Source organism: Protobothrops mucrosquamatus, unplaced genomic scaffold (assembly GCF_001527695.2).
Source record: "Protobothrops mucrosquamatus isolate PMUCROS unplaced genomic scaffold, P.Mucros_1.0 scaffold3195, whole genome shotgun sequence".
NCBI lineage: Eukaryota > Metazoa > Chordata > Lepidosauria > Squamata > Viperidae > Protobothrops > Protobothrops mucrosquamatus.
Window position 1 is genome coordinate 151,962 of NW_015389193.1, and position 59,772 is coordinate 211,733.

Genomic DNA, 59,772 nt, shown 5'->3' on the forward strand with positions numbered 1-59,772 from the left:
ACACTGGAAGTTTTTAAGAAGAGACTGGACAGCCATTTGTCCGAAATGGTATAGGGTTTCCTGCCTGAGCAGGGGGTTGGACTAGATGACCTTCAAGGTCCCTTCCAACTTTACTATTATTATTATTATTATTATTATTATTATTATTATTATTATTATTATTATTATTATTATTATTATTATTATTATTATTATTACCACTACTACTACTACTACTTACTACTACTACTTACTACTACTACTAAATCCAGCTTTCCCCATTGACTTTGCTTGGCGCAGTGGTCAGAATGCAGCATGGCAGGCTGACTCTGCCCACTGCCAGGAGTTTGATCCTGACCGGCTCAAGGTTGACTCAGCCTTCCCATCCTTCCGAGGTTGGTAAAATGAGGACCCAGATTGTGGGGGGCAATAGGGTAATGTTGTAACCTTCTCAGAGGGGGCTGTAAACGTTTTCGGCTTTGCGGACCAGCGGCCAGGGAGAGAGTGGATGGTTCCGTGCCGCATAAGTGGCAGGCACACACGCTTGCAGCTCCATTTATGTGAGTGGGAGGACGCTTGTGCTCACGTGTGCAGCTCCATTTGCACACCCACTTGCACAACTGGAGCTGCACGCGCGAGCGCCTGGCACTCGTCCAAGTGAAACTGCATGCACGAGCACGCTTGCCCACCACTTGCATGGCCCAGACCGCGGCCTGGGGGTTGGGGACCCCTGCTGTAAAGCACTGTAGAGCAGTATATAAGTGCTATTGCTATTGTTGGAAGCTGGCTGGGAAGATCATACGACCCCAGGATGCGGCAACCATTATAAATACACGCAGGTTGCCAAGAGCTGAATTTTGATCATATGACCATAGGGATGTTGCAATGGTCGTAAGTGGGAGGATCAGTTGTAAGTCACTTTTTTCGGTGCTGTTAGAACTTCAAACAGTGGCTAAAAGGATGATTGTAAGTCAAGGACTACCTCTAAAGGCATTGAGGCAATGATCAGCAGCAGATGCTCACATACTTTGGGCATGTGCTACAAGTGGATTCTGAACTTGTAAAAACAACTGGGATTGACGATGTTGAAGGATTTGGAAGGGAAGACAAACGGGATTGGGTAGGCGGATGGGAATGAGAAGATCCCTGGAAGATCCTGCAAGAGCTGCTTCGTATTACTAGTCCTGGGTGGGGATCCAGTTTGAAGGAGAAACGTCGACCTGGAGCATGTATGGACAGGCATATCACACCTGTCGACCTTCTCCAAACATGTTTTCCTGCAGGAGCTCACAAACAGATGAGCATTAACAACACGGACATCCACAAACACTGAATCACCTTTGAATCTGGATCTCAGCACAGGGCTACAAAAGGTTGTTATTGACTTCATCAGATGTGGCAGTGACACTTCGTTACCAAGAAACAAAGCCCAACTTGCCAGCACTTAATTGACAAATCAGAGATCTCAACCCCATTAGCTTTCCAGAAAGCCTTGAAGACTTGGCTCCTTTTTTCTGGCACACGGGCTGAGATATTGGCAGAATCTCACCTGTATGGTTTGATGGGATTCTGCTTTTCAGAGCCCTCAGCTTTTGTTGCACAGGTAGTTTTCAGCTTATAACCATTTACGACAGCATTAAAAAAAAGTTATTTATGATCGGTCCTCCTCACACTTACAATCACTGCAGCATTCCTGTGGTCACGTGATCAAAATTAGGGCGCTCATATGTATTTACCATAGTTATGGTGTTCTGGTGTCACGTGATCACCACATGACCTTCCCAGCTGGCTTCTGACAAGTCAAGTCAATGGGGGAGGGCGGATTTGCTTAATGACCGTGCCAGTCACTTCGCAAGGGTGGCAAAAAAGATCATAAAATCGGGTGCGACTTACTTAACAGCCAGCTCACTTAGCAACAGAAATTCCGATCTCACTTGTCATAAGTTGAGGACTACCTGTAATGTTCTATTAATTCATGTTTAGGTTTTGTCCTGTGAGCAGTCACAAGATCAGAATGGACAGTTATTTAAATTCTATAAATAAAAAACAAACATTGCCACCTGATTAGCAAGTACTTGAACTGTTATTTACTGCCCTCAATTGAGCCTTCGGTGATCTAGGAACAATCCCACAGGCCTACTTTGCAGGGGTGTTGTATTGGACTAGATAACACTTCAACCCTGTTGAAAAGAAGATGATGTGGCACGGAGCAAGAGAAGGACTTACAGTTGCTGCTGAATTTCTTCCACATCCTCCTGAACTACAGATAGTCCTCAACTTACAGCAGTTCATTTAGTGACCGTTCGAAGTTACAATGGCACTGAAAAAAAGTGCCTTATGACAGGATTTCACACTTACGGCCATCGCAGCCTCCCCACGGCCACCTGATCAAAATTCAGACACTTGGCAATTGAATCATATTTACCACATGTGAATCCCTTTTGCGACCTTCTGACAAGCAAAGCCGAGGGGGAAAGCCAGATCCACTTCACAACCAGGTTTGTAAGTGCAGCGATTCAACTTAAGAACAGTGGCAAGAAAGGTTGGGAAAAAATGGCCTGAAATTCAGTTAACAACCGTCTGGCGGAAATTTGGGGCTGAATTGCCGTCGTAAGTCAAGGACTACCTGTAACGAAGGGAAGCCCTGTCCCCTCCCCACGGCCGCTTTCCAGAGGCAGGAGCCGGAACCGGAGCAGCCACCCCCCCACCGTCCACGCGAAACGCCCGGAACGCCAGCCTGTCTTCCCGGTTGCCCGTTCCGAGCCTCCACCCACTCACCCTTCCGCCCACTCGCTCAGCCACGCCGCGCTTGCCGGCCTCGCTTGCTTCCCGGCTCTGCTTGAGCGGGAGGGCGGGGTCGGACTAGAAGACCTCCAAGGTCCCTCTCAATTCTGCTACTCCTGTTATTCTTCTGCTCCCAGCAAAGCCCCCACGCGCGTCAGGTGGGCTCGCCCACCCCGGCTTCCTCCCGTAGCTTCGCCTTCCCGCGGACGCCGCTAGTGGCGGCGCTCCCTCGGTCCGGGGGAAGCGGTCCCAGCCCCCCCGCCGCCCGGCCCTTCCAAAGCGCGAGGTGCGGAGAGGCCAGCGGCTGCTCCGGCCGAGCCCGGCCAAGGGATGGCTGGCTCCGAAAGGCCGCTCCGGAGCCTCCGCGTGGGCTCGGCGGTGCGCAGCAGGCGACCCAGGGGGCGGGCGCGCGGGCGGGCGCGCCGCGATGGCTCCGACACGCTGGGAGCGCACAAAGGCAAAAGCGGCCGGGGGCTGAGCCCGCTCCACTCCGTCCTCGCAGCCCGGGCCCGGGGAGGCCCTCTCGGCCGGGCGGCCGGCCGGAAGAGGCAGCCAGCGGGAAGGGGGGAGGACGGCGCTCGGGGTGCCAGGCTGGAGGAACCGTCCGCCTCCGCCTCCGCCCCCGCCAAGATAGCCACCTACGTTAGTTTGCTCAAGTTGGCCCCCTCCTCCGGCTCCGTCCTCCGTCCGAAAGGCTTCCCGCCAGTGCCGGAGTGGCGATCCGCTCCTTAAGGACGGGTTGAAGGCGGCGGGGGCTGCGCGCTCGGCTGCTCAAGCCCCGTTGCAACCACACCGGAGCGGAACGTAAGGCCGGGCTGGCTGGGTCTCCCCCTCGCCTTTCCCCTCCCTTCTTTTCTCCCAGCCTAGCGGCCGACGGCTTGAAATGCAGCTCCAGCACACCCCACCCCACCCCACCCCACGGGAAGGCTGCCTTGGCCGCAAGTGACACGGATTTAGGGAGGAAGGGACGGGGGGGGGAATTAGAGGCGGCCGAGACGATCGGGCGGGGGAAGGGGCGGGGGGGGGCTCGGGGAGAGGGCACCAGGCTTTGGGCTGGACTCGCTCAGCTCATCCTAGGGGACGTAGAGGTCTTCTAGTCCCACCTCTTTCCCAGTGCAGGATCCATCCGAGCGTGTCCAACTTTGGACTTTTTAAGACTTGTGGACTTCAGCTCCCAGAATTCCCCAGCCAAACTGGCTGGCTGGGGAATTCTGGGAGTAGTAGTAGTAGTAGTAGTAGTAGTAGTAGTAGTAGTAATAATAATAATAATAATTAATAATAATAATAATAATAAAGTTGGAAGGGACCTTGGAGGTCATCTAGTCCAACCCCGTGCTCAGGCAGGATACCCTATACCAGTGTTTCTCAACCTTGTCAATTTTAAGGCATGTGGACTTCAATTTTAAGGCATGTGGAATTCTGGGAGTTGAAGTCCACATGCCTTAAAATTGACAAGGTTGAGAAACACTGCCCTATACCATTTCGGACAAATGGCTGTCCAGTCTCTTCTTAAAAACTTCCAGTGTTGGAGCATTCACAACTTCTGGAGGCAGGTTGTTCCACTGGTTAATTGTTCAAGTCCACAAACGTGAAGTCCACAAACCTTAAAAGCCGCCAAGATCTGACACCTCTGCACTAGACTAGAGCATCTCTGACAGATGACCCTCCAGCTTCTCTGCAAAGACCTCTAGCATCCTGGGTCAGGTCACAACCTGAAAGCCGAATCCGAAGCCACATCTCGTCACAACTTCCAGGTCATATGAAGTTTCTTGGATGAGCTGCATTTATTTGAAAAGATGATTTGGCTCACTGAGGGCAAAGTCATTCTGCAGAGCTAGGGGAGCAGCATATAAATTTCATAAATGAAAATCTGAATAAACAGATTAATGATGCTATAGTACTAACATTTTCTCCAGGGCACAAAGTGGTAGTGGAATGACTACCCTCAATTTACCCTCAGATTTCTTTCAGGTAAATTGGGCTGAGTGATTGGGTTTGTGTATTAGATTTTACCTTTATTACTTTATAAGTAACTCATAGTGGCAAAGATACTTAATGCTCCTTCCTCCTCCTATTTTCCCCACAACAACCCTGTGAGGTGGGTTAGGCGGAGAGCAACTGGCCCAAGATCACCCAACCATTTTTCATGCCTAAGGTGGGACTAGAACTCACCATCTCCTGGGGAATGGCCCAAAGTCACCTAGCTGGCTTTCATGCCTAAAGTGGGGCTAGATCTCATTGTCTCCTTGTTTCTAGGCCAGCACTTTAACCATGAAATCCCCCTTTTAAACACTTTTCAAGGTTTTTCTTTTTTCATTTTATCAGGATGAGTGGGAAGAGGTGTCACTTTTTAAAGGTGTGAAATCTTTTGGATACAGCCCACATTATGGGGCTTCTGTTTCCTACCCCCACCTCCACCCCCATCCTCATTCCCAGAATTTGGCTGGGAACCACTGTCATGTATTTATTTCTTACTTCAGTGTTTAAGCTGTTATTCTGGGCAGTTCATAGAAGATTAAAACAAATACCACCATAATATATGAGTCAAGGCAAACTGTAAAATGTACATTTAATGAATCTTTGCAGCAACTTGACCAAAACCTGTAGAAAAAGCCAGATCTTTCTAGCCCTGTCCCAAATACAAGCAGAGTGGGGCCATATGGAGGCAGGATCTTCATAGGGAAGACGCTGCAACAACCAAGATGTATTTTCTGGATCCTATGGGATGTTATTGTTTTATTGTTGGGGCCAGGAGGACATCAAATTTGGTAGCAGGTACATTACCGCCTTCAAGGCAGGAAGCATTACCTGCTCCCTTCCTTACCATACCACCTCCTGAAGCCCACCACCCAGCCGTATTTGACACCCCCCCCCCAAAGTAGCCAGCCATGAAATGAATCTAGCCCACAGGTGGTAGGTCTCATACTGCCCAAGACATGATTCAGTTCCACCAACTCAAAAGAATCCCAAAATGAAATACAAGAGGTCACCTCCGTTGGCTCTGCCCGTTGGCTCTGCCCAAATACAAGAGGTCACCTCTGTTGGCTCTGCCCAAGCAGACACAAGCAACTATTTGCAAAGAAACCCGTAAATTTATCTAGTTCAGGGGTCTTCAATCTTGGCCCTTTTATGACTTGTGGACTTCAACTCCAAGAATTCCTCAGCCAGTGTGCCTGACTGAGGAATTCTGGGAGTTGAAGTCCACAAGTCATAAAAGGGCCAAGTTTGAAGACCCCGGGTCTAGATGGTCTACAGATATCTTGCCCCTAACAATATTAACCCTCAATTTCTGTAGCATAATTGGGAAAGCAGAATAAGCCAGATTCTGTTCTGAAGCAAATCCTAGGTAGGCTAGAAAACCTTGCTTACAGATAGTCCTGGACTTAAAACCATTCACTTAGCAACCATTCAAAATTACAACAGCACTGAAAAAGCTTGACTTATCACCAATCCCCACACAACCATCACAGCATCCCCACAATCGTGTGATCAATATGGGGCACTTGTCAACTGGCATGTAATTATGACTTTTTTTATTATTCGTATCCCACCGTTATTATTTTTTTTACAAATAACTCAAGGCGCAAACATATCTAACACACTTTCCTCCTACTTTCCCCACAACTACAACCCTGTGACGTGGGTTGGCTGAGAGTGTCTGGCCCTAAGTCAACCAGTTGGCTGTGCAGCGTTCCAAAGCCATGTGACCACCGTTCACAATCTTCCCAGCTGACATTCGACAAGCAAACTCAGTGGAAGACTGATTCGTTTAACATGATTCACTCCAGAAGCGGTGAATGCACCAACACTGGAAGTTTTTAAGAAGAAACTGGGCAGCCATTTGTCCAAAATGGTATAGGGTTTCCTGCCTGAGCAGGGGGTTGGACTAGATGACCTCCAAGGTCCCTTCCAACTTTTATCATTATTATTAATATTATTACTTCACTGCAGTGATTCGCTTAACAACTGTGACCAAAAAGTTGTAAAATTGGGCGTGACTCATTTAACAACCGCCTTGCTTAGTAATGGAAGTTCTGGTCCCATTTGAGGTCATACGTCAGTGGTGGCGAACCTATGGCACGCGTGCCAGAGGCGGCACTCAAGAGTCCTCCCTGTGGGCACACGTGCCGTTGCCCCAGCCTTGCCTCCTCCCGTGACCCCGTCCTCACCAGCAGCCCCCCTGGAAGAGAGTCGTCCCTGAGCGTGGCCCGCGCGGGGCAGCGCAGCCAAGGACATGGAAGCCAGGCAGCGTAGACAAGACTGCCCTCACATCCCATCGTGCACAGTTGATGCTGCGGGGCGCAGGCAGGGAGCATGGCCGCAATGGTGCTGCTGGGCTGTCTGTGGGCCCTGGATGTGGTGAGTGGCCCTGCGGGTAGGCGGGGTGGGGGCGGGGCAGGGCCAGTTTTTGGGCACTGAGTCTCTAAAAGGTTCGCCATCACTGTCATAAGTAGAAGACTACCTATATTTCTCAAGGAAAACCATCTTGAGTGTTGTCCCTAGAATTACCCTCGGAATCACTGTAAAATCTGTATGCACCCTTCCTGTCCTCAAAGTAGCTTACACAAATTAAAAATACAAATGGAAGAGACCACTATAGTTAAAATGAAGGGCAACCTTAAGATTGAAGCAATTCAATTCAAAAATCAGTTCTAACTAAAGATGGGAGAAAGAGATGGGATTTGCCATTTTCTGACAAACTGGACGGAAAGGGTCAAATATTGCTTTTATTGCCAGGGAAGTCTTGCTTCCACAGGTCAGATAAGAGAGATTGCGGTAATATAATAATCAAAAAGGCCTTGATGATCTGTATAATTTGCATTTTTTTAGTGGGAAGAGATGGTTTCAGACACTATTTTTTAAATTTATTTATTGAATTTACATGCTGCCCATCTTGCTATCCAATAATTGCTATAGTTTACTTACACACCAAGCCATAAATGAGATTTTTTTTAAAAAAAAAATCTTCATTATTGAACTTTTTGAATATTTTTAAGTGCTTCCTTGATTTAAAAAGAAAACAAATTTATGCTCACTGATTATAGAGAAGATCAAAAATTTCGGGGAAGGTGCAGCCAAAGGATCCACGTCCCAGTTTTTCTTCTCATGGGTGAGCAAGTGTGACTTCATGACTACTGAGGAAGAATTGTTGGGGGAGTGGATTCCTTGAATGATATTGATAGCAAAGCTCAAAAGACACCCAGGTTTCTTACCACACAATGGCTTGCATAAATTAAAGCACCAAGCCATGATTCCTTTACCAATTAGCTGAAATTACACAATAGGTCAGTCCAGAACAGGTTGTGCAAACACATCCTACAAGCATTAAATAGCCACTCAGGGCAAGAATGTTTTCATCATATGCTTCATTAATGGTGCCTAACTGTGTTCATACAAAGATTTATTGCCTTACAGGCCAAGGCCCAAACAGTAGTATAGCTTTCTGTGTGAACTCAGTTTGTGAGGTTAATTTATGCTTTATTGTGTTGCAAGAACCCAGGGAATAGGGTTGAATAAAGCCACGATATTGTTCGATGGCCTCTGCAGGATTAAAAAAATGGAATCTAAGGAAATCGGTTAAGATATAAATATGTCATTACATTATACCAAAGGTTCATTTATCCCAATATTCTCAGGCCAATTCTGCATTAATTTACCACCTGTGTTCAATGAAAAATAAGATTTAAGGAAAAAAAAGACTGGATTCATTTTGCATTTTGTAGCCATGCAGGTAGCCCTTGCTTAGCGACCATTCAAAGTTATGACCGACCTCAACAGAGCTACTTATGACCCATTTCCAGGGTCTCAATGATACCCCCCCCCCTTGCAGTCACATGGATGCATTACGGGTGCTTGGCAACAAGCTCGCATTTACAACCCTTTGCAGTGAATGAGGTGGCTGGACGGAGTCACTGAAACAGTAAGCGTGAGCTTAAATGGATTCCAGAAGATGGTAGAGGACAGGAAGGCCTGGAGGAACGTTGTCCATGGGGTTGCGATGGGTCGGACACGACTTCACAACGAAGCAGTGTCCCATGGTCATGTGCCCACAATTTTTGGTGTTTTTTTTTTTACCAGTTTTTGGCATTTATTTCTAGTGTCCAACAAAAAACTCCCACTGAGTAAAAAAGGTTCGCTTAATAAGCAATAATGCAAAAAAGGTCATAAAATCCAGTAGTCACATGGTGAACCATTTAACCATCGTGACTTATGACTCTTAATTCCTAGCTCAATTTCAGTCATTAAGATGAGGAGTACCTGTACAGATAATTCTCCCACTGGACAAGCCTCTCTTGGCATGCAGAAAGTACAGGATTCTAATCCTGAAGTTAGGGCCTGGCACTCCATGATTGATCTGCTCATCTTTATCAAGCAAATTCACTACACTTGGCATTTCGGGTTTGCCATTTGATTCCTCAAGATCATCATGACAGGTAGGCAGATTCCCTTTTTTGGAGTTTCTGCAGCATCCTTAGTGTAACTGGAAAAGCAACCACTCTTTTCAACAACACACCCGTCATTGTTTGAAGAAGAGAGTATTTAATTCTCTCTAGTTTCTTAACATGCATGCATTATAAAGTCTGTTGTAAAGATGCCTGACTTGTTCATATGATTTACTCCCAAGTATAACTGGAAGCCGTACAACCAGGGCAGCGGATGCTATTCAGTGAACATCTAAATTTGACCAGCGTTGAACCAGTCTGTGAGGAAGGGGGGCTGTTTACCTTATTGTTCAAGCCATTTGTAGGCGTAAGCTCCCAAAATGGGAGTTAATTCAGTAACTAGGTTTTTCACTCTGGTCAGATAATGACAGAATAACAGAGTTGGAAGGGACATTGGAGGTCTTCTAGTCCAACCCCCTGCTCAAGCAGAGACTCTATACCAGGGGTAGGCAACCTTGGCTCTTTTATGACTCGTGGACTTCAACTCCCAGAATTCCTGAGCCAGCATGGCTCAGCATGGAAGCCTTTCCCTTTCTCCTCAGCATGGCTGGCTCAGGAATTCTGGGACTTGAAGTCCACGAGTCATAAAAGAGCCAAGGTTGCCTACCCCTGCTCTATACCATTTCAGATAAATGATTGTTCAGTCTCTTCTTGAAAACCTCCAGTGATGGAGCACCCACAATTTCTGGAGGCCATTGTTCTCGCCATTAGGAAATTTCTCCTTCGTTCTAGGTCGCTTTTCTCGTTTAGTTTCCATCCATTGTTTACTAATTAGATTTACAATTAATTTACGATTAGATCGATCTGTAAATAAGGCCAGGCTAACAATCTTAATGCTTGTCCGTCAATCGAGAAAGGTTGGAGACCTCTGCCTTGCAAGATAATGCATCCTTTTTCATTCGTTACAATTTTTATTTTAGCATGCTTAGTCCTTACTGATCACTTTTGGGAGGTTTGCAACCTTGCCGAATGAAGTAGTGAACAATGAAGTCATGAGAGGAATTGCATGTATTGCTTCCTGGCTGCAATTCTGAAAAAAAAATCATAGAAAGCTATAACAAATCTTTAAATAATAGACACCTAAATGCCATGGATATCTAAATAAGAATTAAGTCATTAGGTAATCTTCTAGGAATAAAACTCCCAATGGTTGGAGGAAGCATCAAAGAAAAATCATCTTCTGGCGAACATTGAAGCCCCCAAATCAGCGTTTCCCAATCTCAGCAACTTTAAAACATGTGAACTACAACTCCCAGAAATCCCCAGCCAGCATAAGGTTCAGAAACACTGTCCTAATTAATTGCAGAATGTATACGTATGGCAAGCAGTCAAAAGAAACGTCCCTCTTCAATAAGAATGTATTGCTCAGATAACTTTTTGAAGCAATATAAAGGCTATTGGATAATCAATTTTAATTCAGCACCAGCAAGCACAGGCTTGCTCTGTTCATTGTGGACTGAAAGAAATTACAATTTGAGAAATTAAATATTTGTTAAGGATTAAAAAACACAGATCCCTGTTATTCTGAGGTTTTGAACAAAAATAATGGGATATTTCCCAACAGTAGAATATGACTCTTTGCTGACAAATGCCTGTAGTACTTCCTTCAGATTTTAAGGGCCACTCACACCAATTATTTTAGCCTATGATCCATTCCTGGGGAGGAAAGCTATGGGAAATCTAGACAGCATACTAAAAAGCAGAGACATCACCCTGCCAACAAAAGTGCGTATAGTCAAGGCCATGGTTTTCCCAGTTGCAATGTATGGCTGTGAAAGTTGGACCACAAGAAAGGCTGAGCGCCAAAGAATTGAGGCCTTTGAACTCTGGTGCTGGAGAAGACTTCTGCGAGTCCCTTGGACTGCAAGGTGATCAAACCAGTCAGTCCTAGAGGAGATCAACCCCGACTGCTCTTTAGAAGGCCAGATCCTGAAGTTGAAACTCAAGTACTTTGGCCACCTAATGAGAAGGAAGGACTCACTGGAGAAGAGCCTGATGCTGGGAAAGATTTGAGGGCAATAGAAGAAGGGGACGACAGAGAATGAGATGGCTGGATGGAGTCACTGAAGCAGTAGGCCTGAGCTTCAATGGACTCCAGAAGATGGCAGAGGACAGGAAGGCCTGGAGGAACATTGTCCATAGGGTCGCGATGGGTCGGTCGCAACTAACAACAACAACATGATCCATTTCCATTACTCTGAATTCTTTTTGCTAATTTGCTAATCAGTCATTTCTCTTTTGCATCTGTATCCTCATAATATCCAATTCCTTGAGTTTCAAACCTGCCCTTTTTGAGTTTTCATTCACTGTTTTTATTTAAAAGATGCAATTAAGAAAAACTCAGGCGTTTCACTATTTGCTTAGCGCAGGCATGTCAAACTTGCGATGTCATGTGACGTTGCGTGATGTATCGTGACTTTTTCCCCATTGCTGGCAATGGGGTGGGCGCGGTTTCGGTGTGACGCATCCAGCCCACAGGCCAGCAGTTTGACATGCCTGGCTTAGCAGGCATGATTTTTATCCTTTTTTCAAACTGGCTTTGAAGCAGAGATAGTCAAGATTTACTCAGCTATTTATCGATCTTCCTTGGAAACAAGCTGTGGTCAAAAATAGATACAATCAATGTACAGTAATAAATGTTGAAAAAAGCATCCCAAAATATAAAATGCTAAAAAGCAAGGCTTGGTTATCACATAAAACTGTTTTAAAACTTGACCTGAAATGAAGTACTTCAATGTATTCTCACCAGCAGTACTTCTAAGTGCCTTAAGCTGTAGGTTTCTCAAACAGATCCGTTATAGCAGAGTCAACGTACATACTTACAAATTGTAGTTCCAAGTCATTTGCATTCCAAGTCATTTTCTCTATGGATTGGGATAGAAAGTATACATATTTAACACAATAATTATGCCCTCCACCGACAAAATATATCCTTAAGATATACTTCAGGAACAGATTTAAAATGTAGGAAGCTTTAAGAGTCAACCAAGAAGCAGGGTAGCCATTTAAAGACTGCAGGGTAATGCACTCAACTCAACTACAAAGTCTCTACATTTCTGTTTATTGAGACAAACTAATTAAAAGGCACAAACATGGGGCGTATGTTTACATGACATTATAACAAACATATACATTAAAAGTGTAGGAATGTGTTCTTTTTGCTACACAGGAAGTTCCTAAGCTTTTATATATACAAAAGTTGTACAATTTGATGTCCTAAGGTACAAAAGTTCATTTATAAAATTATTTTACACTAAATTCTATTATTTTTCCCCATTTTTACTATGTAGTCCAAGCCCCTAGAACCATTTTCACATAATCTGGACATCAGTCTAACCCCAGACGTTTGCCTCAGAAATACGAAATATGTTGCTTTTACACTGACACGATGGGTATAAAACACAAAACAGTAGACTTCCACCCTCTCAGGCTTGCCAGCATCCCATTTAAAACAAAAAAAAATAAATGAAAATATTGATTGGATTGGCATCCTTGCTTTGAGCAAAAGCCTCTCAGTTTTTCCCCTTCCAATTATTTCTTATACTGTCTTGGCTATAGGGTACGTCTTTAAAAACAAAGATTAAAAAAGTGACTGTGACATGATAGCCTAAAAGATTGCTTCCCTAGATTTTCCATCCTACTTTATGTACAGATAAAATAAAGGATGTATTCTTGGGTATTTTAATGGGACTGTTTGGCGGGGGAGGGAGAGGACTTCCCTTCACTGGACAGGTCAGTTAATGGAAAACCTCCACAAATCAATAACTATTTGTTAACACAATTAACTAAAAGTACAAATGATGGTTGTTGCTTCTTCTGCAAATATTTACAAAGTTGAAGAAATCCGCACAACACTTGATTAAAGGGGAAGGGGGGGGGGACAAAAAAGGTAAAAAAATAAAAAAAATGAAACACAAAATAATAAGATGCACTCTCTTGGCTTGTCCTGAAGGGGCATCCTAACTAGTTAGTGGTTAGAATAAAAACTGTATACCATTTTATAATATAAGACAAAAAAAACTTTCAGCGAACACCACCTGCTCCCTTGTCACATCGGCAGGTTCTGCTTGAGAGAGTGAGAGCAGACACGTGTTCTGCCCAGCACTTCCACAGTCTTCAAGCTTAAAGCCATTTTTTCCATGTTTTTCAAAGCTCGCTGTTATGCTCTCCATAATAAAGAGTCCCAGCTGGATTTCGACTAGAGACCGCATTCACGTAGATTTCAAATCCTATTCTACCAGCCATAGCTGTTCTTCGCCAAACATGAAACAGTTCTTTTTCTTTTTCTTTTTAATATGCTGACTATTAAGGTTATATTCCCTTAGGGTAATATGTCACTTACTATTTACATTTCCAAAATACCAGGTCATAATCCCTATTGTTATTTAGAAGTTAGAATGATAAAAGTTACCATATGCTTTGCATATCAGAGTTGGTATCACTTTTCCCATAGGGAATTCTGCCTGAAATCATCATATTCCCAAAAGGTAAAATGCATAAGTATTTAAATGCATTTTTTTAAAAAATAGGACCATGAAATGTATTTACTTTAAAAAACAAAACAAAACGCTACAATACTTTCTCAATCAGAGAGCCACAGAGCTGGCCAGTTAGTGATTCATCTCCACACTGTAGTTGTGGAAATCTCCATATTTGGAGCCTTCTAGTGTTTAGATAAAGAGGGTTTGTTTTTTTTTCCATTTACAATTTCCCCCAGTTACCAATAATGATAACTTTTCAAAATGTTTAGGAACTGGGCTCAGTTCTCATCCGATCTTCAAACATCATTGCCAGTTTAAAGGAAAGAAAAAGAGCCAGAAATAAGTCAACAGCCAGCCAACTGAACAGGGATTTGATTAGGTTGTTTTTCCCTTTAAACTGGAGCATGATTTTTTTTTTTGCGTCAAATGAATTAGCCTGGTTTCATTACTATGAACTTAAAAAAGGAAGGTTAATTGCTCTTAAGGACTTGTTTTCTATTCTTTTTAATACTGCATGAAGTTTTTGCTCTAGATTTTTTTTTTATTTTTTATTTTTTACCAGGGGGGAGAGGTTGGCAATGCCTGGGGAAGGAAAGGCATGCTTTCCACAGGTCTCATGGCTATATTTAAAGGGCCAGCTAATGTCATTGGTGTTGGGAGATTCATTGGCGAGGTTATAGTAACTGGATGTGCGATGTTCACTGGAGCAGTGACTGAAGTTGGTAAATTGACAGGTGTAGTGAGTGTTAACGGAGAAGTCATGGACAAAGGGCTTGTTATGGTAACAGGGTGGCCTAAGCTCATTGGGCTGGAGATGTTAACTGCGCTCGAAACATTGGCTGGGCTTCTCATATTCATTGCAGCAGCCACAGTGACTGGGTTGGTGATCGTCCCGGATGCCACCGAGGAGGTTATGTTGAAGGGAGTAGAGAGAGTCACAGGCGTAGGGGCAGCAGTGGACGTTTGGCACAAGTTGGCAGCTTCTAGAAAACAAGAGAAGAGATGACACCAAAGCTGTTGCTTTACAAACGGACAGAGCAGAGCAGATTCTGAAACACCAACAGAACAGTCCTTAGAATAAAGTTTGATGCAAGCTATTGCAATGCCAGTCAGCCTTCTCTTAGCTACAAACCCCTTTCCCACTGGACATTTTAGACCTTTCCAACTCTAGCCCATTTTGCTGACAGTTTATGCCACAATAGCAAAAACATACAAATCACAATGCAAGGTGCCTCTCAGCAATTAAGGGCTTGCAGACAAGTTAATAAGCCTGGGTCTCACATATTCTGGTAAACTGGCAAACTTTACATTTTTCTTTAATAGCAATGAATACATTATGTGCTTTAAATAGTTTATTTCACTATGCAGTAACAAATATTCTCAGGCAGAATACTCTGAAATGCAATTATTAAAACACTAATTCTACAACCTATAATATCTTCAGTCATGCAATTCATCTGTGTTCAAGACATCTGGCAATTTTTAGTAATAAAAAAGGGGGGGGGATTTGTTCATTAAAGCAGCACAGTATTAGCAGAAAGTCCTCTCAAGAGGAATATTGTAAGTAGAGAGAGTGTACATACCGAATGGTACGTACTCTATAGCCTTCTCAAAGTTGTACTGACATTCTGTGAAGGTTTTAAAAAGTCATTATTAGGGTACACAAAGCTAGTTTTCACTATTACCTGTTTATTTCATTTTTAAAATAAATTTAACCACAACTTGTGGAATCATTCAATCAGTGTAGTATTTTAGTTATTGTAAAAACCCCAGTCAATAAGATGAGTGCATCAAACCCCACCAGTCAGGTAAGCTTTTGCCTCGATTAAGAATGGATCCCCTCTGGAAACAGAAAGAATTTGGCTCATACTGTCACACCAAGGGCACCTCTGCGACTATTCAAACTAGAGACAACTGGAAAGCTATGAAAGTTAGCTATTTTTATATATCAGCACCACCTGCTGGTTATCAATAGAATACTCAGGTTCCCATGGAGTTGGAAAATAACTTCTGGTATTAGGAAAAACCAGCGGCAATTGGGAATCTCAGCTTAAACCAATAGACAGACATAAAGCCATTCATGTCAATTTGGGGCACATCAGATTATATTTACCAGGTGGCAACAACATGGTTTTCATGAGAGGCCTAGGCTGTTGACTCCAGTGCATGTAAGAAAGCAGGACATATTTACAAAGACCAAGAGAATACTGCACAATGCAGGTGGTGCAATGCAAGGGAAGGGAAGGGCCTTTTTGGGTGCTTCTCTTTGTGCCGAGCAATTATTATGTTCAGTATGGAAACTGCAACCTTGTACCCAAAATACTTCAAAGGGGGAGGGCTGAAAGTCCAGCCTTACAATACAAGCTACATGAAATGTATCTGACCCTACCTTGCTTGACTGAAGTTGGCCTCAGAGTCTGTTGACTTTCTGTAATCAAAATTGGGAGGTGGAGGAAAGGTGTTGCAAATTAAGCCATTCAACGATACATAATTCTAGTTTTCCCTTTCCCATAACATCATACAGATAGTATTTGAGCATGTGCACAATTAAAAGGGCCAGGCTCTAAAATTCTGGCAAGGTGTCAGGTGTTTATGTCTAGCATGATTTAAAGGCTATATTCACATGGCCAACTAAATCAAATTAACCCATTTTCTAAATTTGCTTAATAATGAACGAGCAGCTAGCCCAGGGGTAGTCAACCTTGGCTCTTTTATGACTCGTGGACTTCAACTCCCAGAAGTCCTGAACCAACATGGCTGGCTCAGGAATTCTGGGAGTTGAAGTCCACGAGTCATAAAAGAGTCAAGGTTGACTACCCCTGAGCTAGCCAAACAGCCTGGGTTCACAGCACACACATACACGCACAGAACTTTTCAGAATAAACATTAACCAAGCTTAGCAAGTGTACATGCAACCAAGTTCTGAATTGGTTATGCATGCTATGAGCCTGATTATATGAGAAGACCAAGACCATAGTTCTTTCAAGCCTGACCTGCAGTGCCTCTCCAATGGTTGTTCCAAAATCGAAATTATTTTTTGATCTCACGATGCTAAAGCAGGCTTTATTTTTCACTATCTACTACCTACTGCATGGGGAAAATTTAAATGTCCTGATCATCATGTTCCTTAGAATACTGAGCATATACAATGATACTCTATATGGTAACTCAAAAGTATGACCCAAAAATTCATTTCACATTACTGTACATGAGGAGAAAAAGTCGTGCTGAAGGAACTTCTGGATTTTTATCTGAAAGCAAGAGGGAAAGCAACAACAGTAACATATACGAGCTTCAAGAGGCCAGATGTCTGCTTTCTAGGCTAGGAAGCCAGAGCAAGGACAGCAATTCGTTTTACTGCTTGGGTTTCAAGCAGTTCGTGCTGCAACTGGGGTCTCTGCCTTAGCCATTCAGTTCTACTTTTAGAGGTAACACAATTGTTGCATCTTGCTGTACAGCTATGTGGTGTAGCTATCAGGTTGCTGGACTAGGGCGGGGGTAGGCAACCTTGGCTCTTTTTATGACTCGTGGACTTCAACTCCCAGAATTCCCGAGCCAGCCATGCTGAGGAGAAAGGGAGAGGTTTCCATGCTGGCTCAGGAATTCTGGGAGTTGAAGTCCACGAGTCATAAAAGAGCCAAGGTTGCCTAGCCCTGGACTAGGGCCTTGTCCAAGGCACTCACAACTATGTTAGCTCACTAGGTGACTTTCTACCAGCTCTTTATCTCTCAGTCTGATATACCCCACAGGTTGGTGGTTGGAGGATGGAGTGCTGTATTTGCTGTCCTGATCTCCTGGAGAAAAGGTGCAATGTCAATTCAACAGGTAGGACTGCTGAGTTTTCCACGCAAGAGACTCAGAATCCACCAAAATTAGTGACGCCCCCTTCTGCTTTGCAACTGCCCTCCTGCTCTATTCATGCACCCTCCCTTAGGATTCCTTCAGTGATTACCTGTCTCTCCTTTTCAGAAATTACACAAATGCTTATTCTGCAATTACATAAAAAGATCATTTCTCATGCAGAGCTGGGTTTAGATCTATCTTGAGGAATGATCGCTGCCAATCATCTGCAGGATCCCAGGCTCTCTTCTACCACCACCACTTTTCTCCTAAAAAAGGAATGTTTGTAGCTCAGGGTTGAACTGTGGGGTCCTTGGTGCTTTCTGAGCTCAGTTAAGAGTCCAACACTGATGACGTTACCTAGTTTAGTAATTAAACATCTGCAAGAAAGATGTCTATGGAGATTCTCAGTCATTCAGGTCATGGTTATCCCAAAGGTACCTTTTCAAGAGGCAACTGGACTTACTTTTTCTTTGAGGACCTTTTGCTTCTCATCCAAAAAGCTTCTTCAGCCCTGACTCTGTTCCATTCCCCACCATTCAATCAGAGCTGAAGAAGCTTCTTGGATGAGAAGAGAAGCGTCTTCAAAGAAAACAAGAAAGTCCAGTTGCCTCTTGAAAATGCACCTTTGGGTCTGCAAGAAAGCAACCAAGCTCAGAGAGCACCAAGGACCCCACATTTCCCCCACCCCCTTTTTAAGTTGAAGATATGCTCTGCTCCTTGGGGAGCTTAGTATTCTGTAGGTCAGCTCTACCTCATGCTCTAATAACATCTCCCTGAAAACGGCTGTTCTGTGCATGCAGAGTTCTATATAAAACAGGCACCAAGCTGCTAAAACTCATCACAGGCATCAGCAATAGGATGAAAACACACACTTAGAGGAATTAAGATTTATAGCTAATGAATGGAAACTCTTGCAATTCAGCCTGGTGCATCATATATATTTAAGCAAACTGGATTTGAACTGTAAAAACGCAGGACACAGAGCTCAACAGATGGCTGTGGTCCAGCTACATTCTCAGTTTAAAGGTGCAGCAAAAATAAGCCATAAGGTAAGAGCAAGATTGTATGTCTGTGGATGCTCTAAAGATTGCCACACGGATGGAATTCATTCGCTGATGCTGGATTCAGCATACTAAGGAATCTCAACATTTTTACAAAGCATTCTGGGAAGACTAAGCAAGGAATATAAAATCTATTCATAAAAAGTTTCTCATTGTAGGCTTTTTCGAAACTCTAAATTTCAAGGGATGGAGCTACTTGTGCAGGGAAGAAAAACCAGATGGTTCATTCTGAATTCCTATTTCCTCATCATATTTAACACAAACGTGTTGAGCTCAGTAATATCCTTCTATACAGCTCCTAAAGCGGTATAGTTTATTAAGACTGGTAAAACAGTAAGTCCATCGACTTGTAAAAAAATAAAAAATAAAAACAAGGCACCAAATTCAAAGGGTGGAAAATGCTCCAAATCTCTATTTTGCATGGTAGGCATTGGGTACATACAACTACACTTGCTTTGCGATTCTTTGCAATGAAAAGTGGTATAAATAGATTGAACACAATACAATAAAGATAACTGCTATTTTAAGCACTGAATTAGATGCCTTGGTAAAAATGGCTATAGTAACAAAAACTGCTTATTTATTTTATGTAAGCCATCAAAACACATATTAACTCTTTCCCTTTCCTTGATAAGAGAGAGAACAAACAAACATACACATACACAATTCCATATGAAATTATAGTTCTTTCACATTCTAATTGCTATTGAATATCTTCCTGTCTTACTAGTTTATACACAATTAAAAGTGAATGGGCCATAAAAAGACAACAAAATGTCACCAAAAGAAGTCACTATGATGAAGGAGAACCATAGCATATTGTATTTGTAAAAATAAACAATAAGAATAAATATTTAAAGCAACTTTATAAAACTGGAAGATAGGATGCAACGCCAATAACATTGGCATCAAGGTCAAGAATCATGGAGGTTGGATGTTTTCTACCCAATTTAAGTGTTTTAGAAAAACTGGATTTTTCCACCTTATGAAGAATTATAAACCAATTTAAGTTTTCAGGCTTCCTCCAAGTTGTAGAGAATTTCCTCTACGGAAGTCTGGAAACCAATGTGGTAAAGTGGCCCTATCTGTATCAGACTGAAGCACCAACGAGCAACTTAAAATGACAGCTAGGGTTTTGAGTATCTGTTATGCACAAAACAATCAATTAAGTAACAGAAAACTCAGATCCTCTCAGAAATCATGCCCCCAACTTGAAAATAGGGCAAGAGATCAAAATTTTGACATAAACAACCAATAGGCAACCTGGTAAGCCACAAGTCTCCTAGCCTGGCTTTGATAAAGCAACTGCTTGACATAATCAAGAAGTAAGAATCTATGACAAGCAGACCCATCCCCATAATCACCTGAGATTATCAAGTAGCTCTTACTCCTGCATATTTTCAGAGCGTGAATTTACTCCATGTTTCCTGCCCACTATACCAGTCACTTATACATGTGCACGATTAACTCCAACAATCTGCTGCCATCAATTTTTACCTTTCTTTCTTGCTTTAACTGCTTCTTCCCATAGTCTCAAAGTCTCAACTTGTTTTCCAGGCCAGTTTGTGACATGTTGTTGCTGCGATTGCTGCTGCTGCTGCTGCTTCTGGTTGTTGCTCTCTTCATTCATACAAGCTATTCCAGTCACATTATTTTTTTTAAGAAAGATGCAAAAATACACATGGGCACAAATTAGAATTTTCTCAATTAGAAGGAAACACGTGAAGTTAAAAAACACATTTTACAGACTCTGAACACCGTATTACTATTTCCTTATTTTTTTTCCCATAACAAACAAAAAACAAGTGATTTTGTTACTTTGATACAGGGGTGTCAAACTCGCAACGTCACCTGACGTGTTGCGACGTATCGTGACTTTTTTGCCATTGCCGGCAATGGCAAAACCGGCCTGATACGTTGCGCAACGTCACGCAACGTCGCGAGTTTGACATGCCTGTTTTAGATGCTTGTTTGTCACCATAATGAAATTGTTAAGATACAATCCCTACTAAAGTTTCAACCAAATCTACAAAGTTTAGAATCTGTCATGACTGAAAAATCTGATAATTAAATGGAGCTACAGAAATGGAATAATGAATAATGAATATCTTATTCATCTCAAGCTATAAAAGGAGCTGTTTTAAATATTCTAGTATTGTTGTGTATGTTGAGAGAAAGTTTTAATATCTTTGCCTCTTATCTAAATTGTACAATTTTTAAGGCAGAGTGATTTTGCCATCTGCTGAGACACATCCTAGTTTCAGCCACATCAGACCAACTGCATTTTAAGCACATTTAAGAAGAGAAGGGAAACTCTTCTTAAATGTCTAAATCATGAAATCTACTGGTGTTCCTTGACAAATGTAGCTTAACCCTTTCTACTCACGAAGAGTTTTAAGATGACTTCTATTAGAAGGGAGACATAGGCAGTCCTTGACTTAAGACCACAACTGGGACCAGAATGTCCATGGTTAAGCAAAGTAGTTGTTAAGACATGCCCAATTTTATTATCTTTTTTTGCCATAGCTGTTAAACAATCACTGCAGTTGTTAAGTGAGTCATGTGGTTATTAATCAAATCCAGCTTTCCCCACTGTCTTTGTCGGAAGCCAGTTGGGAAGGTCACAAATGGTGATCATGTGACCCAACTGTGGTAAGTACATGCCAATTGCCAAGTGCTGGAATTTAAATCAGGTGACTGTAGGGTTGGTGTGGTGGTCGTAAATATGAGGACTGGTTGTAAGTAAGTTTTTTCAGTGGCACTGTAATTTTGAATGGTTGCTAAATGAACAGTTGTAAGTTGAGGACTACCAGTAACGGCTTGCCTTCATTCAATCGTATAATGGAACTACAAAATTTCTATAATATGGATTTGCCAAAATGAAGCACATAGCCCTAAGACAAATAGAGTGTGTGCACAGAGGACAAGAGTGTGTAGTTGTTTCTTCCTTAGTGATCACTGTTGTTGCTACAACAAATAAATGAGAAGTAATAAGAAGTTTCCACTGTAACGGCTAATACAATATTTAATATCATTCAACAGAAAATGGAGTGCAAACAATCTTTAAAGTAAATTACAAGTTATCAATCTTGCAACAAGCATTTTTTCATCAGCATACTAAAACATATCAAATTTAAACCATGGCTACTCACAAGCAGGAAGATGTAGATTTTCTTGCTTGAAAAACCCAAATTCTGCAATGTAAATGAAACAGTTCTGTATAATTTATTGTACTGAGTTTGAGTAATAGATAACTTATATTTTAGATATGGAGAGCCTGAATGAAATCCCTGTCAAGCCATGAAACTCATCAAATTGATTTAGTCTAACTTACCTTCCCTGGATTGTTGCAGGAACAAAAGATATTCTGAATAAACCAAGATCTGAAAAACTTAGATAGGAATGGCACACAAATTTTTGAAACATTACATAGATTCCCATGATTTAATATTTAAACACAGTCACATTTTTCTTTAGCATAAATTTATATTATTTCATCTATGATTGGGCAACCATGGAAATAGGGACCGGAGAAAATTATGAGCCAAAAAAAATCCATTTACACAGATGCTTTTATCAAAGGTGATCTGTATAAGCACAAGAAGGGGATGACACAGTTGGCAGACAAGTCTTGTACACAAGACTTAGGCAACAGATGGCAGATGTCTATAACTGGAAAAAAGCTAACACACAAAAAAGAATATTCTATTGTAGAATTCCTGTGCCATACTTGTAATTGCAAAACTGCTAAAAAAAACCATGTTCCTTTAGGTACACAGACTATTGTACTGCCTCATCTCTTTACTGTCTCATTCTATTGCATTCAGCAGCCAGAACTCATTGTAATAGAGAAAAAACTAACCTTCATAGAATTCCTGCCTATACATTAAGCAAAGTCATTACACAACCTGGTAACACAACCTAGTTAACTGTTTACAAACACAGGCTAGAGTTCTGCAAATTTTGAGTGTAACCCTAATCTACTCTTAGAGGAATCCATGGTAAATGCATCCATAGATTTTCCTATTTTGTTTGCCACCACTGGTGAGCTTGCTATTTTGTTTGCTTATACAGGTAGTTCTCAACTTATGACCACAGTTGGGATGGGAATTTTGGTTGTTAATTGATGTGGTCATTAAGCAAGTCATTGCATGACTGGACCCGAATTTACAACCATGTGGTCATTCAGCAAATCATGTGGTCCTTAAACAAATCTGGCTTTTCTGATTGATTTTTTTTTGTCAGAAGCCATATGGAAAGCTTGCAAATTGTGATCACTGCAACCATCATAAATGTGAACCAGTTGCCAAGCACCCAAATGGTATTCACGTGACTGAGGGAGAGGTGCAAAGTCATAACACTTTTTTCTATGGTTATTGTAACTTCAAATCATTATTAAATAAATGGTTGTAAGTCAAGGACTACCTGTACTATGATCACATTTGGGCTTCTAGTTTAGGGATGGAAGGAAATGGAAGGCTTCAGAGAGGAACCAAAGTGAATTATTGGGCTGACTAGTAATCTCCAGATCTTCACCGACTGAACTCTTTACAAATTTCCTGCTGTTTGACATGACTTGGCATTTTTTGCTGAAACAGCTGAAGATTTTGCCTTCAGTAATTTTCCAAGTAATTGTTTAGTCACCAGTCCTAGCATGCCAAAAACACAGAGGCAGCAAGACTACTGAAATCAATCCTTACCCAGATTTCAAAGTCTTTGGAGAGACACTGCAGTCAAAGTTTTAAACCCGGCAGTTTTCAGACTGTTTCTTCTAACAGGAAAAAAAAAGTTTCCAAAAACCTCTCCCATCGACATAAATTCCCATTTTCACAGATCTAATCTATAAGATACCAATCCCATCTTATATGATCTAAATCATCAAGTTTTTTCTCTCTCAACAATTGTATGCACTACTTTGGTGGGAAAAATAAAGTCTTTTTTAAAAGGTATCCACTTACTTTTATTGATGCCTTGTTTACAGGTATTACAATTGATGCTTTGGCTCTGCCCATGGGTCTTTAAGTGGCTGGTAATATATGCTGCACTCAGAAGTTTACCACAGATATTACATGACACTTTTCCTTCGTGGCGCACCATGTGAGTCCGCAGCCTGTCTTTGGTAGCAAAGGCAGCTGTGCAGGTCTACACAGAAAGAAAAAGGTCTAAAGCAGAATACTCATTTACTGAACACTATAACTTTAATAGTTAACTGATAAATACCTTGAATTCCCCACAAGAAATCTCTGCAGAGAAATTTTATGTGATTTTGTTCAAAATTCTCCATCCTATGCACCCCAAAAAGTACATGAATATGACATAATTAAACAAGTAGGTATATTGCTCCCACTATAATAATGCCTCTCACTGCATACAACTTTTACAAACAATAAACTAGTAAACCTAAATTTGGACTGTAGTAGTACACAGGAAAGATATTTTACATAAGTATAGAGGGCCAGGAAGAATCATGATTAAGTGCTCTTAGCAGAACAAAGTTTTCTATCTGGAAGTACTGGTCTATAACATTTCATGAAGCTAACTGAATTAAAATAAATGCAAAAATGCTTTAACTCTCATACTGCAAATAATAATTATTATAAATTGATGTATCACATAACTCCCAGCAACTCTGGGTGATTTACAAATTGTTAAAAACATTTAAAAATAATTAACAGTACAAGAAACAAAAAACAAAGATGGCAGAGAAAACAAATCCAGATGGGAACAAGGGAGTGGGAGAAAAGGGACGTCCAACTGTCCTTACCTAAGGCCCAGATGAAGAGCCATTAGCAATACTATTTAAACTATTTTGACTACCTTCAATGCACATATAGCCAGATAAAGTTAAATTGACCATACTAAGACACAGCAGTATATTTCTAGATGTTGGGATTAAATAAATTATGTGTAAGAGCTGAATATTACTCAAGGATAAAGATAACCTTCATTCCTTAAAGCAAAGACAGCTACACTAATCAGGTTGACACAGTGTTTTTATATATCCTAGCAGATCAAGGTAATCTCCCATAACAATCTCCTGATAATGCCCATGGACATGATTTTTTTTCCCATTATTCAGTTACATTTAAAAAAAGCCAAAAACAGATTGAAAAGTATGAATCATACTTTCTTTCAAATCAAATCATTTAATGGCCAAAATGAGTCAAATCATTTAATGGCCATAATGAGTCATCAGGAACCAGCTTAGAAACACAATGATAAAGCTGAACAGAGAAATTTAAAAACAAAATAAACTTTGCACATTATTAGCCCACATTAAAAAATACTAGCCTGCCTAAACAAATGCAATCTGACATTAGAGGCAAAGGGACAAGCCGAACAAAGGGAAAATAACAAACCGACAAAGATGGGCAATCTTTTGGTAACCAGAAAACACTTTATTTTTTAAAAGAGAAGCCACAGTGGATCAGGTGGTAAAATAAGATGGGTAGAAAGGCCCTGGATTTATCCTGTTCCCAGGCTTAGGCATTTGCTTTTTAAACTCAATGTTAGATTATTTTAAAGCTCACACTACACTCCTTTTGTGCATTTTTGCCTTCAAAATTGCTGGAAAGTGCACTAGCCCTCAGGCATTGAAGGGGAAACTTTTAAGGGCCACTGGTTGCCCACCCCTGCTGTACAGTCATCTGAAAACAATTCTGGCCTCCAGTCAATAGTTATGAACTCTTCTTTAGGTCCTAATAAGACTCCATAACTAAAACAGTTTGTCACTATTAAGTCCAGAATTGTTTGGCTTGATGCAAAAGCTCCTGAAAGTATTTGGTAGCAGCCACAGTATGGTATTTGAAATGAAACTTCATCGAAAGACTTTGTATTTTTCTGAAACTTCTGCTACTGTCATTATCTTCATTTGTATTATATGTGGGTTTACATATCTTTGGGGGGGGGTTGTTTTTAACTGGAGGCAATGTTTCTGACTGTTAGTTGTTCAGAAGCTTTGGGAATGGGTGGCCTATTCGAAAGTTAAATAAAAATAAAACCCTGTTTCAAGTTTTCAGTGGAACATGCATGGGTTTTGAAACAGTTCGAAACATAGAACGTCTTCCACGACACATCCCTATATGCCACCAGCTTTTCTCATCGCGAGCTATAAAGAGAAATTGTGTCCATCCTCTTTTGTGTGAAGCTCTGAGGCCCTTCTCCTGGGACCCCACTGGATGAAGTGTAGCAGTGGCTGCAAGGAAGGCGGTATTCCTCAATGTGGCACAGGCCTACTGTGTACCCACAGAGTTCTGTTTCTACATGAAGACTTTATTCTTTACTTAGTTATTTTAGATGTCATTACTATAGCTCATTATTCACAAATACTCTATATACTGTAATGCAACAACAGCAGATTTTAGATACTCGTTAGTGTTGCATTTTACTTTATTTGTGTATTAATCATTCTTGTGCTTCAGCTTTCCCCAATCTGGTGCCTTTCAAAATGTGCTGATAAGACAACTCCCATTATTATAACCACAATATATGCGTGCTGGATAGGATAAAAATAGTCCTGACATTATCACCTAGATTTTGTATTTCCAAGAATAGGGAGTAATCAATTCCCTGCATATTTCTTTTTCTTGATGCACAGAATCATAGGCCTTGGAGGTCTTCTAGTAGTTCAACCCCTTGCTCAAGGCAGGAGACCTTATACCAGGGGTAGGCAACCTTGGCTCTTTTATGACTCATGGACTTCAACTCCCAGAATTCCTGAGCCAGCTATGCTGGCTCAGGAATTCTGGGAGTTGAAGTCCATGAGTCATAAAAGAGCCAAGGTTGCCTACCCCTGCCTTATACCATCCCAGACAAACGGATGTCCAATCTCTTCTTGAAAACTTCCAGGATGGAGCACCAATAATTCTGGGAGGATGTGGGCCTGATGTAACCCAATTTGCAAACTTTGGAGGTTCTTTCAATCCATTTTGGAATGGAATCTACCACACTTACCATCATTCTTTTGGGGGGGGGGTTGTTGGGATTTTAATAACTTACTAATGAAGAGTTTTTTTGAAAACTCTAAAGCTTGCAATTATTTTGTAAAGCTTCAGTTGGCCTAGTAAGTATCAGTCCAAGTTAGTTTTTTCTCATGACTAATTTTTGCTCAGGTGTGACTTCCTCTGCTCCCATAGCTTTTTCAACTTATTCCCAAGTAACTCTTTCTGATTCTTACTTAATCATGTTCATGGGGATATTGCCCAGGCTGAGACCTTTATTAACTTCTAATGTATTTTTCAAAGGATAGTCTTCTGAACCAAGCTCATCTACTGTAATTTCCTTATCAGCAGAAGCATTTGACACCATTGTTCTTTCAGGACTTTTATTGGCTTTCCACAGTTGCCTACGATTCTGGTATTTCCTGCTGGTGTCTGTCCATATTAACCAGGTCCAACCTCTTTACCTTTTAGAGTTTAGATATGTGCTGTCCAAAGGTCTTAATGGGGGTTAATTTTAATACTTGGCTCTGAACCTTCCATTTCGTTTAATGATGTCTAACTTCAGATTCTACTAGAGTCCACTTGAGTGTCTTAATAAGCTAAGCACTACAGATCAATAAAAAAATTCTTACTTGGCATTTGAAGGGTCTCTCTGTGGAGTGAACATGTTTGACGTGACAACTTAAGTGATCAGGTCTGTGGAAAAAGAAGACAAGTAAAGGCACAAGAAAACAAATGGTTACACAAACACAGAATTAATCAATTATTCAATCCAACATCCTTCACAAGAGGAATTTCCTAGATACACAAACCTATGATCTCAATTTTTCTGAGAAAATCTTCATATCACAAAGCCTCAGGTACACAAGTGAGTTTCCTGTAATTATTGTATATCTCCCCAGAAAAAATCTAAATTGGTAAAAATTATCTTAAGGTCTATTAGCCACTTAAAATGGGAGATTATCCAAGCAAGATGGAGGCTGTGTGATTCCACAATACTGCTAAATTAATGCCCTACATAGTAATACTTACAAAAGGTGCTAACAAAAATGCCTATGCCTTCACTACAGGCCAAAGGCTGGCTAATTAATTCTGGATTTTAAACAAGCAGTTATCTCCCACCATTAGCAAAGGCTGACTGCAGATTTAAATTCAGAGATACTTCTCCGGGTGTCCCTCTTCCCCACCTCCATCTCCATCCCATCCCTGCTTCTGACTTTCCTATCCCAATTCCTCCCATCCTCCCACCCACCGCGAACGCAGAATGAAAATCCAATACTTGAGCTCGCCTGGGATTTTCTACATGGTACCTCGAAAAGCCTTTTCCACAAACACCACAGGTGTAAGGTTTGGTGATGCCACCCTCATGAGACCTCACGTGATAGGTCATGCGGTCCTTCCTTTTGAAGCGCTGATTGCAAATGGGGCACTCAAAAGGCTTCTCATCCGAGTGGGACAGCTTGTGTCTGTTTAGGTGATAGACATCCCGGAATGCCTTGCCGCACATCTCACAGGCATGGTTCTTTTTGACGGGCTTGCTGGGCTTCTTCACAGTCTGTGTCCCTGGCATGGCTGTGGCCCCGGCGCTACTGCTCGGGTTGGTAGCAGAGGAAGACGTCGTGACTGTTGACAAGATGCCTGCAATGGTGGAAACCAGCGATGTCCGGCTGTTGTCCCCCGCAATGGTGGAGATTAGGGGCACCATTGTAGCAGGGGCTTTCTTTGGCCGTGACACCAGCTTTATCCCAGTGTGGCAGGATTCGTGGCGCCGCAAATGGTAGCTGTCCCTGAAGGCCTTGCTGCAGTACGTACACACAAAGGAGGTTTTCGGCTTCTCCTTTTTAATCCCAACAATGGCATCTTTTAGTGTTTCAGGTGGGGGTTGAGGTTTCTGTGTTATCGGCAAGGGTAAAATGGGCTTCTGGTCGGGAGGTTCGACAGCTGAGCTCAGGAGAGGCAGCAAACTATTTTGTGCGGCTTGCTGCTGGTGATGCGATGCTTCGTGTGCCTGAAACCAAACATGCACACTTTCAGAAGTGCGGGATGCAACGTGCCGTTGGTCAGCAAAAAAAACCCCACACAACTTAGCAATCTACTAATGGAGAGTCAACACATAACTCTGACTTTAAAAAGAAACTGAAGGCACTGAACTGCTAAAATTCTTGATGTCAACGCTGCAAATACTGTATATTCTTGCTTTGACAATATGCAGAACTGTCTGGTATTTTTATAGTTAAATCAGGCAACAGTGAAAGGGGAGGAGAATAAGGAAAGCCCCGAAAAAGAAACAGGAAGTAAATCACATCTTCCAAGTTAATTGGAAGATGTGAACCATGACCCCAAAATAGGGGAGGGAAAAATGTCTGGAATGTAATGCAAAGGAAAAGAATCTCAGATCTAAGCATTTCCACCATGCCGTACTGACATCTCTGTAACCTTAATAAATGCTTTTAGGATAAAAATATGCCTGAAAGTCCTTTTAAGTGTTTTGTTAATCAGACACATGACACTTACATTCAAATGTTTACCATACAAATTACACCTTTGTTTTTAAAACAGTTTCTAACTAGAAACCAAAAATGGTGAGAGTACACTTTTGGAGATATTAGCGCGCCACTCACTCCATCCATCCACCCATCCATCATCTACCCCATCACAATCAAACAATTTTCAGTAGCCTTCAGGCTACATAAACCAAAGTTAAAATATTCATGGTGAGGTTAAATGCAATCAAAATAATGATAGCAATAAGATCAGAAACAAAATATAACACAAAAAGCAAGTAGGGCTTCTGAAACAACTCGATTTTTAAGTTTCCAGAAAGCCAATGAGATAGATGGCCTGCCTGTCCTCCCCTGGGATGTTGTTCCAAAGCTCCAGTGTTGCCACAGAAAAGCAGTGTCACTAATCTCAACTCCACCAATCTCTTGGAAAGGTAGGATTACAAAATGTTTCTTCCCAGTTTTCTCTTTGGAGCTGAAGTAATCAGGTGCTGAGTCATAAAGGCTTTACAGAACAATATCAGCACCTTGAATTGTACCTAGAAAACTATTCAGTAGCCAATGCAGGACCCACAAAATCACTGCTAATAGTAGTGAGCACCAGTAAACATGAGGACTGCTCCATTCTGGGCTAGCAGCACTTTCCAAGTACTCTTTAAAGACGGCCTCATGAAAAGTGCATTGTAATAGTCAAGATGGGTAGTGATGAAAGTGTGAACTGTTGTGGCCAGGTCCTCTTGCCCAGTTGGCGCACCAGCTGAACCTAGATATAGGCTTCTCTGGCAACAACTCCACTTGATGAATCAGAAACCATAAGTCCAGAAGGACCCCTGAATTGCAGCAAGAGAGAACCCCAATGGATAAACAAACCTATCTTACCCACATTCAGCTTCAACCTTTCCTAACTTCCAGGCACCATCACGACAGCATCTGCCTTATAGCTTAGGACAGGGGTAGGCAACCTTGGCTCTTTTATGACTCGTGGACTTCAACTCCCAGAATTCCTGAGCCAGCATGGCTCAGCTTGGAAACCTCTCCCTTTCTCCTCAGCATGGCTGGCTCAGGAATTCTGGGAGTTGAAGTCCACGAGTCATAAAAGAGCCAAGGTTGCCTACCCCTGGCTTAGGATAACAACATACTGTTGAGTATCACAAGTATACTGATGTTATCATACCTTGAATTGCCAGATGATTTCACCCAGTAGCTTCTTGTTAAAAAGCAAGGAGTAGAGAACTGATTCCTGCAGCATCCCCAAAATTAGGACCACTCAGCTGACCTCTCATCCCTTTCTTTCACATACTGAAACCACCCACTAAGGAGAGAATGGAACCAATGCAAGACAATGAATCTATTTCCCTATCCCCCTGTCCTTCAACTCCCAGAATTCCACAGCCAGCATTGCTGGCTGTGGAATTCTGGGAGTTGAAGTCCACATGCCTTAAAATTGTCAAGGTTGAGAAACACTGCTGTAAGACACTAGAGCTGGCTGTGTCAAAAGCCACAGAAAGAACTAGCAGGATCATGAAGGACACATTTCCTCCTTCCAGACCCCAACTTATCGAAAATAAATAAAAACAGCACTCAGCAGAATCACCAAGCAACTCTTTAAATGCCACATTTTACCAGAGCCACATCTTCTGAAAACCCTGTAAATATCTTCAAGCTCAGCTAATGTGCTTTCAGATTTATTTCAAATTATGAATACCTTTGTGTGAGTTACAGGATCAAACAAAATTATGAACAAATGAAACTTGTTCTAATATACACAACATTTAGCACAGACAGCCAACAGTTTGTGCACACCCTTTTATAAAATTATTTCCCTTGGGAAGTCTAGCAGAATCCAACCCAAAGGGGCCTTTTCAGGAGGCAACTGGACTTCTTTGTTTTTCTTTGAAAACCAAGAAGCTTCTTCAGCTCTGACTGGATGGTGGGGAATGGAAGGATTTATATTCCTTGCAGACAGCTGGTCATTTGCCTTCTTTTAGAGCAGTGATGGCAAACCTTTTAGAGACCGAGTGCCCAAACTGCAACCCAAAACCCACTTATTTATCGCCGGGTGCCAGGTGGGCGTGGCCCACTGGATGGGCATGGCTGTGGTTATGGCAGACTGGGTGGATGTGGCCAAGGTGGGCATGGTCATCTCAATGTTGCTCGTGGGGAGGGACGCCTGTGAGGGCCGGGCAGGGTTGGGGGAGATCCAGGGGGTCTCTGGCAGGTGGGGCGGTGGGCAGGAGGCTTGTCCTGCAGGGTGAGGCGAGGCAGGGTGCCATTGTCGCAGGACAAGGCGAGGCAGGGCCATCGGCCCCCGCACACAGAGGCCAGTGAGTGCATGGGGGCCGACAGTGTCCGTCAGCAGCCACAGCCTGCCGGCCCCTCGACCGGTGCACTCTGGGGCTCCGCAGCCCACTGCCAGCAGACAAGCCTCCTCTGAGCTGGATGGCTGGCCGACAGCTGAGGAGGCAATGCAATGGGTTGTGCCCAGGAAAAGGAGAGCATGCGAGGCCAGGAGGGATGGGATGGGGGGGGGGAGAAACCAGCCATGCTGGGATGCATCCGGCCATGTGGGACCTCAGTGAATTAGCAGGCGGCTGGTTGAAGAGGGACAGTTGCCATCTCCGGGGCATGGCGTGTGTGCCCACAGAGAGGGCTCTGAGTGCCGCCTCTGGCACGTGTGCCATAGGTTCGCCACCACTGTTTTAGAGAGTGTTTGAGGCCATTTGGAGGTTTACCTGTGTTCTCAGGGTCACCTGAGTAGTGCAAATGTGTATGGAACCTTCAGCAGAATCCAACCTTTTCTATTTTTAGGGAAAATGTGAATATAACTTTCCAGAAGCCTGTTTTCCACTGATTTAACGAAGACAAATTGCTTCATACCCAACAGAACTATGTAGTGAATATGGATTACAGGGAAATATAAAGTGAGGTTTTTTTTTAAATATATGACATTTGCTAAACGTTATGAATGCCAAGATATTCTGGTGTCCCACAACTCCTACACTCAAAACAGTTAGAATTCATTGTTGACCATCAACGATGTAGGCCAGAAATATAAAAGTCCAAGGGGAAAAATCTCACAATCTTATTTCTTCTCACAAAATACCGAAGAAAGAAAAAATATGACTCACTTGCTAATGATTTCATTTTAAATAATGTAGAAAATTGATAAAATGTAAACTATGTTTTTAGAATTTATACCAAGATTAACACATGAAATGGTAGAGAAACTTGCCTCAAAGAGTCAAATCACCAATTTTCAGGAGTCCACAATACAGTAGAAACTGCTTGTGATGACAGTACTTCAGAGTCAGAAAATGAGACTGCTTAGACAAAATCTGTATTCTGAATTTTGACTCGTGAATTTTTTTTCTCATCTTCTGAAAAATCAATGCTTTTTGTACTTGTTGGGGATACAAAGTTTAGAGTACATAGCCTTCTTTGTTTTACCACAGCTGGGTTCTTTTGTCTTCAATGTTAACTTTTTTGACTGCCTGCTTCTCCTTAGCGAAGCAAAAATGAAAATCTGTTGCTAGAGTTCAGCATCTCTAATTAAATTACTTTAAAGCAAGTTCAGTCAATAAACACTTATAATTATTGTATTTCAACACCAAACATATGTTTATAAACATATCAAGTTATGGGTAGAAGTACTGCACATTTTTCACTTCCTACCAAACATATTTTCCCCATAAAATTTAGAAATTCTTTCTGCTTCATCAAAATTTCAAGAAATTTTACGTAGTTAGGTAGGCAATTATTGATCTGAGGGCAACATAATGTTTTTGAGAAGGCTGAATATGACAGAACATTGCCACATAGGTAGAGGCAAAGCTAGATTTTTAATTGCCCCCCCTAGATTTTGGAAAAATAATATCTTTTAAAAAACATTCTAATAAACCTATTTTGAGGATTACATTATTACAGTATTTGTTACTTGATAGGGATCCGTACCACAATTTTTTTTTTTTAATAAAATGTGTTTAAAAGCTATTTTGAAGGTCCTGGAAAGCAGTTGGGTGGTCATACCCAGGGACTTCAAAACTGAACCTTCCAGGCGTATGATATTCTTACCTTATGTCTTAACCCAAGTATACTCATCCCAATACATTTTTTCTTTCTATTTAGTTGGAAGCAATGAGTTGTGGTACAAATCTGCACCTTGTGGGGGAAGAGGCATAGACATTCTTAATAAGCTTATTTCATACCTATTATATACTGAACTTCTGACTGGGAAAACTAAAAATTTCCCAGGTAATTGGAGTTTTTGCAGTAATACACTCTGAAAACTAACATCTGCTTTCATAAATGAGAGCATTTATAAATTACACTCTTGACAACTCAAAAATTAACAATTTTCACTTATAAACAAAACCATGGAGGAATCTCCCTTATTATTATTTTTTTATATAAAATAAAAACCAATACTCAGCCGAAGAACCCTTGTTGATACTACAGTTACACAATTTTACCCGCAGTGATTTCCCCAATAAGCCATTTATTTTCCAAACACAGGCACTCATCACAAAGGGATGTGGTAAGGTGCTCATTACAGCATCCCATCTTTTGATTCCCTGAGGGGAGCAATTTTTGAGATAATGACTGGGTGTATTTCATGATATTCAACATATTACATGATCTCTATCTTAATGACAGACTATTTTGTTAACTACAAGTTACGAAAATAATTATGAATACTCAGTATACTTTGTTAGATTGTGAATACATATGAAAGAATAGCACAATGATAGGCTTTAGCTTCTGAAACAAAGCCACGAAACAGCCTGGTTGTAATCACAGCTAGCTAAACAAGGAACTAGTTCAGGGGTAGGCAACCTTGGCTCTTTTATGACTCATGGACTTCAACTCCCAGAATTCCCGAGTCAGCTGGGAGTTGAAGTCCATGAGTCATAAAAGAGCCAAGGTTGCCTACCCCTGAACTAGTTGATTCAGTTACTTGCAAATGGATTGTCTCTGCTGGAAAGAAATCTACAGAATATGAATTTGAAGCTCACACTTTCTGAAACAATACAGTATAATAGAATGACTATGGCATTTCAAGCAATTGAAAACAGGCAAAAATAAGAATTATTCTTTTTGGTCAGCTACTGCTTAAAAAAAACAGAAGGAAATTAGCTCATAATTCCAAAATATTGATTTCTAAAACTAATCTGAGTTTGAAGCCTGGAGATCTTATCACTATGTTTGGGAACAGACACAAACGAGTTACAGAATGAGGTATGGTCCAGTAACTTATTTGAATGTTTCTATTACCATATTAAAAATGTAGAGTTCAAACAGAGAGAATAGGAACAAGAGGGACAATTTTCACAGAGGCATAGGTACTTTTAAATCTATACTCTCTTAAGAATAATTTCAGTTTTCAAGCAGAGTTTCCCTTCCCCTTATGCCATATACCTTTAAAAAGTCATCTATATTAAACAGAACATTGAGAAAGCAATATGAATAGATTTGATCTTACAGGACAGGATAGAATCTCCATGAAATTTTCTGAGTTCGAAATACTTAGTTTCAAAGACAAAATATACTACAGAGTATGTGGTACTTAGCTCCTGTCTGCAACTCCTTAAACCAAACACTTATTTTCTCAGGGCAGTGCTGCAACTGCAACAGACAGCTTTGCAATGCAACAAAAATGCACTGCATTAAAGGAACTGCAGAGAGGTGCTGTATGAGCACTTCCACTCCAATTGCTACACAACTGTTAAACATGCCAGAGTGCAAGATGACTCGGAATAAACCATACAGAGCGTGCCATTACTCAGCAATGAACAGTTTAAGTGCATCTTGATTTTCTTCTACACACTACAGATAGCCCTCAATTTACGACCACAACTGAGACCAAAATTTCTGTTGCTACGCAAGATGGTTGTTCAGTGAGTTTAACCCCATTTTACGACCTTTGTTGCCAGAGCTGTTAAGTGAACCATTACAGTTGTTAAGTTAGTAACACAGCTATTAAGTGAATCCATTTTCCCCATTGACTTTGCTTGTCAGGTCACAAAAGGTGATCACATGACTCAGGGACACTGCAACCGAGTCAGTTGCCAAGCATCTGAATTTTGATCACATGACCACTGGGGTGATGCAATGGTCATAAGTGTGAAAAATGGCCATAAGTCACTTTTTTCAGTGCCATTGTAACTTCAGCCACTAAATAAACTATTGTAAGTCAAAGACTATCTGTACAGTACTGGCCTTAGATCCTAGAACTTTCCTTAATTCAAGTTTTTAAATACTCCAAATGAACTGCTACCTAAAGAAATGAACTTAGTTTGATCTATTAATTAAATTGACATCATTAAATTTCCTTTGTTATAGGTTAGTCCCCGAAGAATTGGGATAAAAAGATTTAAAAAATACTGCTTTTCCTTACTTAAGCTTAAACAGAATTTGTCATAGGCAGAACTGTTCTTATTCTGAATCAGAATTTATTCACCCATTACAGTAGTGGTTGAAATAGATTTGACTTGACAATACTGAAAACACTTTGGTAGAAAGAGTTCTTTTAAAATAACATTTCCAAAGAACCATTCTTTGTACACCACCACTACCAACGATTACGTAACTTTCTATTCTATAAATCCACATCTAAGAGCAACAATAACGATATCACCAAAAACAAGTATCCACAAAGATTTTCAAAAACGTTTACAGCTGGAAATAGCTTATAGGCTTCCTTGAAGTTAAAAAGTTACAGTACTGTATGCTTAATGCAGAAAAACAGGCTAAAGCTCTCACAAAGTTTTACACTACATGCATCATCACAAGTTAGTTTTGAAACACTCCATTTCAAAAGCAGTTTATCATGAAACACAGAAGGCTTTTGTCTGACAAAAACTGATTGAATGCTCCACCCCCAAGCTACTTAAGAGTTCTTTGGATCCCAGCCCCAGTCTACAACGTGCAACCCTCTCATGAGTTGCATTTCAACAGGATTTTTTCCACTTGAATAGTCTGATCTAAGTCAAATAGCTCACACTTTTTAGGCAGGAAAAGAACAGCTGGTGATCCATAACGTGATTTGCCAAGCTTCCACAATCTATTACCCATACTACATAAGACAGGAAATGGCAATTGAGTGATTTTGCTCTTCAGCTTTGCTGACTAGTCTTCTGTCTTTGTCTACTGCATTTGTACATGAGAACAGAGATGTGGAAATGAGAAAGCATTTCTAGCCAGCACCTGGGACAGCTGAAAACAGGTTTGTCTATGCCAGGGGTAGGCAACCTTGGCTCTTTTATGACTCGTGGACTTCAACTCCCAGAATTCCTGAGCCAGCCAAGCTGGGAGTTGAAATCCACGAGTCATAAAAGAGCCAAAGTTGCCTACCCCTGGTCTATGCAAAGATAATTTCCCTGTATTCCAATCTGAAAAATTGGGATAAAAATATGACCAGATGTTTTTAATTTGGCTATTGTTGCTATATATTAACTAACTTTACAGTTCTGTAAAAATTAATTGCTTACTGGAGATGGGAGAGATGCCTGCAGCTGTTTTATTCTTTAAGTACAAGTAGCTTTCAGAATAGGCTCTATGCTGAGTTCCCAAATCTATTCTCGCTGCACAGATCATTGTTGCCTAAGAAAAATAACAAGGTCTGCAAGCATAGCTTGCATTTGAAAAAACAAGCATATTTGATAGCATGAATGGAGAAGGGTGACCAGAGAATGACCCCAACACAAGATTCCACTTTCCATCAGGATTTCACCTAAATGATTCCGCAACTAGCCTTTTGAGCAATGAAACAAATACAACCAAACACAATGCTGAAAAGTAAACTAGGACTGTATACCACTTTACTATATTTAGTATATATATTGGAAGCTGAAGACCATATATCTGAAGGGCATCTGAAGAAAATTTACGGAATATGTGGCAGGGCAGAATCCATTCCACTTTCTTTCAGCGGTGCCCAATTCAGATCAGTTTAGACCAGGGGACCCCAACCCCCGGGCCATGGACCAGTACTGGGCCGTGGCATGCCATCAACCGGGCCGCATAAACAAGCAAAGCCCCTTCCGCGAGATGCCGTCAACACACAAAACCACCCACCCTCTGGTCCGGGGAAAAACCTCTCTCCACGGAACCGGTCCCTGGTGCCCAAAAGGTTGAGGACCTCTGGTCTAGACAGGAAAAACCCAGTTTTGTTTCTCTGTGCAGCTGAAAAATAACTTAAGATACAGTTCTAACCCAAGTTCTCCAGCAGCCGATTCCTGACCTAAGAGCATAGGATACAGAATCTGAAGACAAAAGAGTGCAATTCTGTAAAAGACCAAATCCTCTGGCCAAGGTGCAAGCAGCCATAATTTGTAGGCTCTTTTACGTGTTGCATGTTTGTCTCAAATCTTCAGTAATGTCATCTCATATTGAAACCTTCCATTATAAAGGTCATATGCACACTGACCCAAATCCAAATTGACTGTGTTGCTGATTAGTTTGTTTGAGTCACAGTCAAGGATGCCACCCTTTTACTCCAATGCATTCAGTATGCTAAGAACTGGATAAATTATTTTGCACATGAAACGAAAAAATTACAATACAAGTAAAGTTGCTGCCATTCATGTACTACAACTCTATTGCCTGAAGTCGCCACCTTATTTTGTCTATGGTAGACAGGCTTTATTTGGACAGCTCTTGCTTCCTAAAACGGAAAATTGTTAACATGTAACCAATTCTAGAAATCTTGTGCCCTTTGTTATGCCCTATAAGGGGATCTTAAGAATTAATTTGTAAATGAAGGCACATATAACAAAAGCATTTAATATATTTAAAGTTATTTTTAAATAAATATTCCTTTGTGTCCTGCCTTCTCCTGTAGAGCCAAACCAAGGATCTAAATGAAAAAGCATGATTTATTTGGTATTATCTTATATATATTCAATACTTCTTGGATTTCTATTTTATGAATGGGATTTTTACAATAAAACAAAATCCTGTTTCATGACCTAGGGTGGAAAAATTTGGTACTACAAACTTCTGTAGCTAGAGGCAAAGTTTTTTGCATTGTACTTTGATGTTAGAGTTGCTAATTAGCATCAGTGAATCATACCTTGAATGAGCTATTAGATGCATGATGTCTTTATTAACATGCAGGCTGAACTTTCTAGGCAACTTAAAGACCGTTTTAAAACACATGTTAATTCTGATGTAAGCCAGAAATATATTTTTTTTAATTACCAAAAACCATATTAAGTATAAGGAGGCATAACAGTCATAGTTTGTAATTTTAAACTCAATGATCTGAAGATGACTTTTAAGAACTGATTCTAAAATTATTACCTATTTACTAAAAGTGGAGAATGAAAAAATGCAACATTTCTATTAATTACAGCTTTCCAAAACAAGGATTGTCAATATTTTCCAGAAAAGCACCACTGTAGCTTACCACAATCCACATTCTGTCAATTAGGTGGTTATTTAAAAAAAAAAAAGTTTCCACAAGGATTCAGAGAGGAAGGCCATAACTTCTTAACTCATGCAATATTCTCTATAGAGATTAACAAACTTCAGAATTACCAAATAATACTTTTAACTGAACTATAGATATTTTATAATTGTTAATAATAGAACACTTCGTGCCTACTGTATGTAGTTAAGACACACAACCTTTGTGTGAGTTACAGGATCAAACAAATTTTGTTTTCAAGATCATGTTCTAAGCCTGTTTCCAGAGACTGGGCACCTAAGCAAATGACTCATCTTGTACTTGGAAGACTTTTGCTTTTATAAAAGAAAGACTGCAATGCATTCACCTCAGATTTATTCCTCCAGTTCATGTTTTTAAACTGGAGTCATGCTTTGCATTTTAAAAAGAACAGAAAACTAAGCGGGCAAATGACGCAAACTCATAATTTGTAGGGTATTATTTTACCTTCGGGGAAAGAAAGAGGTATTGTAATTAGTATACAGTTTCAAGCTAAAAAAGGAAAATGTATTATAACCTAGGTTCTCATCTGGCTTGTAGATTTAAAGACAAAGTAATCTGGTATACAGCATTCCTTAGAGAAGATTGATGCTTCCAAATGACTCAACTTGCAAGCTACGTGCCCTCATTTTAGTGCATTATTTTCTAGAATCCTTAATAGTTCTTAACAGTCCTTTTTTTTAAAGAAATCACAGTTTAACTTGAAGACATGCTTTATCACTTAGTAAGTCCAAATTTGATGAGAACAGTCTCTGGAATTTTCTCTTGGGCAAGTTTTTTTTTTTTTAGCTCAAGCAAAAAAAGCTGAATATATTTTCTTTCCAAACTACCCTATCCATCATTTCCACCACCATAAAATCACTTCTGTCCCAATATTAATTTTAATTCAGTTTCAGTAAACAGCGTCATTTCTCTGAATTGTCAAAGCAGACTATAATATAATCTGTACCTAAGGAATAACAAGCTATATTTCCTAAACTGACTGCCTCTGAATATTAATATCTGTTCTTAAGTTTAAGATGTTACCAAGTTATCAAGTAGACAATCACATAAAATAATTTAAAATAGACATGTAGCATTTCCCAGAGTTGCAGCAAAAAGAAACAGGAAAACAAATGCTTTAATGTGGCAGATTAGCAGAGAGGAAAAATAGGTTAAAGGCTAAAGAGGATAATATAGGAGAGCAGAACAAAAGACAACTGAGTACATAAAGTGACTGTTTTTTTAAAAGAAAGGATAAGAAGATATAATGAAGCATCTTGATACATGTTTATAAAAAGGGGAAAGAAAGACAAAGTAGTAAAGCTAGAACTGCAAGGCAGAAAGTGGTAAGTGATCATCTGTAAGAGATGAGAATGAAGGAAAAAGAAAAATAGCAAAATTAAAAGGCAGATGGAATGAAATACAACACTGTGGGGATCAAAAGAAAGTAATGGTGACAATGACATCCTAAGAGGAGCTGCAGAAATAAAAGGGGGGGCGAAGTACAAAAGCAGAGAACAAGCAGAAAAAAATTGGAGGACCAAGTTGTAAGCAGTGGAAGAGTCTAAATTTGTCATGCGTAGAGATAAGTAGCGCACTTCAAAAATGGAAGACAACAGGAGGTAGCAATGGAGACAAAAGTAGAATACTGCATACAAAATTAAAGAACCCATCACTCTCAAGAACAAAGATGATGAAAAGAAAATAAACCACCAAGAACACATTTAAAAAGTGACAATCAAGGGTAACATTATGTGCAGAAGGTAGAAAATGTAGCAGCCAGAAATTAATTCCAGACTGACTTAAGTCTAATACAGATCACCCCTTACAAGCTCATGTGGCACCTTAAAAGCTAATGGAAGTGCCAATGATACCAGTATGACGAGGAAACAACTGCAATTAAAAAATAAGGAAGCATGCAAAGTAAACAGTAAAAGTTAAGAAAAAGAAAAAAAGGGGGTGATGCGTTAATATGAGGTAATAGAAGCATCTGATAACAAGAAAATAATTCAAAGCAAACATTACTGGAGACTGAAGCAAAATGGATAGAGAATCTCATAGAGTGTGTACGCAAGGGAGGGAATCAGGAATCCCAGAGAAGCAAGAAAAGACAATGATAAAGCTGCTGAAGTACTGGAAGCTGCTTGAAAACACAAGATGGAGAGAGACTCAAGCAAGCAAAGTACGCACAGAATCCCATTTTGCAGTACACGGGATAAGAAAATAATTCTGAGTATTTCACTGAAAGGTTGAGAGGGAAGAAGAAAACAGAATGGATGTAGGGGCAGGAGAGTAAATACTGCAATCTATTCCTTAACCACCATCACCACCACCCACGAATAGAGACAGAAGAAACAAGGAATGCAGCAAAAATTTCCCAGTAGAGGAAAGAGTAGGAAGAAAACCTCACACCGTGGCAGGCAATTGGATGAAATCGCTCTAAAGAAACTGGAGTGAAGAAAAAGATAAAAAGAAAAAATGGTAGGGGATGGAGAGAGCAGGGATGTAAGCCCCCTATAGAGAGATTTAGTTGCAATCTTTCAACAAAAATGAAAGCCCAGAGGAGAAAAAAAACAGATCTTTTTCCCTCCCTTGTTTTTTTAAAAAAAAAATGCAACAAGGACAGGACTGGTCCCAAAGCGAGAAGTATCCAAATCCTTGCACCCCATAATCCCAACCACAATGAGAGAGCATGATCCTTTTTTTTCTTGAACACCAAACGAAAGAAAGAAACAAACGAACAAAAAAAAACCCCGGGGAAATAGTTTGGCGGGGAACGGCCAACGCTATTCGGAGCAAAGCTTTAAAAAAGTAGAAAAATAACCCCCCCCCCATACACAACCCCCTTCCCCAAATCACACGGCTTAACACTCCCCCCCCTCTTTTCTTCTGCCCCCTCCCGGGGGGGGAAATTAAACGGGGAAAGGAGGGAGGGCGCTCTTTATAGTTTTGCGCGCGTGCGAAGGCTGCGCGCGGGGGGGGGGCGTCCTCCCGCCGGCGCTGAGGAAAGCAGCTATTTATGGGGGGGGGACAGAGGGAGGGGGGAGAAAAAGAGGGAGAAAAACGCGCTCCCGTTGGCCTCCCACGGCGCTGGCGAGCGCAACCAGATTCTCCTCCTCTTCCTCCTCCCGCTATTCCCCCCCCCCGTCTGCGCTGAGGGCGGCGGGGGGGGGGCGGTAGAGAAAAGCGAGGGCGCCGCTGCCGAGAGCCAGCCGGCCGGATTCCTCCTCTGGCGAGGAGGCCTAAACGNTATATATTTAACGATCGGGCGTTGTTCTCCCCCTCACCTGAAAAAGGAACGCGGTCCAATTGGCCTCCATGGTTTTGCGGCCGGGAGAAAGGAGGGGGGGAAGAAGAGGAGGAGGAGGAGGAGGAGGAGCCGTTCGTAGAAGGAGGGGGGGGGGGTAAAAAATAAATGTCTTCTCGCCGCTCTATATAAATGGTTTCTCCTCAGGCCCGGCGGCCTGGTCCTGGTGGTGGCGGCGGCGGCTCCTCGCCGCACTCGCTCTTCCTGCCTGGCTGGCTGGCTGGCTCGCCCTGGGCCGCGCTCTCCCCCGCCCGCCCCCCTCCCCGCCTCCCTCCCCCGGGCCCCCAGCTACATGGAGCCGACAACAAAGCACAAGCGGCGGCTGCCTCTGCTGCTGCGGCGGCGGCGAAGGAGGCGGAGGCGGCTCAACATGGCAGCGCCTCAGCGGCCGGGCTTCCGCTAACCCTCGGGCCGTACCATCGTCGCCAACAGGGGGGAGGGAGAGAGAGAGAGAGAAGCGAGGAGAGCCGGACAAGCCGAGTTGGGTGGTGGTGGGGGGAAACAGGGGGCGCGCGCACTCCCGCCTCTCCCCTGCCTTCCCGGCGGCGCGAGGCGGTGGGCGCGCGCGGGCGCCAGCGTCGGGCGGGGGGGGGGTCGCGAGGCGGACGCCCCCGCCGAGGCTGAGAATGGGACGGCCCGCTCGCCTCAAGCGGCTGAGGGGGATTATAAAAAAAAAAAAGGGGGGGGGGGGAAACCGCGCTTGAGCCTCTTTTGAGCGCTGGGAAGATGGAGGAGAGGGTGAAGGCCGGGACTGGTCCCTCAACCCTTCCACCTCACCCCCTGCCCCCCCCTCGCTGTAGCTTTCAAACGGAGCGTGCTCTCTGGTGGGGAAAGAGCAGAAAGGCCTCTCCAGGCAGCCCGAGAAGCGGGAATTCCCTAACTGCCCCCGTAATTGTAATCGGCATTTCTTTTTTTTAAAAAAAAATAATAGAAATGTCTAATTTTGGACACTCGGATTTGTTTCAAAGCACGAGGAGGCCATCCTCAAATCAGAGCTTTCCTCTTGGTGGGGGGGGGGGATCGCCTCAGGAAACCTCAAGAGGTTTTCAAAAGGGCACATTTCACCTCAGACTTTGGCCTTTTCCTCAGTGGTTTCCAGTTAGTGATGTGCCAATCGTGGTGGGTGTAATAATATCAACTCCCAAAGGCTTGCAGAGGTTATAAATCAGCCCAGACGACATGGCCTTGTGACCATTTACTCAGGAGTAAGTCACCCTGAAAGATCAGACCACCAAATCCCAAGCTAAGCACACCCAAAAGATTCAATTTAAAGCACACTGAAGATGTCCCCCCAAATGGAGATGAAACGTTTGCAGCTAAATTGCCAAATTTGGAGATCAAACCAACTACCAACTTGAGCTACTAACATTCAAACACATCTCAAATACTCAAAAGAGCTGGAGAAGAAGTTGAATGCTTCTCTCCTTCCGGGGTTTTTCTTGGAGGCAAAAGCAAAACCTTATCCATTTCACTGGGAAGCAAGTTGCATTTAGTAGTTAAAGATTATATATACCATCCTTTGCACTATAGCCGTGAAGAGAATAGAAATAACCATTAAAAGCCAACTCCCTGGCGTGCAAAAGACAGTCCAATCCTAATTGAACCTGGAAGTAATTCCAATTAACATTAAACAGGCTTACTGCAGACTCTAAGCTCTATTTTTAGGATAGGACTATATTAGAAAGTTATTCAAGATCGATGGCATTCAGTTATAACAATTTTCCATCTGGCAATGTTGTGCATTTCAAAATAAAACACGTTGCTAAAATTATACTGCCCAATACCTATTTTCCAACTGAATCAAAGAATGGATACTTTTATATTGTTGGAATCTCTCTCTTATTCAATTTTGATTGAATCTTATTCCCGTATTCATTGCAACTCATAGAATCCAACCTGTTGCCAATCAAAAATTACAAGACATTGCAGCTTTAATAATTTTAGGTCATTAGACTGGATTCAGAGATCTCACTTAATTAACATGCCAATTATCATTTTAACATGAACCTAGACAACATGGCCAGTAAATCACAATTTATGACTTAAGGTGTAAATCCAGCTTTTATATCTCCTTGAATGCCATGATTAAAACAAATCTTGATTTGTGAACCTAGTATTAATATCCAATAAATATTTCTCTCCCCATTTTAATTTCTGGAACTGAGTGTGTCAATTAAAAATAGTGATGGCCTTTTTCTCAAAGAAGTTGTTTCTGACCACATAATTAAACTCAACTTTAGTAGCTGTTATACAGTAGTCCAGAAATACAGGTAAGTCCAGTGGTAACACTGAATTTCTTTGGCATTAAGAATCCACAAGTTTTACATTGTTTTTGCTCAACCGTATAAGGCTAACTCCTTTGATTTAATTACCTAGCTCAAAGACACAGATTACCTCTTTCTTATCCAATCCTAAAATCACAGGTAATGCGGCTAAAGGGGTTAAAATCCTATTGCATTTGTAACCTCCCACCCAAGTGGTTTGTGGATTGAACAATTAAGAGTCCAAGCATCAGATGAACTGTGTACTTACAAAAAACACTTGACCCTCCTCTTGGAAGTGGTCCATGCACACCTTCTGCTTCCTCGCCACTAACCTGAATTTCATTTATTTCTAGCCCTTTCAATCCCACAGGCTCTTGGCAGGTTACATATAATTCTTGTCCTCCTGGAAGGCTTCATGTAAGTCTTCATATAAGTCTACAGACAGCAAAGGCAAAGAAATGGAATTTAACAACTAATACCAGGATTACTAAGAAAATACAGCATTTAATGCAACAGGTTTGGAGGGTTTTAAGTCTTCAAAACACTTTATATTGATATAATCCCTATAGACACTTTGTGAGCATTATCTACCCCATATTACAGAGTGAAAGGGGGAGGCATCCAAAGCTGAGAATGTAGTTTTCTTTAAACAACTTGGGAAACATTCAAACAGAAGACTTTCTCAGCTGGCTGATCTTGGTATATTCAGAAAAGTAGTGGAAAAAAAAATACAAATCCACTTATTTGAATTATTCAATACCAACATGCTTCTCCATGCTAAATTCATTTTTCTTTGAATTGGATTTTAGCCCATTAAGATCGTAAATGATTCTATCTCTTATATTCCCCTGCCACAGTAGAGTTGGTTGTCATCCCAGTAAATTTTAGGTGATTTTATTAAACAGTTCGTCAGTTGATATATCTATCCATCTTAATATCCGAGTAACTGCCCCTTTAGAGATAAAAGCAAATCACATATTCAATATCCACACAAGAGTAAAAGAGAACCCCTTTTCTCTGTTAGATACTTTCCTTGACACCTCTAGGCCTCTTTCCCCCCCCCCCCCTTCACATATACATCGTTTAACCATTTGGAACAATGGCATGCTGCAAAACAAAGCACTCTCTAATATTATGATGATCCTGGGCCCCAAAAGCTTTCTTAAAAAACTAGGTAGGCTGCACCCACTTCACCAGAAAAGCAGCAGAGATAATCATATTACATAAAATAATGAGGTTGTAAGGGACCTTGGAGGTCTTCTAGTCAAGGAATAGGCAGCTTCCTGTATGCATGTTAGAGAGCAGAGAGTTAGAGAAGATACAGGTAGTCTTCAACTTGTTACAACAGTTCTTTTAGTGACCGTTTGAAGTTACAACAGCCCCCAAAAAGTGACTTATGAACATCTTCCACACTTAAGACTGTTGCAGCATCCCCATGGTCACATGATTTACATTCAGATGCTTGACAATTGATTCATATTTATGACGGTTGCAGTATCCCAGAGTCATGTGACCATCTTTTGTGACCTTCTGACAAGCAAAGTCAATGGGGAAGCCAGATTCATTTAACAACCGTGTTTCTAACTTAACAACTGCAGTGATTCACTTAACAAATGTGGCAAGAAAGGTCATAAAATGGGACAAAACTCACCTAACAAATTTCTCACTTAGCAACATAAATTCTGGGCTCAATTGTGGTCATAAGTCGAGGAACTAGCTGTACTTTTAAATTGGTGTTTTGAAAGGATTATTCCCCAATAGCCATCATTCTGCAAAATACAATACAGGTAGTCTTGACTTACAACGACAATTGGGACCAGAATTTCTCTTACTGAGCAAAGCAGTTAAGTGAGTCATGTTCAATTTTATGACTTTTGTTTGCCACAGTTTTTAAGCAAATTACTGCAGTTAAGTGAATCACATGATCATGAAGTGAATCCAGCGAATCCCCACCGACTTTGCTTATGAGAAGCTTGCTGGAAAAGTCACAAATGATGATCACCTGACCCCAGAATTCTGCAATTGTCATAAATACATGCCAGTTGCCAAGTGCCCAAATTTTGATCACACGACACAATGCTGCAAGGGTTGCAAGTATGAGGATCAGTCATAAACCACTTTTTTCAGTGCTATTGTAACTTTGACTGATCACTAAACAGATGGTTGTAAGTTGAGGACTACCTGTACTTCATCATGATCTACTTTGTGACAGTATCTCCTACATGTTTTCAAAGTTTCCAATGTGACCAGCAATCCTCCAATTTTAATTAGATATGTTAAATAAATGGGAGCTGCCACAAAGTGCTGTCATACATCATCCTTTCTGTACTGGTCTATTCTTAATCAGGGATCCGGCCACTTATTCCAAGCAGGGCATTTTATTACTTTTTTTTACCATTTCATTACATTTATAGTCAATCATTTTACCACTAGAAGCAGGGTGGGCAAGGAGACCATTCTAATACATTAAAATGTAAAAAAATACCTTTTAAAATACCTTCTTTTGAATAACTATATGCTCCAAAATCTCCCATCCAAAGTCCAAACGTTAGTTTTTAAGCAATGATTAGTTATCTAAGTATAATATACAGCCAAGAACATAAATAGGATGCAGGTAGTTTTTCCACTAAAGACAGCTAAAAACAAAATTAACGAACTTGGATTACTAAATATGAATGGACCCACAATTTATTCTTACAATTATGTACCACTTGGGCAAAATATTATTAGTGCAATATTTCCTAGTTTCTTGGCTAAACATTCAATGATGGACCAAAAGAATGAGAACTGCTGAACAGTTTTCTTACCTGTCCAAGCAAAACTATCACCAAAATAAATTAATGTCTTGAAACAGTAAATTCAATCCCTAAACATACACAGTTAATTTGCTTTATCTGGCACCAACAAGATGGTAGCTAAGATAAGACATAGTTTTAACTATAGTTTCCACTGTGGCTGGATTCCCACAGTTTATAAAGTCAAAATTAAACAAATTAAGATTTAGCATAACTTAAACTGCTTCTCACATACAGTAGCTCCAAGTAAAAAAGTTATACAACTACTTAAGCATATTTTTCTATAGCTTGGAAAGAATGTCAGCATTAAACATAACATTTATGTGCACTTTAAAAAGAAAAAAATCTGATGAAATTAAAACAATAAGTTTTAAAATATTTTGCTCCTACCCACAGCTGGCAGAATGGATTATGCAAAAAAAATTGTAGCAAAAATATAGCAATTTTAACAGAAGAATCCTGCAAAAATCACTCATAAAATAATCCGTGTAAACATTTTGTTTTCCAGAATTATTTGAAGAAGCAAATAGAAACAGAAAATACAGCCCATGGCTCTCTGTTTTTCTGTTTCCAACTGAAGCTGGAAATTCTGTTTAGCCAAACTTTATTATATGGCCAACCCATCCCAGTTGTAATTCCCTTGTACAGATTATGCAGTAAATTATCTTTAGCAGAATTCTTACAGCAGCTGTTAACCTTTTTCTCCCCATTGCAGACAAGAAAATTTACCTGACTCATGTAAAAAACAAAACAAAACACCTCATCCAGCACCCCAGTAAGGAAATAAAAATAAAAAACAATCTCACCACTTGTACATCTAGTTACATCTAGTTTTAGACTCTGTAACATGAAGAAATAGAGATTAAGTACTTAAAAATACCTCCCAGGCTCCAATAGGTTTATCTATCGGGTTCCTTAGGATTTAACTTTAGGAGGTAGTGAATCCTTTAATCATCTGATTTTTTTTTTCCACAGAAGTCTCTCTGATGTAACACTTTTCAAACTTTCTGCAGCTGTAGAACTCTTTAGTGAAGAGTTACAGTGATACCTTGGTACTAAACTGCTTTGAAACTCATCGAGTTTGGTACTGAACGTATTTCGATGCAAAAATTTTATCCCGGTACTAATCGTGTTTGGTACTCAACGCACAAGCTAGAACTTGTCCGTGTCGGCTGACTTGTGACTCACTACATTATTCCTTATGGAAAAAATTTGTTTGGTACTCATAGTTTTTGGTACTCATTGCACCCCCTGGAACCAATTAACGATGAGTACCTAGGTACCACTATATACAAAATTGTGAGGACCACTCAATGGTGGTATCAAAAAAGTCAACATCTTGGCTACAATTACACAATCAAAATCCCACCCACTTTAATGTGGAACCCTCTCCCCACCTTGCCATCCAATTTAACAACAGTCTGTATGTTTTTATTGTTAAATCATGCATGGGAGCTCATGTTTTTGACACATAGATGCACTGGTGCCTGCCTTCCCCTTCCTTCCTTTGAGAAAGGCTTTTTAAATTAACCAAGACAATCCAAAATTAATTTTTTTCTACCATTTGAACTATTATACATCATGCCATCTTAAAGAACAACTCTTAACAGAACTTGCTAGTCAGGAACATTCTAAAGCAGACATGTCAAACTCGTGACGTCACGTGACGTCGCGAGACGTATCAGGACTATTTTGCCATTCCCAGGGTGGCCGTGGCTTCTGGATGATGCGTCCGGTCCACTGGCCGGCAGTTTGACACCCTGTTTTAAAGGAACACTCTGCGCAGTGTTTCTCAACCTTGACAATTTTAAGGCATGTGGACTTCAACTCCCAGAATTCCACAGCCAGCAATGCTGGCTGTGGAATTCTGGGAGTTGAAGTCCACATGCCTTAAAATTGTCAAGGTTGAGAAACACTGCGTCTTGTAGGAATGTCCTTGGAGTATGTTCAGAAAAGTCAATATGGCCACAATACTACCAGTATGGATGAAGCTCCACACATTTTTATATTCATCACATGCACACTGCACATAAAAAAAAACAAGTCGAGCTTCAATCATGCCATTGCCAATTAATATTTTGTCATATTAATTGACAATTTCAGCTTCTTCTGGGTTACATGAGCAAGATCAGAGTCCTGCTTAGCACAGAACATTTAAACTTATAACTACATTTGAAACTTCTTCACTGTTTTTCCAAATAGTGGTATTCCCATTGCTACTCGCATTATCAATTCTATGTTTTCAGCTACCGATCCAATTTTGTAACCCAGCTGACTGGTAGTGAACATGAGGCCGTGCAGCTGACTGAAGTTCAGCCTAATTGAAGAAACATTAACTTCTCAGATTTGGTTAGCACCTGGATGGGAGACCAAAAAGGAATTCCCAATTTTGGAAGGTACAGTGACAACTCTTGTTGTAAAATGATGGAAAAAATGGCATGGATGAAGTCATCAGGAATCGTGTTTGATGTGCCAATATCTTTATCTTTAATTGATCAAAAATACAGGAGCAGAGAAAGCTTCTTAGAAATGCAGACAGAATTTTAACCTTCAGAACCACCCTACCTTTTAGGAACCCTTAAGTCTGGAAGACCTTTTCAAAGGAGAGAAAGAAAAAAAAAAGCCAGCCACAGATCTGCAGAATTGGCTAAGCTCACTGCCCTAGGTTTTCCCCACCCTGCTGTAATAACTGTACTTTCAACCACCCTCATTTGAAGGATTTTCCTCTAGACAAACCTGTGTATCCCAATGGGGTTTTTCTTACTACCGCAGGTAAGATGGAAAAGAGGTTTTTTTTTAAAAAAAAGCTAATCAATGCATCGTTTGTGAAGCTGCAGAGCCAAAGTTTTGCAAGCTGTCATTTTTTTTAAATCTTGCAGTCTAGTTTGTTGTTTGGAAAATTTCTTTCTCCTCTCCCCCCCCCCCCACACCTGCCATACCATGCAGATGTATTTTCCTTTACCTCTAGAAAAGAAGGAAAAGAGGATGGAAGATGCTGATCCAGCTGCTTGGATAAAGAGATGCCCTGTTAAGCTGCAATCTGTAACCCACTAGGGATGTACTACTTTTTCTATTGGAAAAATGAGGAGGGAGGGAGGGAGGGAATTGACTGCAGTGATGATAAGCCGAAATTGAAGGTTGCACACTGCAGCTTGCAGAACGCCAAACAGGAGGGATGAGAGTTATCGATTCCCTGGACCGTCTTTTTCTGCTTCAAAGTCACATCCCACCCGTGGCTTCCACATTTTCACAGCCAGATACACCTTTCTGGTGTACTCATATGTGTGCACAGCAAAAGGGTTGGGGCATTTCGCATCTTATTCCAGACTTTCCACACATGCTATAGCTAATAAATAAAAACAATCCTCCAAGAAACCCAGGCGAGATAGGAAGGCAGTTGTAAAAAAAAAAAATAATAAATCCATGACACCACCTGGCTGAAATTCAGAAATTGAAATATAATTGAAGCTACATACGCAGTGGGAAAGAAAAGGCCATTTATTAGACAAGCCAGCTTGTTCTAAAGGGGAATGCTTTAATTATACACTGGTAAAATTCTCACATTCTCCAGCAAATTAAGAACACTTTGGTGCTCCCACAGAAGTGTGCAATATGAAATAACCACGCTTTGATCAACTGGCTCTTTTTTTAACAGGGCATCTCTATGACTTTCCTATCGAGCCATTATCTTATGCTTTCCTCAGGTTTCTTAAATCCTTTTTCATCTTGTCAAAAATCTGGGTTTGTTTTCCCTTGGAGAGAAAAAGCTGATAGGTGTGAAAGTGGAATTGGCACGAAGAAACTAAAGTTTTGGCAGCCAACATAGAGACACAATATAGAGGCAGACATCTAATTCTTATTTAAAATGAATGAAATTACAAAGCGTGGTAGATAATGATTCAATTAACAGAAATTGTTGCTGCATATAAAGGCAGACAAATCTATCCTGCTTGAAAAAAAAAAGGATATTATGTTAAGCTATTTAAAATAAGGTTTCAGAAAGTACAGAACATATGCATTTGCGGTTAAAAGGGTAAACAGTCTTCATGAATCAGAGAAAAACAGGTTTACCAAGAATTAGAAGTCTTACTTGTCAATTTACAATTGCTCTTTTTTATATAGTTTTTTTTTTTACCATCTCTGCTCAGGAAAGTGTCAGTTTTTCCAGGCTTCTCTTAAAAGCAGGGGAGTGAAAACTATGAAAAGTTTTCCATTAGGTTAGCTTCAGAAGAAAGCTCTTGAAATGCACTTTGAGTATTATAGACATTTAAAAGTTGCTAAATTAACCCAACTTGATTATCCATGAGAACTTTAGGTTTAGGCCAGGCTGGTAAAAGTGACATAAACTAGACCAGGCAGATGTAGGCTCAAAGGCGAAGTCAGGCGTGCCTGTGGGGAGGGGATGGCACTCCAAAAAGCAAAGATGGTGGCCATGACATGTGAAAACGATAGGGCAGTGGTAGCGAACCTATGGCACGGGTGCCAGAGGCGGCACTCAGAGCCCTCTCTGTGGGCACATGCGCTGTCGCCCCAGTCCTAGGTCTTCAGCTGGGTTTTATAAAACCTTTTTGCTTTAGGCCTCCGCCGCCATGTACAAAAAAAAAAAAAGGTTCAATCCAATCAGTCAATTTCAACTTCTCGCAGAAAAAAAAAGATCTTGCAAAGTTGGAATTGATTGATTGAACTTTTTAGTCCCAGTCTGCCGTTACCACCATAGCCACGCCCACCCAATGGGCCACACCCACATGGCACCTGACGATGCATAAGTGGGTTTTGGGTTGCAGTTTGGGCACTCGGTCTCTAAAAGGTTCGCCATCACTGCGATAGGGCTTGAGTCACATAATTGTGGCTGCCATATTGACTTTTTTGATCTTTCTCCTTGTGAATGTCCTGATTGTTCATTTTTCACATTGTCCTGCCAAAGAAGTTCCTTCCTTCCTTCCTTCCTTCCTTCCTTCCTTCCTTCCTTCCTTCCTTCCTTCCTTCCTTCCTCTCAACATCAATGACACAAAAATCAAAACCCTAATAATAAAGTAAGTCAGAACAATGTCAAAACCAAAGAAATAATTACAAAAGCCAAAAATAAATTCCCAATAAAGCCCAATACCTACAGTAGTCAGTTGGAACCAAAACCATGTTAAAACAGTTTTAACCTTCTAGAAGTGCAGCATGGTAGATGTACAAACTTCTGGGGGGAAGAGCATTCTGTAAGTATCCCATTAGTAAACTTTACTTAGTTAATGTATTTCTTAACTTTGCTACAAACGCCTTTAATCCTCTTCCCTTCCCGTGAATGTTAAGTTAGGCTGAGTTCGTGCAGTACATTTCACTATTAAACATTTCTTGTAAACATGCTTTGTGTTCAATTAACCTAAGCTACTAAAATTTTAACCAAGCTTAGTCTGTTGTGTAAATAGAATCACTGGGCTTTTAACTGACCGGATATGCTCCTTGAGTGAACTGATCTTAACCTAGGTCCTGGGAGGTAAAAATATTTCCTTAAAAGCCTTGGCCTCAGGCCAAAAAAAGTTTGCTTGTTGCTGTCTTAGAGGAAAAGTAGGTTACCAGTCATACCAATGAATAGCTATTATTAACATCTTGATCACCTTGCTTGGGGTGTTTTGGGGGTAGCGAAGGGGGCGGGAAAGTAGTTTTGGAAAATGTATCCTTTCATTCACCTGTAATTTTCCTGCAAACCTTGAGGACACGATAGCCTGCATAGAAACTGGATTTACTTATCTCATCTTGTTTTCCTGCCCCGTGTGGGTATTCACAGGGTCTTCCTTTTAATACCACAAATATAGAGAGCAACTTCCTGTCCATTTAGTCCTTCCAGCTGGCATGCACAGTTTTTTGGAGTGTTAGAGGATTTTCTCTAATCCTGTATGGCAGTGTTTCTCAACCTTGGCATTTTAAAGATGCGTGGACTCCAACTTTACCGGCTGGGGAATTCTGGGAATTGAAGTCCACGCATGCCAAGGTTGAGAAACACTGCTGTGTGGAAATACTGAAGATTGAATTGGGGATCCTGAATTGGGCTTTTGCACCTCTGCAAGCAGTACTGTTTGACTCCAAGTTTTGATGTCAAGTAAAAATCAAATGTTTAGCTCTCAGGTGGGAATAGAATTAAATACTACTTAAATATTTTTGCCAAGTCAGGCTACTCATCCAATTAGGTGCTGCTATATACTTTTAGGCTTGCCAGGTGTCCACTATTTGAGTGGACAGTCCACTTTTTTCACATTATGTTCACTATTTTTTTTCCACAAAATAGTGGACATTTTTTTTATTCAAAAGCTTTATGATGAAATGGTACGTAATCTAAAGCTGTACAGTCTACTTTTTTTTACTACTTAACCCCCCCCCCCCCGCTTGTCCGCTATTTTTGGGAAGCAGACCTGGCAACCCTATATACTTGCTGGAATTGGCTCTCAATATTATCCTCTACACACACACACACACACAATCTGGAATTCTATCTGTAAATATTGGGATTGAACTTGAGGTTATTGCATACATGCCCTTTGAGAAATAATAGCAGTGTTCCAATATTTGAGGGGCTGCCGCAAAGAAGAGGGGGGTCAACTTATTTTCTGAAGCCCCTGAAGGTAGAATAAGAAGCAATGAATGTAAACCAATCAAGGAGAGAAGCAACCTGGAATTAAGGAGAAACTTCCTAATAGTGAGAATAATCAACCAGTGGAACAGCTTGCCTTCAGAAGTTGTGGGTGGTCCATAAGCTGTTTTAAGAAGAGACTGGAAAGCCACTTGCTTAAAATGGTATAGGGTCCATTGCTTGAGCAGGGGGTTGGACTAGAAGACCTCAAAGGTTCCTTCCAACTCTGTTATTCTGTTAAACTCAGCTAGGTAGAATCACAGAAGATTTGCATGACCTAGAAAATGCACTTTCCCTACTGTCTGCTGCTTTCCTTCACTCCAAACTTAACCAATGCCATTCAGCTTTGAAAATAAATGTATTTCGGGCTTTTTGCCTTTGGTTCTTGTTGTGCCTTTCCTCCACGAAGACCTTGGGGACAGAAAGAGACAGGAAATATTAGTAAGTGAACCAGAGGTGTGAGACTGCGCTGAAAAGGCGGAAACAAAGTGAGATGTTAATCTGATTTATGATTCAGCGCCCAAGACTTCCCTGGTGAGCATTTCTATCTCCTACCAGGATGACTCAGCAGAATATGCTTGTTTCATAAGTCACATTATGAGCACTTGCAGCTGATGAAGTGGTACTTTGCTCTCTTGACAAGTTGAGGCTTAGGCATGTTTTCTTTGCAACTTCTTTTGCAGGCATGCCTACATGAGGTTGCCACCTGTTCCCTATTGCAAAGAATTGCTTTTATTTACAGTTTTTTTAAAAAGCTCCATTTAGGTTAATCAGGAACACACTGCTTTCTTTTCTTTCCTAAAAAAACACTGTTTTTCTTTCTTTCTTTGGCCTTGGGGAGATGCCCCAAGCAAAAAAATGTGATTTGATTTTCATCCGCCACCTGCTTCAGATGATTGAATGCTGTTTTGTTTTAATCCCATGTTTCAAAACTGGTATTTCTTGTGAGAGAAATTGATATATGAGAAGGGCCACTGAAATCAGTTAGTAATAGTGACCTGTTTAAGGCCTATTAATTTACTTTTGATTAACTAGGTTTGAATGAATTCTACAAACAGCTTATTAAGAAAGCTAGCCTACATAATAGCTGTATTAAATTATATTAAACATATGTAGGATTTTATTCAAAAGTACAGTTTCCTTTTTTTGCAGCTTTTAACATGGCAAGCCTATGTCAAGATTCAAATAACTTGTTAAACTCCAGGATTAACAAAGAACAAGTAATGTTTACATAACATGCTACACCCAAGGAAACAAACCATATTGCCGTAATATTATTACAGCTTAATGTGAGGCTTTCAAACTTGTAGCCTGCAGGCCACGTGTGTGCTTTCCAAATAATTTCCTGCAACCCATAACAGTAGTTAGGAAAGTGAATGCAGTGCATTAATTAATTAATTTATATGCCTCTCAGCAACTCAGGACAGTTTAGAAACTGTTAAAGCATTAAAACAAAATAAAGGTGACCAAGATAACAAACCCAAATGGGAACAAAGAAAAAGAAGAAATGGGGGCTTCAATTATGCTGACCAAAGGGCTGGGCAAAGAGCCAAGTCTTGAGTCCCTTTGAAATAGTAGTAAGTTGGGGGCCTAGGAAAATGCACAACTTCCAGCCAGGAAATGCAATTTCTTGGGAAAGCAGGAAATTCTAAGGAAGAAACTCAAGATTGCATTGCCTTGATTCTCTTTAGTAGGAGTGAAATCCTGTCAGGCTTTCAAATTCTGCTACTAGTGGTTCTCAAAGTGCCTCTGGGGACCCTTTCAGGGCGTCTTGGAAGATAGAGATAGATAGATAGATAGATAGATAGATAGATAGATAGATAGATAGATAGATAGATAGATAGATAGATGGATGGATGGATGGATGGATGGATGGATGGATGGATGGATGGATGGATAGAGAGGTAGGTAGATAGATAGATAGATAGATAGATAGATAGATAGATAGATAGATAGATAGATAGATAGATAGATAGATAGATAGATAGATAGATAGATGATTGATAGATAGATAGATAGATAGATAGATAGATAGATAGATAGATAGATAGATAGATAGATGGTAGATGAGTAGATAGATGGGTAGATAGATGGGTAGATAGATAGATGATAGCTAGATAGCTAGATAGCTAGATAGGTAGGTAGCTAGGTAGCTAGGTAGGTAGATAGATAGATAGATAGATGGTAGATGAGTAGATAGATGGGTAGATAGATAGATGATAGCTAGATAGCTAGATAGCTAGATAGCTAGATAGGTAGGTAGGTAGATAGATAGATAGATAGATGGGTAGATGGGTAGATAGATAGGTAGATAGATGGGTAGATAGATGGGTAGATGGGTAGATGGGTAGATAGATAGAGAGGTAGATAGGTAGGTAGGTAGGTAGGTAGGTAGATAGATAGATAGATAGATAGATAGATAGATAGATAGATAGATAGATAGATAGATAGATAGATGGGTAGATGGATGGGTAGATAGATGGGTAGATAGGTGGGTAGATGGGTAGATAGATATAGATGGGTAGATAGATGGGTAGATTAGATAGATAGATAGATAGATAGATGATAGATAGATAGATAGATAGATAGATAGATAGATAGATAGATAGATAGATAGATAGATAGATAGATAGATAGATAGATAGATGTGTCGGTGTGTATTTTAAAAAACTTAGTTTTAATTTCTATTACAGTAAATTACAAAAGATAAAACAAACATAAACCAAAGCTATTTGAGGTCCTCAGTCATTTTTAAGAACATAAAAGAGTCCTGAGCCCAAAATATTTGAGAATTGCTACATTGCTATATACTCTATAAAAATAAAGTAGCATTCCAGTTGTCCTTGTGGAGTGTTTCTTGACTTGGCCTACCATAAAGGGCTGAAATGAGCAGACTAAAGTTTGATCCCCTGCTGCGTTACTGGGGCAGTTCCCAGCGGGATCTCCGCAAAGCCATCATCATCACTGCTCATAGGTGTTCTCGCCATGAGAGCCATCCAGCACACCGCCAACTCCAAATGCAGCAGCAGCCCTAACCATCCCCCGAAGAGCCAAAATGGTTTAAAAAAAAAAGTGAATTTGCAGTAACTTAAAATTTTAATGCCATGCCACAATACTCTTTTTTTCTTTATTTTTACTCATGAGAAATTTTTGTATCAACGTATGAGAACCAGTTTGGTCTAGTAGTTAAGGCACCAGGCTAGAAGCCAGGAGGCTGTGAGTTCTAGTTCTGCCTTAAGCATGAAAGCCGCTGAGTGACTTAGGGCCAGTTACTCTCTCTCAGCCCAACTCACCTCACAGGGTGGTTGTGGGGAAAATAGGAGGAAGGAGTATTGTATATGTTTACTGCCTTGAGTTCCTTATAAAAAGTAGTAGAAACAGGATTTAAAAAACCTAAAGAATTAGATAAATAAATGTTCAATGTTGTTACAGCAATGGGTTCAAAAAAGGGAAGAGGGCAGCACCAATTGTGCAGTCTCAAACTCCATCTTGATTTATTTTTTTTTGCTCCTTCCACAGAAGAGGATCAACTGATCCAACTGTGGCACGCGAGTTGGCAATCCCTGGCTCCCATGTCATGTTGGCCTGGTTCATAAAACATACTATGCTTGGATGTATTTATTTATTTATTTATATCCCATCTTCCTAAAGGAAAAATAAAAAAAATTAAATTGCAAAACCAATTTAGAAATAGTACTTGGCTGTCAAATAGGAGCAAGAGGCTACAGCAGACATGTCAAACACAAGGTCCGGGGGCCGGATGCGGCCCGCGAAGTGGTTTCATGTGGCCCGCGAAGCCATCCTGGAAACAGTGAGGGAACGGCCCCCGCTGCCTTGGCCCTGGCCCAGGCCGGCCGGGGCGAATGTACAATTTTGTGGTGGCCCTCTATGCTGAAACGCATTCAGTCTTAGCTCCACAAGGCCGTCTAGAAACAGCGAGGAACCAGCCCCTGCTGTGTCGGGGCCACCCCCTCGGTGCATGCTGGGGAGGTGTCACCCATGAAGAAATGGACCATGCCTTGGTGCTTGCCCCGGTCCCACCCCCTTCTGCCAGAGACCCTCAGATCTGTCCCACTCCTGCCCAGGCCCCCCAGGCACCCTTGACGTGAACCATGTAGAGCTGGCCATGCCCACCCAGTAGGCCACACCCACTCCATCCACACCCACCCACTAGGCTGCACCCACCCTGGCCACACCCACCCGGCCTCACGAGGGCAACCCCAATGCTGATGCGGCCCTCAATGAAATTGAGTTTGACACCCCTGGGCTATAGGGTTATGGACTTAGAAAAAGTAAACATGTGTGAAACAATATTCATTTTAAGTAAGAGAAAAATATGACCAGGAGGTACTTCAGTACTCACCTACCACACTGGTACAAACCAGCCTAGTTTTACCATCGGCACCTGGATCAATCCAGGAATTCACAAAGAGGACCATATAATGGTATTATGATGGTGCGGGCGCCACCGCCAATAGCATTAAAATTAGAAGGAGCTGCTGATATACAATCGGAGCCAGAAATGGAATTCAGATCTCAAAGATCTACTAAAGGAATCTGTTGAGAGAATGTATTGTGCAGCTAGAGCAAGGGATATGCCTGATAGCAATTAATTGAAAATAATAAGCCCATAATTGAGCTTGCCTATTACAGTCATAATTTATGACAGTTGCAAATTGAGGCACCCATGTGAACGTCCTGGTATACGACCTATTTTGCAGTGGTTGTTAAGGAAACCAACGGTTTGCTATGGATGCAGTTTTGGCAAAAACTGGAAGTAAATGCCAATTTTTTTTGGCAAAATTATCAAAATGCAATTAGTGACCACAAGATGCTGTAAATGGCCACAAATGCAAGCTGGTTGCCAAGCACCTGAAGTGGAGTCATGTTACCACAGGGAGAGTAACCATCAGAACTTTGAATCTGGATGGTAAGTGCCTCTGGAAGGTCCACCATAATTTTAAATGGCTGCTAAGCAGCCAGTCGTAAGTCAAGGACTACCTTTATAGGGACTGCCATCAGCTGAGGCACAGAAATGGATGGAAGTTGCATGGAAAGAAATAAAATCTTTGAAGACAAACCACGGATAGGATAGCCAAAGTTGGTTTTTCAAAACAAAGCAGGAGGTTCACGCAATGCCAAAGCTAAGTTAGTAGCAAAGGGCTACACAAAAATATGGCAAATATTACAGCAACATTTTTGCAGCTATCGTTAAACATGGAAGCATCGGAATACTACCAAATGTAGCCACATTTAGAACGTTGCACGTGAAGCACTTAAATATTAAGGCAGCCTTTTTGCAGGGTGATTTGAAAGAGGAGATTTACATCTACCAACTGCCAGAATTTGAAAAGAAAAAAGGATAACTGATGTGCAAATTGCAAAAATCCATATATGGTCTAAAACAAGCAGCCAAAGCGAGGTCTGATAAACCAAAAGTTTCAAAACATGGAAAAACAGGGAAATGCTGAACTATGCTTATAAACATGAATTAAAAATAGAAGATGTATAATGTGTTGATAATTTATGTGCAGAAGATAAAAGAGTGAAGAATTTAAATAAAAAAGTAGAAGTAAATCTTTCTGGGATTATTACCTACTCTCTTGGAACTGAAATAAAAAGGACCAAAGTAGACTTTATCTGCTTAATCAAAAACAAAAGACAAAAGACTCAGTGAGGCAGAGGACTCACGTATAGCTAGTCTTCACTTACTGACCTATTCCGTAATCATTCAAAGTTTCTACAGTGCTGAAAAAGGAGATTTACAATCAGCCTGAATTTGCAGCCATCATAGCATCCCCACAGTTACATGATCACACTTCAGGCACTTGGCAACCAGCATACAATGGCAACAGTGTCCCATGGCAATGTGATCATCATTTGCGACCTTTCCAGCCAGCATTCAACAAACAAAGTCGATGGGGAAGCCGGCAAGAAGTAACAATTAGCGGTGATGGCAGAGGTTTGTTTAATAACCACAAGTGGAACTGATGTCATAAGTCAGGCGTGGTCATTTGACGTTTCATTTTGCAACTGCATCATTTAGGGATGTACCGTAGTTAATGGTCCCAATTGCAGCCAGTAAGTGAGCATTACCTGTATACCCATGAAAGCTGGATATTGGAACAAAGCAGGAAACCAAGTTAGCAAGCAATGAGCAATATGGGGAAGCTGTGAGAAAAGCTACTATACATTGCATCTGTGAGCAGATATATAACTGGTGAAATTGGACTACAGGTAGATCTCAACTTACAACCATTCATTTAACAACTGTTCAAAGTTAAAATGACATTGAAAAAAGTTACTTACATCCCATCCTCATACTTATGAC

General features: G+C 41.0%; 2 protein-coding genes across 3 annotated transcripts in view; both read right to left on the reverse strand.

Moving 5' to 3' along the window:
* CUEDC1 (CUE domain containing 1) overlaps positions 1–3,568 on the reverse strand; it is a 108,907-nt gene extending 105,339 nt beyond the window's left edge. The window contains exon 1 of the mRNA XM_015826584.1: positions 3,406–3,568. The gene's annotated coding sequence lies outside the window, so the exon portion shown is untranslated. The remainder of the gene's footprint in view (positions 1–3,405) is intronic.
* An 8,683-nt stretch (positions 3,569–12,251) lies between these two features.
* On the reverse strand, positions 12,252–41,799 carry VEZF1 (vascular endothelial zinc finger 1). 2 transcript variants are annotated; one of them, XM_015826586.1, is made up of 9 exons: positions 41,747–41,799; positions 27,842–28,539; positions 27,164–27,227; positions 23,550–23,733; positions 21,744–21,785; positions 20,089–20,226; positions 16,077–16,115; positions 15,271–15,315; positions 12,252–14,670 (listed from the first exon to the last, which is right to left on the reverse strand). In XM_015826586.1, exons 1-9 carry the CDS (start codon positions 41,777–41,779, stop codon positions 14,243–14,245), a joined length of 1,671 nt encoding a protein of 556 aa, XP_015682072.1. In that variant the 5' UTR covers positions 41,780–41,799; the 3' UTR covers positions 12,252–14,242. The 2 variants fall into 2 exon arrangements, with proteins under 2 accessions (XP_015682072.1, XP_015682073.1); XM_015826587.1 differs by lacking the exon at positions 15,271–15,315.
* Positions 41,800–59,772: the final 17,973 nt, after the last annotated feature.

Excerpts from the sequence above, each read along its gene's own strand:
- VEZF1 (XM_015826586.1), bottom strand. The coding sequence starts at position 41,779 with ATGGAGGCCAATTGGACCGCGTTCCTTTTTCAG. Across the intron at positions 20,227-21,743 it reads AAATCTACATCTTCCTGCTT|CTTGTATGAATGAAGAGAGC; the intron begins GTGAGTAGCCAT and ends TGACTGGAATAG. Across the intron at positions 16,116-20,088 it reads AGTTAAAGCAAGAAAGAAAG|AAAGTCAACAGACTCTGAGG; the intron begins GTAAAAATTGAT and ends TTTTGATTACAG.